This window comes from Arachis stenosperma, chromosome 7 (assembly GCF_014773155.1).
Source record: "Arachis stenosperma cultivar V10309 chromosome 7, arast.V10309.gnm1.PFL2, whole genome shotgun sequence".
Lineage (NCBI taxonomy): Eukaryota > Viridiplantae > Streptophyta > Magnoliopsida > Fabales > Fabaceae > Arachis > Arachis stenosperma.
In genome coordinates this window covers 21106721-21175828 of record NC_080383.1, presented here as the reverse complement: position 1 = coordinate 21175828, position 69108 = coordinate 21106721, and the positions used below count along the sequence as shown (strand labels likewise).

Genomic DNA, 69108 nt, shown 5'->3' with positions numbered 1-69108 from the left:
AATTTTGAGTTGACTTTTCACTTGAGTGAGATCTTGTGTGAAATTTAAAGTCATTGACTTTGTAAATAGGCAAATATTTAACAATTCTTAAAGGACCCCATACCAAGGAATGAATATTCAAATCTGTCACATCATTTAAAGGATCGTGAACCTATATTAAATAAGAACCAATAAGTTAGAATACAATATGTCATCTACCAAAAAATGTGTGTACAATAAGATTACCATATTATGTTGACTTACATAATTTTTAAACCACTTTGCAAAATTCGCTTCAATAAATTGATCAACTTGTTCATCACTTAAAGTAATATGATCTTGGTGTATGAAGTCCACAAAGATCCTATAGTATATGAATCTCAAAGAAATTAAAATTATTAATATAAGAAAATATTATCAGCATATAAAAATATATATAGAAAAATAAATACTCACTCAATATATGACTTAATTTCATCACAATTTATTAGTATATGATACATGGCTGCACTGAATTCTTTGTTATCTAAATAACGAGTTTTGCATTCACCAGCCAAATAACCAGGCAAATTCAAAATAGACAAAGTTGGTTGCATTGAATCATTATCCCTCATCATTTTACTTTGTGTCGATGCTAGTATGGTTAGAATAGTACTCACAAAAGTGAGAAATCTCCTCAATTAAGTATGATTCAATGATAGATCTTTCAACATTGTCTGTTCTTGCGGAAGATGAGTTGGAACAGGCTTTAGTGATGATAACATGAGTGATTGATATCTAGAGTATATGTTTTTTCTGATTTAGATTAAGAAATTTTTTGTTGAATTAGTTAGTATATTTTATTTTATTCATGATATTTGACCTTTTTAAAGGCTTTCTTTGTTTTAGTTTAATTTTTTTTTAGCAATTTATCAGAGTGGTGGGTGAGATCATCAACAATAATATGTAAATCATCCATGGATAAGTCACATTAATTTATCTCATCCAGTTGATCTTCACCAGTCATGAAGTAGACTTGAGCTTTGTATTCGGAGTCCTCTTCCTCATCCAAATCGTTCTCAAGATCCTCCCAATATGACATGAGCACTCTTTTCTTTTCTTTCTTCCCTTTTTCTTCTTTCTAGAGCTTTGGACAGTTGTACTTAAAATGTCTAGCTTCCTTGTAGGGGCATATCATCACTTTGCTCAAATCCTTCTTGTATTCTTTTGAGATTGAGCCCTTGTACCTGCCTTTGTTCCTCATTAGCCTCCTTAACCTCCTAGCAAAAAATACAAGTTCGTCATCTGAAAAACTATCACTAGACTCACTTTCATTTGGTTCTACTTTTGATTTTATGGGATATTCCCTTTTTCTTAGAGTCTTGACTTGTGTGTGTAGTTTCATAAGCAAGAAGTTTTTCTCTTAGCTCATCACAGGTTATAGGACTCAGGTTGTTACTCTCAACTAGGACAGTGACTTTTGTTTTTCACTCTTTTGTGAGGCTTCTAAGGACTTTTTTCACTAGAGTTTGTTCAGTGTGTGTTAAGCCCATAGCATCAAGGCTGTTGATGATGATTGAGAATCTCTCAAACATCTCATACTCTTTTTGCAGCATATAAATTCTTGTTTCTTTGACTTGTTTGGTGCTTTCGTATGTAACCTAGAATTTTTCTTAGATTTCTTTGGCGGTCTTGCATCTAATCACCTTTTGGTACTCCTCGAAGCTGATAGCACAATGTAGCAGGTTAATAACTTTAGCATTCAGTTCTACCTTCTTTTTGTCGTCATCGTTCCATTCAGCTTCCTCTTTTGGAGTCATCACTCCATCAGCACTAGTCTTTGTTGGGATTTTAGGACCATTCACCACTATCTTTCATATGTTGTAGTTTATTGATTGAATGAAGATTCTCATCCTTTTTTTCAGTAAGTATAGTTCTTCCCATTGAAGAAAGGAATCCTATTGTTTGATTGACCCTCTGTTAGTGTGTAGGCCACGTGATTGTGTCCAAGTTATTCGCCATTGGACCTTTGCTCCAATCTGTTAAGTTTGATTCTTAAGGCCTTGGCTCTTGATACCAATTGAAGGTTCCAGAAGGCTTAGAGAAGGGGGACTGAATCTATTACCTTCTTTAACTTTGAATAATTAAGCCTTAATCACAGATCTTTGAATTTGACTTCTGTTAAGTTTGTGGAATGAATAATTCAGGAGACAATTTCGTTTTGTCTTATAAAAACCAGAAAACCAAACTTAATTAGAGAGGAAGAAGATGACACGGCCATATATCCTGGTTCAGTTGCCTTGTGCAATGCAACTTACATCCAGGCTCGACCACAAGGTTGGTGAAATTTTTATTATAATCCAAGTATTACATACACCAATTCCCTAGAACTCATCACAATCCTATCTGGGCATACAAGTTTCAACATAATCTTGACTTGGTTATGCTAATACCTAGACTCATCACACTAAATGCTTACCCAACTTAGCAAAGGATACTTTTCAAGTACATGACACAAGACAAAAAAATACAACTAAAAAATCTGAAATAAATCTTGGCTTTTCTTTCAAGTGTTTCTCTCATCCTTTTTCACTCTATGGCTTTTTCTCAATGCCTCTCTTTTCTTGCCTTTTATCTCTTAAAGAAAACTAAGAAAGATATACATTGAAACTAAAATACAAAATAGTAAAATATGAAGAAGATGATGAATAACAACTTTAAATCTATGAACTGAACCTAGCATTTGAACTCATAACCTTGCTCTTCATCTTAGCGGAGTGCTCCCTTTAGCGTAGGTGGAATGCTTCCAAGACTGCAAACTCATTATGAGGATTCACTCTTTACTCTCTTTCTTGGGTTCTCTCTCCTTTAGCTCTAATGAGATTCAACTTTTCTTTTGTACTTTAGTCAGAGTCACTATTAGGGTTCCTCCAGAGTCAACTTCTTGAATCTTGAGCTTTCAAAAATCATCCCTTCTCTTTCTTCAATCAACCCCCAAAATTAGGGATTTCAAATATGGTTCTTGTTTGACCGAGGAGTGCAGAGCAGCAGATATGAGTTTGCTCAGTGATAATTCCAAATCCAAACACTTGAAAATGTGCTTTGACTCTAAGTAATAACTTTAACCGTTGATTCATAGCAAAGATTATCAACCACCATTTTCTTTATTTTCTTTTAAATGGCATTGCAGAGCATAGCAGTTGAAGTGAAGAAATCAACTTGTATGCAAATGAAAATTATTTACCTTTAACCTCTGACTTAGCTTAACATGATTTGATTTGGGCAATTGGACTTTTGCTTTATTGATTAACATTTCTCTTTCTTTCTTCTCTGGTGTATGCGAGCTTGAAGATAAAGCTCTCTTTCGCTTTCTCTTATATTCTAAGTGAAGTGTACTTGTGAGCTTTAGCTTTTTTTTTTTGTCAAGTAGATTAGACAACTCTCAATCTTAGGCATTACACACATGCACTACACATTCACATAACACACTCACACACACTACATGGGTACACACTATTAGCATGGTTCTATATTCCTCCAAGAGGATTTGAATCCGATGCAGCTCTATGTGAGACAAACAAAGTTGCCATCTGACCCAGGCCTCGGCTGCAGCTTTAGCTTAAGTTTTTTTTTTTGTCGGTGAATTGGACAACCCCCAATCCTAGGTACCCCAATAGATTGGACAACCCCCAATCCTAGTTATACAACACACCCACACACTTCTCACACATTTTATTAGCTAAAGTTTGATTCACTTACGGTTGGATGGCTTTGGGCTTTGTTTGTGTAACAAAAATTCCTTTAACAACATTAATTTTTTGTTCCAATGGTTTGGGTTGCAACAATATACATTTTGGGCCTGCATCATTAAACAAAGTAATCAAATTCAATTGGGTGTTTAACCTAATAAATTAATATTTGTCATCATTATTAAATTAATTATATTCTCAACTCAACAATTTTTAATGTCTTATTTTAATTATATAAAGTATTTAAAATATTTTTTGTTTTAATGAATAATAATATATATTATATCTAAATTTATTTCAAGAATAATGTTAAGAATAATATTGGACACGCTGATACGTCTTGGTATTTAGGTGTGTCTAAAGTCTAAACTTATTTGAAAAAAAAATTATTTTTTATTAAGACACAATTAGACACAACAGACACGTATATCAAATGAGTATCGATGAATACTGTGTCCAATTTATATCTGACACACAAATACAGCAATTCAGCAAAGTATCGATACTTCATAGATTGTGTGTATATGATCAGATTTGACTCGCCGAATAGTTGCCTTTTTCTTTGACTAAAATTTTCATATATAGAGTTTGATGTCTCTTCAATGTTGGAATAATTTTCTTTTTGAATAAACTAGCCATCCATTGCACACATCAATATTTTAGTCCTTGGTATTGAAGAGAAAATCTTTCTTTTTTTATTTTTCATTGTCAAATGCAACAGCTTCTTAATATGTGATCTGATTTTAGAGTGTATTGCGCTGATTTGCTTGATTCTTAGATTGCTTGATATCGATCTTTAATTGTTAATCCATAAATACTTACAATACTCATAAGAAAAATAAGTATAATAAAAAGTTATTTATTATGTTTCTCATCATAGGATAATAAATCAAATCTTGATGACTAGCAGTAATAAAATAGTATTACTTGTTTCCATTTTTAATATAATTAAATGTTTTTGTATAATTTTAAAGTAGTTATGGATCCAAACTGTGTGAGCATCAATTTAGAATGTATATATTATATTATCATTTGAGTGCGATATTTTTTAAAATTGTAATGAATAAATTACTATTTGTATCCATAAATTTTGCGAATGTTGACAAAAATATCCATCAAACAAGAAAATTAACGTTGTATTCATGAAAGATGGGTTTCCTGTGACAATAGTACTCAAACTCTGATTTTTTGTTGACTTTTTAATAAAATTCTCAAATTATCCCTTTTATCTTCTTCTCCAAATTTCAAACATTCACCATCCTCACCCTTCGTCTTCCTCTGCTGTTGCCATCCACCAAAAAATTAAAAAAAATAAAAACTGTGGATTATCAATTATCTGAGATTATTGTTCAAATATTATGGATTTGTAGATCTGGTGCAGAAAAAGAAAAAGAAGTTTGAAATTAATAAAAAAATATACATTTTGGTTTCTTGGTGTCACTGTAGGAACAAGAGGGACAGAACCAAGAGCTCTTGGGAACGAAAGGAAGGATAGGTCCGGGACAGAAGATGTGATAGCCTCGGTCGCATTTGTTGCAGAGGAGAAGCTTCGCTGGGAACTCACCGAAGGAGCAGTACTTTGATGATGTCGTCGTTGAAGGCGGACTTGGGAGTGTGGGTCCTTCTTCACCCTGCATTCTCCTGGCCATGTCTTCGATCATACTCGGTATGTTCAGAAGCTCATCCTCATCAATGCACTCCACCACCATCATCCCTCCTTGTTCTTCAGTACTCAAAGTGAAATAAGATCTTTCAACAATAACGTTATTACCACCATAACCTTCTAGAGGGTTCTACGGTGGCCTCAGAAGCCTAGCCTGAGCGGCGGCGGTGGCAGCAATGCGAATATCAGTTCACCAAATGGCATAAAGATACTCTAACAGTAGCCACTTTTTCTACAGATCGACGACGCTGAGCAGTGTTTGGAGTCACTGTTGGAAAGAGACCATGGACACCGGCCTCTTGTTAGCTCTGGTTGTTGAACTCTACTACTTATTGCTTTGGAATAAGAAGAACAACAATATTCAAGTTGAAGAGGTTGAAAAGGGTATCCTTTTTGAGTGTTGTTGTTGCATCCGAAGAAGAAAGAAACAACAAGGGTAATGATGTTAAAGTTGATTTGGATTTAGATTTGGAGAACAAATTAGGATTGGAATAAAGAGAGATGGAGGTTGAGGATAAAGGTTGGAGGATGACATCAGATGCTAAGGTCTCGAGGGAATGGTGACTGGCGGTGGCAAAAGAAGACAAAGGGTAAGGGTTGTGAAATTTGGAATTTGGGGAAGAAGATAGGAGAGGTAATTTGGGAATTTTATTAAAAAGTCAACAAAAAATCAGGGTTTAGGTATTATTGTCGCACGGAACCCATCTTTTATGGGTAAAACATTAATTTTCTTGTTTGATGGGTACTTTTGTTAACGTTCGCAAAATTTATAGATACAAATGATAATTTATTCTTGTGTAATACATAATACGCTGTATATTTTTACATTCTTTAATGTGTTTTGTAATCTATTTCCCTATAAATTTTAGAATTTGGGGTATTTTTTTATTTTTTCTGTTAATTTTTTGTATAATAGATTTTTTAAGCAAGAAAAAACTCATTTAAATTAAGTATTGTTAAATTTGATAAATTTTATGTTTTTATTTTAGATTTTATATTTATAAAATAATCCGATCTTATTAAATGTGATGTATCATTTGTTTCATCTATATTAAATATTGAGTTTCTAGAGTCCCGTTTGGGAAGTAGCAGAAACTATTTTTTTTTTTTTTTTGAATTATGAAAAGTCACCGTACGCGTGTTTGGTACTATTTTAAAAAGAACTCTTAAGTTCCCGAAAAGTTAATGAAAAAATATATGGAACCAAGAGGTTACCAGCAAAAAACTAAACAAAATCACATTAATTTATATTAATAATTGATTAATTTTAAATTTTTTAAATTCAAAATTTAAAAAATTTAAAATTGATTAAGTAAACATAATTAAAACCTATAAAAATCTTTCTCTTCTCTCTCACATTAACCTACCCACCTCTAACAATCATAGTTGTCAGAACCGAACCGGTGATCGAACCGAACCGGTGATCGAACCGGTGAGGTCACTGGGTCACTGGGTTACTGGTTTAATCGGTGGGTCACTGGTCGAACCGGTTAACCCGGTATAATTAAGTAATTATATAAAATTTAATTATTTTTTCTTTATTATAAGTACTTTTATTTTGTTTTTATAAAAATAATAATTATTTTCAAATTTTAATACTTTATTAATTAATTTATATTTATTATATTATTGTATTATTATAAATAAAAACTTACATACAGTTAATTTTCATGTGAAGTTGATATTTAAAAACAGTTAGATGATTTGACAAGTTTAACTAAATATCATCTAACGATTTTCAATTATTAACTTCATATGAAAATAACTGCATGTGAGTCTTTACCTATTATTATATGCTACAATTATTTATTGAAAAAATAATATTAATAGATATCATATAATCATAAAAAGAAAAAATAAATTATGGTTAATAATTTTTTTATCTTTTTAATATATATATATATATATTAATAAAATTTATAGTTAAATAAAATATAATTGATTTAAAAATGAGTGACTTTAAAATTAAAATTAATTGAATATAAGTAAAATAAAAAATTGCTATATGTATTCATTAAAAATAATATTAATATATTATATAATTATGAAAAGAAAAAATAAGTGAGTTTATAATTATTGTTAAATAAAAATATAATTAATTTAAAAATGAGTGAGTTTATAACTAAAATTAAAATAAAATAAATAAAAGTAAACTATTTGATGAAAGATATCTATATATATTATAATTTGCAAATATATTAATGAAAATTAACATAGCTCAGCGGCAAGGAGAGGTTTTGATCTTCCAGCAGATAGGGGTTCGAACCCCATATCACACATTTTGGATAATTTGCCTTTCAAACGGTTCGGTCAGACCGGTCTTACCGAGTTTGACCGGTTCTCACCGGTTTACTCCGGATTTGACCGGTTCGTTCCGGTTTTATACCTTGTACGGTCTAAATATCACCGGTTTTCCGGTCGAACCGGCCGGTCCGGTCCGATTCTGCTAACTATGCTAACAATCACACACACAGACCCCTCTCTCACCCCATCAGGCCCTCTCCGCCTCCCTACCGCGACCCACTCCTCTTCTATCACCGACATCTGGCTCGTCGAATTCGCCACCGTCGACAAGAACAATTCAATTTCTTTTTTCTCATTACACACTTCCTATTCTAATTCAATTTGTTAACAGGGTCTTGATCCAAGAACAACTGCTAGAATATTTATCAATGCAAGATTCATCAGGGAGAAGAAGATCAATGGGGATGACTGTTTCATTCTCAAGTTTTGTGCATATCCCTCCACACTAAAAGCCAGGAGCGAAGGTCCAGCTGGGATAATAAGGCATGTTTTGTTTGGTTACTTCAGTCAGAAAACATGACTTCTTGTGCACTTGAAAGACTCTCATCTCACTCGGATTCAGAACAATGGAGGAGATGATGTGTATTGGGAGACCACCATAAATTCATTTCTTGATGACTACAGGCCTGTTGATGGAATCATGATTGCTCATTCCGATCGTTCCGCGTGTTTGGAGAAACATCTATGAGCCACACCAAAACAAAGATGGAAGAAGCATGGACACTTGATGATTAAAGAGACTGCAAACTACACACTTGATCTTAGCCAAAAGGAGTTTTTGAACAATTACAGAAATATAAAAAATATTTATTTAATATGAAAAAAAACATCTAATACTTAACAAAAGAAATATCCAGTTATATTTTAGCAAAAATAATTAAATATCTATAAAATTTAAAAAAAATAATAAAATTTTTAAAGAAATAGAGACATTCAAATTTGTAATATAAAAAAATTCGAAAAATATATAAAAGAACATCCATTTAGTATGAAAAAAAATATTCTGATATTTAGCAGAAGAAACATCCATATATATTAACTCATAGAGATTTTGGATTCACCCAGAAGTATTTTGCTAGTTTTTTGCTAATATCCTTTTGGTTCCCTAGCATTGTTGAAAGTTAATTCATAGATTTTTGAAAAAATAGAAATATATGACTTCTCCTCCTTGATAAGTCATTCTTTCATTTCCGTAAAAAAAAGACCTCAAAATAAAAAAAAAAATCTACTTTCATTATTGACTCTGTAAAAAAATACTGAAAATACTGAAAATACTGGCCCCACCACCATTTTCACCTTTATTTTTTTCCATGTCATTTTATTTTTATATAGCTGCTATTATTTTTATAGTTAGTTATAACAAGTTCTTGACCAAAAAAAAAAAGAGGAGGAAATTCTAATAGAAGTAAAAAAATAAAAAATAAAAACAACAACAAAATATACATTGAGATACATTTCACATTTATTTTTTATTTTTATCTACCATATCATACACAATAAAACATCAAACACTTACACAATAATTTTCTTGGCATTGCCATCAAGCTAAGGTTATTGTGAATTAAAATTTTATTACTATTTACCACATACAAGAACACCATTATGAATAGAGATGAAGTAGAAGAACAAGTTTCTACCTAAAAAATAGAACTAATAAGGGAGTAAACAAAAAATTAATTCCTAAACAATTGTAATTTTAGTAATTAGGTTATAGAAAATCAACATTCAATATTAAAAAGTATTTATTACTATCGTTGTTTTAATATCTATTTTTTGTGAAAAAAAAATTATATTTTTGAGTTATTTATCCAAACACTACAATTTTAAAATAAGTACTTCTACAACTAAAAATTCAAAAATAAAATTACTTATTTATAAATTACTATTAATAAAAGCCCTTATATTTTAAATTTTTTTCTAAAAAAACTTATTTAAATTGTTTATCCTGGACTTTATTCAATTGTTAAGAAAACAACTAAAAATGGCATGTAATAATAAATTACTAATAAGAATAATTATAAGCATGCGTTAAATATGTTAAAAATGGAAATTTAAAATTAGGCATAATTTGGTAGATGATGTTTCTTTTGGTAAGCTAGATCCTCTTTGTCATATATATGATGTTAATCACCGACACATCTAGTCATATATAATTAATGAACCTGCCTAAAGGGATAATAAATAACTAAATACCTAACTAATTGACCCTTGACATATGTAGCATGTGATTACTCTTAATAGAATTTTCAGTAAACGATAAATAAATTTTTAATTTTTTTATTATAAATAAGTGTTCGATTAATTAAAAATATAAAAATATTTTTTATTTTTATAATTTTATTATATATATATATATATATATATATATATATATATAATAGCTAATTAAGATTTTTAAGTATGTACTAATGTCACTTATTAACCTGCTATATTAATAAATTTAGTAGAAACTCAGGTGCAGTCGACTTTACGTAAAGTTGATATCTGAAAATCGTTACATAATTTGATTAATTTGACTAAATTTTCATCTAATAGCTCTTAAGTATCAATTTCATGTGAAGTCGACTTCAGCTGAGTTTTCACCAACAAATTCTAATGTTATGAGTAAATTTTTTATTTGTACCAACAAAGTGACGCTGATTAATATATGCCAATTTCAAATTTTTAAACGATAAATTTAATTAAAAATTTTCGAAAAATGATTTAAAAAACAAATAATCTTTTAAGAACAATTTCACCGTTTTCTAAAATATTATAGATTGGGAGAAACAGTGCTCACTGAATTGCTTTATAAATAGATCCAACTAGATAATATATGGTTTCATGGAGAAATGATCTAGTTGTTCAGTGTTTTTGGAAAAATTATTAATCGATCATTTTATACACAAACTTTATTATGGAATTCCAAGGTGGAGAGCAATCTGATAATGCCAAACTTGTTAAAGCTCAAAGCCACATTTGGAATCATACTTTCAGTTTCATAAACTCTATGTCACTGAAATGTGCTGTTGAATTAGGCATACCCGATGCAATACACAATTACGGCAAACCCATGCCCCATTCACAACTCATTGCTTCATTGCCAATTCATCCGTCAAAAACCTCCTTCATCCATCGCTTGATGAGAATCTTGATCCATTCCGGCATCTTCGTTACCGAAGATGTCACCAATAATAATAACGAGGTTGAAATTGGGTATGTTCTGACTGATTCATGTATTTTCCTACTTAAGAACAACCCCTTCAGTGTGACAACTTTGATTCTGATGAACCTTGGTCCCACCGGGACAAAGCCATGGCATCATTTGTCTGATTGGTTCAAGAACGACGATCTCACAGTATTTGAGACTGCACATGGAATGACGTTTTGGGAGTATATTGACCGCGAGCCTGAATATCGCAAATCCTTCATTGACGGCATGGCAAGTGATGCTCGAGTTGTTAGTAGTCTGTTACTTGATGATAAGTGGAAGGGAGTGTTTGAGGGATTGGAATCGGTGGTTGATGTTGGTGGAGGCACTGGAACTGTTGCAAAGGCCATCGCCGAATCATTCCCAAAGTTGAAGTGCTCTGTATTTGATCTCCCATGTGTTGTTGATGGTTTGCAAGGAACTGACAACCTTAAATACATTGCAGGCGACATGTTTGTTGATCCTATTCCTCCTTCTCATGCAATTTTGTTGAAGGTAAAAAACGAATAAATACTCCACCACCGATATCTGTTGGTTATTTCAAATACTATCCACTCTATATATAAAAAAAAATGACAACACATGTCATATTATTATTGAACATCTTTATTAAACACATTAATAATGTATTTTTTAATAAACTAGAACAAAATTTGTTTATTATAGAAACAATAATAAACTCAATTGTTTGCATTATAATTATTAGTCCCGATTTAATCCGATCGAATTATACAATCTAAACCGAATATCTTTAAATTTTTTGATAAAAAGATAAATATATGCCTGACTTTTTGTTTTACGGACATTTAAATCTCTAAAAATCTAAAAATACAATTAAATCCTTAAAAAAATTTGGGTTTATTATTATTATTATAAAAAAATCGATTTTATTCTAATTTGTTAAATAATTCAAAAATAACTAGTTCATTAATATGTTCAATAATAATGCGACACGTAAATATATTTACAAAAAGACATTTTATGAGTCTTTATAGAACATCTCCTTTGAAATATATTGATTTTTTTAATCTAAAATAACATTATTTGTGAAAAAGAGGACGCTCTGTAAAGACGCGTAAAACCTTTTTTTAAAGAAACTTATGTGTTGTATTATTATTGGATGTATTAATGAATCGGTTATTTTTGAATTTCTTAACAAACCAGAATAAAATCGATTATTTTATAACAATAATAATAAACCCAATTGTTATCAGATTCGGTCGAACCAACCAATTTATAAAATTCACTTAACCATGGTTTTTTTTAACAAAAATCAGGGATATATTTGTCTTTTTATCAAAAAATTTTAACATGATTCAGTTCAGATTGTATAAATAGATCGAATTAAATCGGATCTAATAATTATAATACGGACAATTGAGTTTGTTATTGTTACTATAATAAATCAATTTTGTTATGGTTTATTAAAAAATAAATTATTAACCAGATTAATAAAGATGTCCAATAATATCATGACATATGTAAACGTCTTAAAAAATATTTTTAGTGTCTTTATCAAGGTGGTCACCTTAAAAAAAGTATAGACTATCCTGTATTTTGTAAAGTTATATAAAGAAAAATTAAATTGAGTATGTATATTTTAATTCAAACTATTCTTCCTTTTCAAAAATTATACAAATATATGAATGAAGTTTAGACAAGTAATTTTATTTTGCTTTGAATACGATGTAGTGGATTTTACATGACTGGAACGATGAGGAATGTGTGAAAATATTAAAGAGATGCAAGGAGGCAATCATGCACGAAGACAAAGGAGGGAAGGTCGTTATTATAGACATGGTGGTGGAGGATGATAACAAGAAAGATTATGACCGATCACTTGAAAGTCAGCTCTTCTCTGACATGCTTATGATGGTGTTGTTCTCTGGAAAAGAGAGAAATAAAATAGAATGGACTAACTTAATTTTTTCTGCTGGTTTTACTCGCTATAAAATAACTCCCATTCATGGATTAATGTCTCTCATTGAGATCTATCCATAGAACTTAACAGAAGCATGTTTTTATAATGATAAGCTAGTATTAATGGCTGAATTATATATTGGGGATGAGAATAATGAGTCATAATAATTTGTTCTCCGAACAGGTTGATTAGAATTCTCTCATCATATAAGCAATATATATATATACTAGCATATATTAATAAAGTTAAATACAATGCCTTTTTTTATCCTAGCTAACCTTGTATTTCTGCTTCTAGTATTAAAAATAATTGATAATAAATGAGAGAAGATAATAAGGTTGTCTTTTATAGGGATTTCTTATTTAAATTTTAAATAAATAATAAGGAGTGCTAGGGTCAGTAATTTTTGTGATTTATAGTCATTAAATAACCATCAATAATGTTTTTAATGGTGTGAGATTTTATCGAATAGTGTAAAATTACTCATTTTTGTTTTACTAGTTATATACTGGCCAAAATTTAATAAAATTGTTGACATCTAGACTTTTTCTAAATAAATACCTAATGCGTAAATAATTTATAATTTTAAATACGCAAATATACTGTAGCAAAGAAATCTTTAACGATACAAACTGGATATCCGGGATATAATCTATCTATTCTATTATATAAAAATAGGATTTTTGTACTTAATGATGAAGCTGACGTGGCATGTTTTGAATAGTGATTCCTGGTTTAAGTATTTTAACTCATTCAATATAATTTATTACCATGACTAAATTATATCAGCTAATTGATTTGATTAGATATTTAAATATTAATATAATTTATTATAATATATATTACTTAATTAATTTTACTACATTAATTATAATTTGTTATATTAGTTAATTAATTTATTCATTTATAAAGTATGAAATAAAATAAATAATTTATTGTTTATTCTAATTATAATATTCAATAAAATAATTTGTAAATCACTTTATATTATATATATATTAACAAAATATTATATATGTCTTAATGTGTTAATTAAATATTATATACACATAGAAAAATAAATATAAAGATGATTTATATAATATTAATAATATTATATTAGCACAGTAATTTTTTTGCTTGTTTTGATATCATATAGTATTGATAATGATAATATTATTATATAATATTATATAAACTTTTCAATATTAGTATAAAAAATTAGAAAATTATTCCTTATGAAAATCACTCTTAATGGAATAGTATATCCCTTATATAGTATTGATAATTGTTGTTTAATTTAAAGTAATTGTATGTCGACATCTTAAATTTATTTTTCAATAATGATCAAAATAGATAAATCTAATTGAATTGAATGATTATATAAAATATTTTATATTATTAATATACTAAAATTAAATTCATTGTTCGGTATAGAATTTTTTAGGTGAATTTTATACAAGATTAAGTTATTTTTTATTTTTTTTATTTGTTTTATCTGTATTACTTTATTTAATTTTAAGTAGCGTCATATTTATAGTTACTGCCAAAATGATATTTTATAAAATATGAAAATAAATTTTTTTATAATTTAAATATCAATGTTTGAGTTAATTTTAATTTAACTTTTTTAAATTAACGTTATCTTTCATTTAGATCTTAATTAATTTAAAATACAAAAATACAAATCTATTATTTTCTCTTTAAATAATAATAACTTTAATTTATTTATTGCGTTTTTTTTATTTTATATTTTGTTTAGCAAAGATAATATATGGATTAGGATGGAGTTAAAAAATACTTTACGTGATGTATGTTTGGTTCTGATAAATTCATATGAAATAAAAGAGAAGAAAACAGAAAGCTAAAGAACACTGAGTTAAATAGTGTAAACAGATTCATTAAAACCAATTGTCTATGTGTTCTCATGTCTCATCTCATTTTTTAAAGTTTAAACACATTTTGAATGTACAAATTTTAATTATATTTATTTTTTCCCTCTTCAATAAATACTACCATCTCTTCTTGTTTTTACTATAGGCTTGTCTTTTGTTTAAAAAACACAAAAAAATGTAAAAAGAAAAATTAAGGAAATTAAAATTATTATTATATTTTAAAAAAATTAAATGCTCTTTTAATTAAATATCTATGTAATTCCTATCTAGATATAAATTATATTTTAATATATTGAGTGGTAAATATAAAAAAATATATATAATAGATAAGTTAAAATAACGAATAATGAGATATCTATCTATTCTATTATATAAAAATTAAATTTTTGCACTGAATGATAAAGTTGACGTGACATGTTTCTTAGAATATTTTTTTATTTATTTCTTTTAACTCATTAAATACAATTCATTACGGTGGATTAATTATATCAACTAATTAATTTGATTAGATATTTAAGTATCACACAATTTAATATTATGTATATAAATTAATTGAATATAATTGTTAGAGTATAATTAGGATTAATTAAATTAATTAGCATTATTCAACATATCTGAATATTTATTATAGGCTATTATATATGTCTTTATTATTTCGATTCTCTTATCACTCATAAATACATTTCTATATTGTATCATTCTACACAATTTGAATACTCACAAATCTTTTTTCTATTGCTCCATCTCTCCTTTCTAACGTGGTATCAGAACTATGGTATCCTCCTTGAGGAGGATAAGTTGATTTTCTTCTTGTGAAATCACCGTACTTTTTATATTTTTCTTCCGTGTCGTTTTTTTCTTCTCTTTTGTCAATACTTTATGATGCTTTTCTGACCCCACCGATTAGCTCATCCACTACTTACTTATTCTCATTGAGAAACCATATATTTTTCATCACCTTCCGATAGTTTGTCATCTCTTTGCACTTTGTTACTTTTCAATAGTTTTCTGGCAATTCGCTATCTTTTCAGCAGTTTTTCGACAGTTGGCCACTCTTATGGCAGTTCTGTCTGTGTTCTCTTTTGTCAGTTCCATATGTGTTTCCTTCCACCAATTTCGTCTACGCTTCTTTCCGACAGTTCTGTCTGTATTTTCTTGTGGTAGTTCTGTCTGCGCTTTCTTCAGGCAGTTTCGTCTGCACCTATTCTTTCAGTTTATGTATTTTTTTAAACATATCTGAATATTCATTATAGGATATTACGTCTTTATTATTTCGATTCTCTTAGCACCTATAAATACCCTTCTATATTGTATCATTCTACACAACTTGAATACACACAAACCTTTTCTCTGCTACTCTCTTTTACCCTTTCTAATAATAATAAATATAATTTAATTTAGTTAGAAGTTCATTATTTTATAGTCTTCTATAAAATAATCTTTTTATCACTTTGGATATTTTAACTCTTTTTTTTCTCTTTACATGTAATTTTGTTGTGCGTTAAATTTTTTATTTAATGATGAAATATACTCATATTAATTCTATCATATAATAGTTTATTTTTCTCCTATATATTTTGATTTGTATAGTTACTATTGATCTTACTATTTTCGATCTTGCTGTTTTCGTTTTCTTGAATTATTCTTTATTTTTTTATGACTTAATAATTTAAAAAAAACAAAGAAAAAAATGGCAAAAGACGAAGGTTAGAAGCCAAAAACAGCAAATTCATTCCTCAGCATTATTATTATTAATATAAACTTTATTATTTCTTTTCTAACATTCTTTAATATAAGCTTCATTTCTTTTTCTTAATTATTATTAATACTTTTATTCTTTTCTTCTCTAATTATAAATCTCCTTATAATAATTTTTTGATAGGATATTTTTTTAGTCTAATAAATTTTTTTCTCTATTTTTTGTCAAAAATAATTTATATTAGGAAAAAAAAATACAAATTAAATTTTAAAATTCAAATTTAAATAAGATGTGCAAAGAATAACTATTGAATTCATTTGGTCGATTTAAACACTTTGTATTATCGTCATTGAAAATTTTAAATACTATTATAAAATTCTAGATATTTTTATTTATTGTTCTTAAATTATATATTATACCGTGTATTTGAAGAGTTTCATCTTTTTTAAAATAAGTATGATATTATATACTTTTTTAGATACAATAAATGAATACTAAAGTTAAAGTGAGTAACAAAATTGATTATATAATAAGATACAAATTTTTAGAATTTCTAGCATAATTAACAAATTTTTAGTTTTAAAATAAATGTTTACTCTATTTTTTATCTTTTATTTTATTTTTTAAAATTTTTTTATTTTTTTAATTAATTATGATTGTAATAATTCATCATAAATTTGTATTTTGTAGAAAAAATTTATCAATCATAAAATACAGAAGACTTAACAAAAAATTTAAAAAATATTGATTAATCACAAAATAAAAAATTATGAATTGTGCTTTAATTATGTTGTAAAATACAAATTGGGACTATTTAAAAGTAATTTTTTTATCATTAATATTAACTTCAATCATAATAAGGTAAAAAGTAAAAATTGTATACAATAATTTAATTTTATATATTATTTATACTACTAAAATTAATCTTTATTATTTTTATTCATTAATGATCTTTAATTATCTATTTTCAAGAAAAATTTGAATTGATTAAATTATTTTCTTTCAATTACTAATATAATTATTGTGGCATTTACTTTGTTCAGTAATATTTTTTAATTTATTTAATCTGATTAATCATCTCTTTTTTATTTTATGCTAATTTAACTAATTAAATTTAATAAATTTCAGTTATTTTAGTTATTCCAGATGCTCGCCAAATCTGAAAAAAATCGGAGGTTATTTGTATTCCTCAGAAACCCTCGCCAACATCACCATTTAATATTTCTTGGCCCACTATTGGCCAAACCACTTGGGCACTAGGTTCAATGTGAATTGGATCACTTAGTCATGCTTCATAATTGAAAAAATGAGCACCATGGAAATACATGCCACTAAGCCAAACAAAGATGATGGAGAGTTGATACTCATCATCAATACATCGCAGGATTCATTATGACAGGAGCTTTTGCTCATGGAGCTATATTTTTTATTAGAGATTACAATCCAGAACAAAACGAGGATAATGTATTGGTAAGAATGTTAGACCACAAAGAAGCTATAATATCGCATTTAAGTTGGCCAGCCTGTTTCTGGGGTTCCATACTTTGGGACTTTATGTCCATAATGATGTCATGCTTGCTTTTGCCACTCCGGAAAAACAAATCTTGATCGAACCCATATTTGCCCAATGGATACAATCTGCGCATGGTAAAATTTCATACGGCTTCGATGTACTGTTATCTTCAACGAATAGTCTGGCGTTCAATGTGGGGCGAAGCATATGGTTGCCCGGTTGGTTAAATGCTATAAATGAGAGTAGTAATTCTCTATTCTTAACAATAGGACCCGGAGATTTCTTAGTTCATCATGCTATTGCTCTAGGTTTACATACAACTACATTGATCTTAGTAAAAGGTGCTTTGGATGCACGTGGTTCTAAGTTAATGCCAGATAAAAAAAATTTTGGTTATAGTTTTTCTTGCGATGGTCCGGGACAAGGTGGTACTTGTGATGTTTCGACTTGGAACGCATTTTATTTGGTAGTTTTCTGGATGTTAAATACGATTGGCTGGGTTACTTTTTACTGGCATTGGAAACACATTACACTATGACAGGGTAATATCTCACAGTTTAATGAATCTTCTACCTATTTGATGGGATGGTTAAGAGATTATTTATGGTTAAACTCTTCACAACTTATCAATGGATATAACCCCTTTGGTATGAATAGTTTATCCGTCTGGGCATGGATGTTCTTATTTGGACATCTTGTTTGGGCTACTGAATTTATGTTCTTAATCTCCTGGCGCGGATATTGGCAGGAATTGATTGAAACTTTAGCATGGGCTCATGAACGCACACCTTTGGCTAATTTAATTCGCTGGAGAGATAAACCAGTGGTTCTTTTCATTGTGCAAGCGAGATTGATTGGATTAGCCCACTTTTCTGTAGGTTATATATTTACTTATGCAGCGTTCTTGATTATCTCTACATCGGGCAAATTTGGTTAATGTAATTTTTTTTGTATCCGCATCCTTTCCTTCTATGGAGAAGGTGGTTTACAGACCTCTTCTATATTCAATTTCTACTTATATTTCTACATCTAGGATCCGACTTGTATGATTGATTGATACTAATAGGAAATTAACCATTATGGCAAGGAAAAGTTTGATTGAGAGGGAGAAGAAGAGAAAAAATTGGTACAAAAATATTATTTGATTTGCCGATCCTTAAAAAAAGAAATAAGTAAAGTTCCGTCGTTAAGTCAAAAATGGGAAATTCATGGAAAGTTAGACCGAGGTATTGACGGCGATTCTCAAATATCGCAGAACCGAACGGGATACGATGAGATAGAATGCAATAGAGACAAATAAAAGACAGGGAAAACGGGTTACCTACTTTTAACGGTCAAAGCGAACCCAACCCTTTCATTTCGAATTCAAGAATTTGGAATGAACCAAACCTCCCCAAGTAGGATTCGAACCTACGACCAGTCAGTTTTATTTTTTCAAGGAAAACTTCTTTCAATTATGGAAGCACGAGAATCTTATTTCAAATTCTGGTATATACGTATCATATACGGAATACGGATAAGATACCCGATAGATATTATCTCTGTAACAATTTCTAGTTATATTCTAGGGTTTACATATACTGACATTAAGGTATGAGGAGTGATATGAGAGACTTGTGTTTTGTTTTATCTCTCTTTACTTTTTTACAAAAATTGATAGAATTTTTTCTATAATTCGGATATCAGAAAGATTACCATATATATAATATAAAACTTCTCCGCCGATTCGTTCTAATCGAGCCTCTCGATCTGTCATTATACCTCTCGAAGTAGAAATAATGACAATTCCCATCCCCCTAAAATTCTTGAAATTTGTTGATAATTAGAATAGATTAATAATGTATTTCTATTAATGTGTTAATATAATTTTAATATTTATATGTCATTAATAATAATAATCTCATTTTAAAGTGATATATATATATATATATATATATATATATATATATATATATATATATATATATATATATATATATATATATAATATGTCTAATCGTAGAAAATCTATTATTTCTTTATACGATTAGATTAGACATATTTATATTCAATTTATTTGATTATTTAATTAAAATTAATTATATTAAAAGATTAGATTAAAATTATGGTAGACTAATTATATCGTTATTAATTAGTTATATTAAAAGATTAAGATTCTGATATTTATCATTATTTTATTATTTTTATTTTTTATATTAATTCAGATGTTTAGCTTCTTTTTATTATTATTTTTTTCTCTTATTATATGTGCTTATTCCCATAAATTTTGCTAAATTAAATAAGGTACTGTATATTTTCTTTTTATTCTTCTTTTATATACACATAAAATTTATTAAATTATTTCTCTTCCGTCTAATAATTTTGTTTCTCTTTTATTTATATTTCTTTTCTTCAATATTTTATTGGTTCTTATTTTTCTAAATTTTGCTTTAATTTATGTATTTGTTCTTACTATACCTAATTTTTTTTATTTATGTGTAATATACATTCTTATATATGTTATAAAAATATGATTTGATTTCATTAACTTGCCAAATTTTTTTGAAAAATCTAAAGTTAAAGCCCAAAAATATATTTATAGATATTTTACTTTAATTTTTTAACTAAAAAATATAATATTTTTTTGTCATATTTGTTAGAATTCTAAGTTAAATATGAATATTAATTTTTGAAATAGAATAAATATATTTTAAATTTTTTGCATCTAAAAATAATATTCTATCAATGTTAGAATTATTTAGATGGATAAGTAATAGTGAATATAGAATTATTTAGGATGGATAAAACAAAGTACATCTTCTTATTTTGAAAATACGAATTTAAAAATATTATATTTAATTCTCAATAGTCAACCGCTCATTGAACCATTGTATTTTCAAAAGATTTTTGAAGAAATGAAATAGTTTTAGGTGTATAATTTTTGTAAAAAATTAATTAATTTAAGATATTTATTATCGTTGATTAAAAAAATAAATTGAACTGACAATTTAATATTTTTATACTCTTAAAATATTATTTATTAATTTTTCTAACATTTTTTATCATTCAATCCAATGATCACATTAATATAATTTAATTCAATAAAATTATTTATCATCATTTGATTGAATAAAATTTCTATTTTTAGCTGAAAATTTTAAGATTTCTGAACTTCAAGATCATCCATGTTAAATCATTAAAAAATATAACTAAGAGTGTGGAAGCGTCTCTTCGTTTGAGAGTATGATTGAGATCAGAGAGCTTGACTCTTATGGTTCTTTGATCTTTGTCAACCAAAACCTTCTGTATTTTTGATAGGGCTGAATCACAATTTTACTGTGGGAAAAGAGCTACGAAGGCGAATTTGATGTGTTGGAGACCAAAATCCTGAAGTCATTATTTATATTTGAGTGTGACACTCATTAAATCCTAAAACTCAAATAAAATAGTATCTATGATTTTAATCTCATTTATCCAAATCAAAAGTAATAATGACTTATTTAATTCAACATTTATGACAATAAATGAGATTACCATTATATAAGTCATTTATCGTCAAATTACTTAATTTGCGATTATAATTAATATATGTATTGTCTATAAATATATTAAGAAATAATAATTTCTTAACAATATTCTACTTGGGTTATAAATATATATTTTTATGAGATAATCATCTCTTATCAATTTTACGCGCAAATTTAAATGTTATTTCTCTTCTTACTTTAATAATCTGGTCTATCAATTTCATATATTAGTTAAAAAATTACCGAAACTTTTATCACATTAGTGTCGCAACAAAACTACGATGATCGCATACTAAAATACTCAACCACATAGATTAAATTTGAATGAGAAAATTCAGAAATTACATGTAAAAATAATCCCATATATGTCTATTTTCAACTTGAATAAAAATTCTATTTCATTCGGTGACAGACTCAAATGAAACTGCAATGGCAACGTCCGAACTCATAGCGACGACGACTAAGTGATGAGTCTGTGGAAGAAGAAGAAGAGAAGAACTTAACAGACTCACGAGAGAGAGAGAGAGATAGAGAGAGAGAGAGAGAGAGAGAGAGAGAGAGAGAGAGAGAGAAATTTACCTAGAGAAAAGGGATTCGACAGGAGAAAGGTGGCGACGGACTCAACAGCAACAACAACAAGATGAGCAGTGATGATGACATGAGCTGTGAACAGTGACGGACCCAGAAAAAATTTATTAATGGGGGCAAAAATATAATAAAATTTAGGTATATATATATTTTTTTGCTTCCCACGATACCCAACAAGTTAAGAACTAATCCGTCATGAATTTGAATTCCATTTAAGAATCTACAATTGGCCGACAACGAGTTGCTATACATACGAGACGGAATTCGAACCATCAATACTTACTTAAGAGGACGACTAAGTTGATCACTTGACCAATCCAAATTGGTTTAAATATATTCAAAATTTAAAATTAAAACTATCTAATAATATTGATAAGAATTAGAAATATACACACAATCATTATTATAATATTTAAAATAATAAAAATATAATTTCATACACATAGTATAATATTTAAAATAACAAAAAAAATTATAAGGACTTTTTTATTTTTAATATGAATAAATATTTTTTTGTATATTTTTAAACATTTATTTTACTTTTTATTATCTCATATTTAATTGTCAAATTTACTTATTATAATTTTTACAGTATAAATAAATTCTTTAACTAAAATAATTACAGTATATTAATATATAGATAATATATTTTTTATCTTAAATAATTTTTAAAAAAATTACTAATAATTTAAGTTGTATTTAATTAGAAAACTAAGTTTTAATTTAATTATTAATTAATTAACTAATATAATGAAATTAATTATCACTATTTTTTTGAGTTTATTTATTTATTTTTCCTACTAAATCAAATTTAACAATATAATTATTATTATGTGTTAAGTTTAATAAAATGTTTTTTAACATAAAATATAAAAGAACTATTTATATTTTATTTTGAGACAAATATAATATAATAAGTGATATATATTTATATAAGTATTAATTTTTTCAAAAAAATTTATGGGGGCAAATGCCCCCTCTATATTAAATGTGGGTCCGTCCCTGGCTGTGAAGGAAGATGGGAGTTGTGAAGGAGTAGGCGGCGATGGGTTCAGCAACAACGATGTCGGGAGTTATGCGATTTTTTGTGAAGAAGTCGAGAAGAAGAAGATTTTGGGTGAGGATGACTGAGTTTATCTTGCATGGCTATAGAGTATAGACTGAAGCTATGAATCACTGAATTTATGATGTGAGGCAAATCCTAATTCCTAAAAAGTGTTTATATGTATATATTTGGGGCGGGTACACTCTAAACCTGACCATACTCTGTCCTGAGCAAAATCTGCCCCGACTCGGGTCAAGTTATTACCTTCTCCATCCGAGTATTTGAAAATTCCTGTCAAGTCTAACCACGTATTGATACTCCATAGTCTCCATTTATTAAGGGTTTATCGCTAGCCAATAGATTGCTATATACACAAGACGAGATTTTAACTCCTAATAGTTGTTTAAGCGGATGAGTGAGATGATCACTTAACAAACTCAAATTGATTAAGACAAATACTAATTATTTTTAATATTTTAATATTAAAAATTTTAAAAGTTTGATTTTAATTATAACTTTATAAAATATTTATAATAATAATTACTATATATTATTTAATTTTTTAATAAATTTTTTTTTATATAATTTTATGTATTATCTCGTACAAGTTCAAGAAACATACACTAATAAAGGTTTAAAAAACAAAATATTTTGGGTGTCGGGGATATGACATTGGAAAGTTGTACATAAATCAGATGATGAGTATATGAGCCATGGGTATAACGAATTTATTTGAATTAAATATTTTGTAATTTTAAATTATTTAAATAAAATTGAATAAAATGAAAAAATAAAAATCAAATCAACACTTTATATCTACGTGTTAAAAAGTTTGACATATACGAGTACAATAATACGAATACAATTAACTAGGGCTGTTAAAATAGGCTAAACTTATCAGGTCAGTTTATTTATCTATTTAAATGGGTGGATTTTGCCTTTAAAATTAAATCTGTTTAAATTTCGGGCTGAACTCGATTAACCCTAAAAAAATGACGGGTTAAAAGGGCTAATCCGCGGGCTAAACGAGTAGCCCGTTTATTTTTTTCAAAAAAAGCAGTACTGTTAGTCGATATTTATTCCGATCCGACTCGAAAATTTGACCCATCAATTAAAAATAAATTTTTTTAAGGTTTTTTTTATCTAAAAGTAATATTTTTTGTCAAAATATTTTTTAAAAAATAAAATTAAATGATAAACGGACTGGCCCGCAGCCCATTTAACCTATCGGACTGACCATAAATAGTCTGGACTAGAAAATTCTAGCCCACAAATAAAACGGACTTAAACAGATCAACCTATTTAATCCACAGACTTAATGGGTCGAATCTAAATAGACTGGACTAACCCTTTTGATAATCCTACAATTAATCATACAAATAAAATTGTTAATTTTTTAAATTAAATATTTAATTAATCATATAAATACAATAATACGAGTAGCTAATATTGTAATTAAATCCTTACAACAATACACATATTCTGAATACGTTATTAAATTCATTATGCCCATATCACGAGTACTTAATATCAATTTATGCACAACTTTTTAGTTGTGTCATATTTCTCAGATGCACTAGGATATATTTTTTTTAAACTTCTATTATATTCCGAATACTGTATACCCAATTTAAATTTTAAATTTTTTTTATGGTACTCGAGATGTGTACGCATATTTAAAATTGTAACTTATCTATATATTACGCATTTTAATAAATATTATATTATTTAATTTAAATAAAAAATCATGTCTTTTATATCATAAAAAAAGTATACAAAAGAGAGAAATAAAAAATATTTCAAAATCCAATTTGGATTGATCATACTTAATCATCTATTTAAATAAATGTCAAAATTTAAATTCTATTTTGTGTATGTAATAATTTATTGATCGACGATAAACCGTAAAAAAAATCATATTGGTCCTTGACCTTTCAAGTTTGAAAATACTGTGATAAATAAAAAAATGAAAAAGAAAATCTGCATGATTCTTTGTTATAAAAGATTCGTTCATTCTTTTTTAGCCAAATATTTTAAATAATTGAAAAGAAACTGTTAAGTTTAGAATACAATTAATTTAATGATAATGACAAATATCGAGTTATTGGGTTAAACACCCAATTGAGTTTGGATTGTTTCATTTGAGTGATGCAGGCCCAAATGATTATGTAGCAGCCCAAAGTAATGAAACTTAACGGACTCAAGTATGCTAAATGGAATATTGATCCACAAACCAAACCAAATCATAACCAAGCATCATTGAATCAAATCTCAGCAAGAGTTCATAAGTGCACTTCGGTAAACACACGAAAGTGAGAGAGAAAGAGAACTTCATCCTTAAGTTTATACACCAGAGAAGAAAGAAAGAGAAAGGTTAACTATGAACCCTCGAGATCTAAGTCTAGGTCAATCCCTCAACGTTCAGAAAGAGGTAATCCCCGTGTCCCTCTTAAAATCGATTAAGGAGCCTCACAACATTGATCCTTTTGAACACAAATCTCAGTTTATGACCTTCCACTCCAACTACAATTCTTACCATTTTCGCTCAGCCATGAACCATGACTTTTATGAAGGTGTCATTGTTCATTGTCCCATATGCTCCACTTTTTTGACTGACTTATCAAATCTGAAAAAGAAAGGTTTTACATTTTTTAAAAAATCTTGAATTTTTGGACTGAAATCAATTTTTCAAAATTAAAAAGCTTGTTTATCCTATTTTAGTTCGAGAATTTTATGCAATTCTGACCTCTATGAGGGAAGCATTCACTCTTAAGTTAAAGGTTGTGAAATTATTTTGAATAGTGAATCCATTAGTGACTCATTAAAATACACTGATGTTGGTGTCTATGCTTATATTGCGGGTAAGTGGGAAGAGGGGTTGGGTGTATCATATAAAGAAGTTCTGGCTCATGTGTGTGAAAATATTTTTTTGATTGATTGCCTTACACCTACTCACAAAGCTCTCGGCCCTTTTCGTGTGCAGTTGCATCGTATAGTGAACCATATTATTCTACCTCAAAGCGGTTCATATCAAATGGTGTCTTTCTGTGATACTTTGGTTTTATATGCTATCATCACTAAAACTGAAATCTCTTTTATATATTTAATGGTGAGGCATATTTTTAACTGCATAAAGAGTGACAAAAATATGGCTCTTCCTTATGGCATATTTTTAACTTGCATATTTGAACAATTTGGTATTTAACTTTCAAATGAATCATATAAAAATAGACACTTATATCTAAAAAGAGGTAGTTAAGTGAAACAGCACAAAAAGGGACTTACGAGAACTGAAAAAGTGGTCCTTAACGATGTTGATGATGATGAACTCGATGACACTCATCCTCCCTCTACCTCAGGAACTTCAGGCTCAACTGGTCACAAATCATTCCTCTTTGGAATTGTGACGGATGTTCTGCAAAAGTTTGTGAACCTATCCAACCATTTATTCTCTACAAACAAACAAGAAAGGAAGCTTGCAATCAAACATGAAAATGCCCTCAGAAAGTCAACAAATAGAGTGGATATCCTTATGAAGTATGTTGACAACATTCATGAGGATGAAACCATGGCCACTAACCCAGAAGAATGACTTAATTCTGAAGAGGATGGTTCAGATGCTTGAGGATGTCTTTTGATATTGATCTCGGTTATTTGGACTTTTGTCTCTTGGAACTATTGTAGTTTGTTTTAGATTATGTTTTATTTTAGATGAATGTAAACTTTAAAAACTATTATATTTTGCTTTTGGTTTTAATCAAGTTTCTATAAACTTGGAACGCTAACCATTTTTGCAGGCTCACATTGCTTCTGGCTTCTCCCTTGATGACAAAAGGGAAAATAGTAGAAGTAGAAGTAGAATTGAATGAATTGAATAGTTTAATAGAAATAGAAGTAGAATTGAATGAAATGAATAGCTTATAATTTTTGGGTTTCATAATTTTTATGTTGTTGCAGTTAATATGGCATACCGTATTCTGGAATATTTTTTCATGCTCTGTTTTGGCTTAATGCTAGGTTTTGAAATGATTAATTTTTGTGTAGTATGGTTTGGAATTCTTTATGATCGCTCTATTCCTTGATAAATGTTGCATTTCTTTTTAAACAAGTGTTGATGATACACTTGAACCATGATCAAGTGTTTGGTTACATTAGTTGAAAATGTTGGATCAAATTTTGTTTATACAAGCTTGTGTATACTGTGAAAATTGTGCTATTTGTATGTTGTGTATAGTTGTATTCTCAATGTGGATATTTGAATTGAAAAAAAAAAAGATGAGCACAAAGTCAGGGGAAACAATCATTGAGAAAGAAAGGAGGAGCACATCAAAACTACTAGATGTCATCAAAGGAAAGTGCCTTAATATTATCTATTTCAATTTTTTTGATTGTATCCCTTGAAATTATATTTATTATCAAGGAAGAGATTGTTGAATTGAAACATAATTAATTTAATAATGATGATAAATATTGATTTATTGGGTTAAACACCCAATTGGATTTGATTGCTTTATTTAGTAATGCAGGCTCAAAATGTATATTGTTGCAGCCCAAACCATTGGAACAAAGAAATTACGTTGCTAAAGGAATTTTTGTTCCACAAACAAATTTCAAAGCCATCCAACCATAAGTGAATCAAATATAAGCTAAAGCTCACGAGTACACTTCGGTTAAAAATACAAGAGAGAGAGAAAGAGAGCTTCATCTTCAAGCTCACATACACCAAAGAAGAAAGAAAGAGAAAGGTTAATCAATAAAGCAAAAGTTCAATCGCCCAAATCAAAGCATGTTAAGCTAAGTCAGAGGTTAAAGATAAATAATTTCCATTTTCATGCAAGTTGATTTTTCCACTTCATCTCCTATGCTCAACAACGCCATTTAAAGAAAAATAAAAAAATGGTGGTTGATAATCTCTACTGTGAATCAACGGTTAAAGTTATTGTTTGGAGTCAAAGCATATTTTCAAGGGTTTAGATTTAGGATTATCACTGAGTAAACTTATCTCTGCTGCTCTACACTCCTCGGTCAAATAAAAACCAGATTTAAAATCCCTAATTTTGGGAGTTGATTAAAGAAAGAGAATGGATTATTTCTGAAAGCCCAAGATTCAAGAAGTTGATTTTGGAGGAACTCTAACTGTGGCTCTGACTAAAGTATAAAAGAAAAGTTGGATTTCATTAGAGCTAAAGGAGAAAGAACCCGAGAAAGAGAGCAAAAAGTGAATCCTCACTACTAAATCTGAAGTCTTGGAAGCATCGCACATACGCTAAAGAGAGCACTCCGCTAAGATAAAGAACAAGGTTGAGTTCAAATGTTGGATTTAGTGCATAGATTTAAAGCTGTCATTCATCATCTCCTTCATATTTTACTATTTTGTATTTTAGTTTCAATGTATATCATTTTTAGTTTTCTTTGAGAGGTAAAAGATAAGAAAGTGAGGCATTGAGAAAAAGTCATAGAGTGAAAAAGGCTGAGAGAAAAGCTAAGAGTGATTTCAGATTTCTTTTGATTGTATTTTCTGTCTTGTGTCATGTACCTGAGAAGTATCCCTTGCTAAGTTGGGCAAGCACTTAGTATGGTGAGTCTAGGTATTAGCATAAACAAGTCAAGTTCAAGTTGAAGCTTGTGTCCCCAGATAGAATTACATTGTGTCCTAGGAAATTGGTGTATGTAATACTTGGATTATAGTAAAAATTTCACCAACATTATAGTGGAGACTGGATGTAGGTTGCATTGTTACCGATTAAGAATTTAATTCAGAAATCAGCGTTGCAAGTACAGTTCTTAATCAATAAAAATTCCGCGTATCAATTTAAAAGAGTTGTCACAAATTTTAGAAATAAAATACTGGGAGTATGAATCCCAGGTCATCTCCCAACAAGTTGACAAAAGAGTGCTATTTTATTAATCAGAGGTTTTCCAAGAATTTTTAAGTTTGAGAAACAGAAAAATAAATAATAGTACATTTAAGCAATGAAAATTTACGAGAGAATTTATATAATTCAAATAAAGGCCTTGACCGGGAGAGGATTAATTGGAATTTCTATCCTTGTTCAATTTTTTCCAAGTGTAATAATAAAAGGTTGTTGTTCTACTTGGTCATTCCTTAATAAGGGAAAGTCAAGTAACTAACTAACCAACTCTATCACTCGAGTCCTAATCCTTTCCTAAGAAAGGATTAGAGTCAGAGACTAGAGAGTCAACCAACAATTTTCAGTTAAGATTAATACTTGAGTATTCCAACTCAAGGTTCTCCTCTTAATCAACTCCCAATCAAGTCAGGAAACTACTCCATTAACATGAATATAACCTTCACAGAATTAGAAAAGGGAATAAAAGGAAGACATGATAAACAATAACTAAAAATTAATTAAAAGTAAAAATGGTTCTTTGCATTAATAAATCCCAAAATCATAAACATACTTATCCAAGCAGGGTAAATGGGCAATAAAAGAGTAAAGGAATAAGAAAGTAAACTAGAGCAATAGCGACTTCAACGAAGGTAATGACTTTTCTCAATATCCAAAGCAAAAGCAATAAACTCTAAAGCTATGAATGTGAAGAAAACCTAGAGGAAGTAGTAGAATTCTCTCTAAAATTTCCAAAACTAAAACTAAAAACTATGCGTAATGAGAATGTCTCTTGAGTCTCTGCTATCCCCTAGCTCTAGTCTATGTTTCTGGGACGAAAACTAGGTCAAAACTCAGCCCAAAATTGCCCCTAGCGTTTTCTGCGATTTCTGCTGGTCGCGCATGTCACGCGTACGCGTCAGTCACGTGTACGCGTTGCTGGCCATCTTTGCGTGTCACGCGTATACGTGAGGTACGTGCACATGTCGCTATGTAAACTCGCTTTTCGTGCGCACGCGTCGTTTCTCGCTGGTCAGCTCCTTAGTTTCTTGTGTTCCTTCCATTTTTGCAAGCTTCCTCTCCACCCTCTAAGTCATTCCTGCCCTATAAACTCTGAAAACACTTAATGCACAGATCACGGCATCAAATAGTATAAAGGGGAATTAAAAATATACTATTTAGTTGTCTAGGAAGCAAGTTTTCAACCATAGAAGCGGGTAAATTTTTGGGCTTTATGCTCACACAAAGAGGAATCGAGGCAAACCCAGATAAATGCCAGGCCATACTCAATATGAAAAGCCCAACCTGCGTCAAAGAGGTACAACAACTCAATGGGAGATTGGCAGCCTTGTCCAGATTCCTAGCAGGGTCAGCAATAAGATCCCTCCCCTTCTACGCTACCTTAAGGAAGGGAAAGAACTTCGAGTGGACAACAGAATGTGAACAAGCCTTCCGAGACTTTAAAAAATTCTTGGGACAGCCCCCCATCCTATCTCGACCACGAGAGGGAGAACCATTCATACTATACCTCGCAGTAGGAAGTCGGGCAATAGCCTCAGCACTAATTAGAGAAGACGAAGGGGGACAACAACCCGTCTACTTCATTAATAAAGCACTACAGGGGTCAGAGCTGAATTACCAGAAAATAGAAAAGTTCGCCTACGCTCTGATACTCACATCCCGACGACTTCGCCCATACTTCCAAGCGCACACCATCAAAGTTCGGACCAACCAGCCCATAAAAGGGATACTGCAGAAAACAGATTTAGCAGAAAGAATCCTACAGTGGGCAATCGAGTTGTCCAAGTTCGACCTCCAATACGAGGCGCGGACAGCCATCAAATCACAATACCTAGCTGACTTCATTGCAGAATTCACGGACACCACAGAAATTCCCATAGAGTGGAATATATACGTGGACGGTTCCTCGAATAAAACTGGAAGTGGTGCAGGTGTGATAATAGAAAGCAATCAAGGAACCCAACTTGAGCTTTCCCTGAAATTCGGATTCCCGGCCTCAAACAACCAAGCGGAATATGAAGCGTTGTTAGCTGGTTTGAAGCTGGCCAGGGAAGTTGGAGCTTAGAAACTCAACATCTACAGTGACTCACAAGTCATTACCTCGCAAATAACGGGAAGCTACCAAGCCAAAGATCCTACCATGAAAAAATATTTGGATAAAACCAAAGAACAGCTCGGATAACTCGGGAAATATAGGATCTGCCACATACCCCGCGAGCAAAATGTCCAAGCTGACGCACTCTCAAAACTAGCTAGCACCAAACCAGGGGGCAACAATAGAAGCCTCATCCAGGAAATACTACAGAACCCATCAATATCGGAAGAAGAAAAAATCCTAGCCATAACAGGTCGGGATCAAGGATGGATGACCCCCATAATTAACTACCTTAAAACAGAAGCGCTCCCCACAGATGAAAAGGAGGCAAAGAGGTTAAAAAAGGAGGCACAGTACTACACTATCATAAACAACACCCTATACAAAAGAGGAATCTCGACACCATTGTTAAAATGCGTACCGACTTCCAATACAAAGGAAGTCTTGGAGGAAGTACACAGCGGCATTTGCGGCAATCATCTCGGAGCTCAAGCTCTCACCAAAAAGATACTCCGGGCGGGATTCTACTGGCCAACTCTACAAAAGGAAGCTTGGTGGATGAAATTGTGACCCTCTTTGTATTTGCATGAGATTTATTTAATGGCTATTGGCTATGTGTAGACACAACTCCGTTCAACTTAACCAGCAAGTGTACTGGGTCATCCAAGTAATACCTTACGTGAGTAAGGGTCGATCCCACAGAGATTGTTGGTATGAAGCAAGCTATGGTCACCTTGTAAATCTCAGTTAGGCAGATTAAATGGTTTATGATAAGTTCGAAAATTAATAATAAACAGAAAATAAAATAGTAAATAGTTACTTATATAATTCCATGGTGGGAATTTCAGATAGGCATATGAAGATGCTGTGCTCCTCTCGAATCTCTACTTTCTTATTACATTCATCCAATCCTTCTTACTCCTTTCCATGGAAAGCTGTATGTAGGGCATCACCGTTGTCAATGGCTACATCCCATCCTCTCAGTGAAAATGGTCCTATGCTCTGTCACAGCACGGCTAATCATCTGTCGGTTCTCAATCAGGTTGGAATAGAATCCCTTGATTCTTTTGCGTCTGTCACTAACGCCCAGCCTTCAGGAGTTTGAAACTCGTCACAGTCATTCAATACCAGAATCCTACTCGGAATACCACAGATAAGGTTAGACTTTCCAGATTCCCGAAATCCTACTCGGAATACCACAGACAAGGTTAGACTTTCTGGATCCCCATGAATGCTGCCATCTATCTAGCTTATACAATGAAGATTCTGTTGGGGAATCTAAGAGATATGCGCCCGGCCTAAAGTAGAACGGAAGTGGTTGTCAGTCACGCGCGTTCATAGGTGAGAATGATGATGAGTGTCACGAATCATCATATTCATCAAGTTGAAGTGCAACGTATATCTTGGAATAAGAATAAAAGAGAATTGAATAGAAAATAATAGTAATTGTATTGAAGCTTGAGGTACAGCAGAGCTCCACACCCTTAATCTATGGTGTGTAGAAACTCCACCGTTGAAAATACATAAGTGAAAGGTTCAGGCATGGCCGAATGGCCAGCCCCCATGATCTGAGAACTAAACGTCCCTAGATGTCTAATACACTAGTAAAAAGTCCTATTTATAATAAACTAGCTACTAGGGTTTACATGAGTAAGTTTTTGATGCATAAATCCACTTCCTGGGCCCACTTGGTGTATGCTTGGGCTGAGCTTGATCTATCCACGAGCTGAGGCTTCTCTTGGAGTTGAACGCCAAGTTGTAACGTGTTTTGGGCGTTCAACTCCGGGTCGTGACGTGTTTCTGGCGTTTGACTCCAGACAGCAGCATGTACTTGGCGTTGAGTGCCACTTTACGTCGTCAATTCCCGAATAAAGTATGGACTATTATATATTGCTGGAAAGCTCTGGATGTCTACTTTCCAACGACGTTGAGAGCGCGCCATTTGGAGTTTTGTAGCTCTAGAAAATTTATTTTGAGTGCAGGGAGGTCAGATTCCAACAGCATCAGCAGTCCTTTTGTCAGCCTTTTTCAGAGTTTTGCTCAAGTCCCTCAATTTCAGCCAGAAATTACCTGAAATTACAGAAAAATACACAAACTCATAGTAAAGTCCAGAAATATGAATTTAACATAAAAACTAATGAAAACATCCCTAAAAGTAGCTTGAACTTACTAAAAACTACCTAAAAACAATGCCAAAAAGCGTATAAATTATCCGCTCATCACAACACCAAACTTAAATTGTTGCTTGTCCCCAAGCAACTGAAAATCAATTAGGATAAAAAGAAGAGAATATACTATAAATTCCAAAATATCAATGAATATTAATTCTAATTAGATGAGCGGGACTTGTAGCTTTTTGCTTCTGAACAGTTTTGGCATCTCACTTTTTCCTTTGAAGTTTTGAATGATTGGCTTCTCTAGGAACTTTAGAATTTCGGATAGTGTTATTGATTCTCCTAGTTAAGTATGTTGATTCTTGAACACAGCTACTTATGAGTCTTGGCCGTGGCCCTAAGCATTTTGTTTTCCAGTATTACCACCGGATACATAAATGCCACAGACACATAACTGGGTGAACCTTTTTCAGATTGTGACTCAGCTTTGCTAGAGTCCCCAGTTAGAGGTGTCCAGAGCTCTTAAGCACACTCTTTAGCTTTGGATCACGACTTTAACCACTCAGTCTCAAGCTTTACACTTGGACCTTCATGACACAAGCACATGGTTAGGGACAGCTTGATTTAGCCGCTTAGGCCTGGATTTTATTTCCTTGGGCCCTCCTATCCATTGATGCTCAAAGCCTTGGATCATTTTTACCCTTGCCTTTTGGTTTTAAGGGCTATTGGCTTTTTCTGCTTGCTTTTTCTTTTTCTATATAAATTTTTTTTCGCAAGCTTTTGATTTTTCACTGCTTTTTCTTGCTTCAAGAATCAATTTTATGATTTTTCAGATCATCAATAACATTTCTCTTATTCATCATTCTTTCAAGAGCCAACAGTTTTAACATTCATAAACAACAAGATCAAAAATATGCACTGTTCAAGCATTCATTCAAAAAACAAAAAGTATTGTCACCACATCAATATAATTAAATTAAATTCAAGGATAAATTCGAAATTCATGTACTTCTTGTTCTTTTGAATTAAAAACATTTTTCATTTAAGAAAGGTGAAGGATTAATGGAATTATTCATAACTTTAAGACATAGTTACTAAACACTAATGATCATGAAGTAGAAACACAAAACATAGATAAACATGAAGCATAAAAATCGAAAAATAGAGAAATAAGAACAAGGAATGAGTCCACCTTAGTGAGGGTGGCGTCTTCTTGAAGAACCAATGGTGCTCTTTGAGCTCCTTTATGTCTCTTCCTTGCTTCTGTTGGATGATCCCTAATAATTTTGGTGTTCCTATCCTTAGTTGCTTCCAATGATTATGTGGAGGAACATGTATCCCCTGAGGTATCTTAGGGATCTCTTGATTTGCAGTCAAATGTTCTACCACTGAGCTATAAACCCTTTAGATGAGTCTTTCCATCTCCTATAACTCAGAGGTGGAAGCTTTTGTCTTCCCTTTTCTCTTCACTTTTTCTCTTTTTTTTTTGAGGTTTTTCTGGCCTTAGGTGCCATCAATGGTTATGGAAAAGAAAAAAAGCTATGCTTTTACCACACTAAACTTAAAATGTTGCTCGCCCTCGAGCAAAAGAAGAAAGAATGGAAGAAGATATGGAGGAGAGGGAGAGATGTGGAGAAGTCGGCCATATGGGTGGGATTGGGTGGGGAAGAGATAGATGGATATGAGTGGTGAAGGGGGTTAATTGGGAAGAGTGTTTATTGGAAAGAATGTTAAGAAGATGAGTGGAGGTAGGTGGGGATCCTGTGGGGTCCACAGATCCTGAGATGATCCTGTGGGGTCCACAGATCCTAAGGTGTCAAGGATTTACATCCCTGCACCAATTAGGCATGTAGAATGCCTTTGCACACCATTCTGGCGTTTAAACGCCGAGATGATGCACACTCTGGGCGTTCAACGCCCATGTGTAGCATGTTTCTGGCGTTGAACGCCAGTTCCATGCTTGTTACTGGCGTTCAGCACCAGCTTTCTTCAAGGCATATTCCTGGCGTTCAAACGCCAGGATGTTGCTTGTTTCTGGTGTTCAGCGCCAGATTCATGCTCTGTTCTGGCGTTGAACGCCAGCCAGATGCTCCTTACTGGCGTTGAACGCCAGTCTGTCCTTCCTCCAAGGTGTGATTTTTCTTCTGCTGTTTTTTTATTCTGTTTTTAATTTTTATATTTTTTTCGTGACTCCACATGATCATGTACCTAATAAAATACAAAATAACAATAAAATAAAATTAAAATTAGATAAATAAAAATTGGGTTGCCTCCCAACAAGCGCTTCTTTAATGTCAATAGCTTGACCGTGGGCTCTCATGGAGCCACAAGGTGATCAGGTCAATGTTGTATAGTCCCAACACCAAACTTAGAGTTTGGATATGGGGTCTTAACACCAAACTTAGTGTTTGGTTGTGGCCTCCCAACACCAAACTTAGAGTTTGACTGTGGGGGCTCTTCTTGACTCTGAACTGAGAGAAGCTCTTCATGCTTACTCTCTTTTGTCACAGAGGGATGGCCATGTGCCTTAAACACAAGGTAGTCCCCATTCAATTGAAGGACTAATTCACCTCTGTTGACATCTATCACAGCTCCTGCTGTAGCTAGGAAAGGTCTTCCAAGGATGATACATTCATCATCTTCCTTCCTAGTGTCTAAGATTATGAAATCAGCAGGGATGTAAAGGCCTTCAACCTTTACTAACACGTCCTCTACTATTCCATAAGCTTGGCTCAATGACTTGTCTGCCAATTGTAATGAGAACATGGCAGGTTGTACCTCAATGATCCCCAGCTTCTCCATTACAGAGAGTGGCATAAGATTTATCCCTGACCCCAGATCACATAGAGCTTTTTCAAAGGTCATGGTGCCTATGGTACAAGGTATTAAGAACTTGCCAGGATCTTGTCTCTTTTGAGGTAAAATTTACTGAATCCAGATATCTAGTTCATTAATGAGCAAGGGAGGTTCACTTTCCCAAGTCTCATTACCAAACAACTTGGCATTCAGCTTCATGATAGCTCCTAAATATTGAGCAACATGCTCTCCAGTCACATCTTCATCCTCCTCAGAGGAAGAATAGTCTTCAGAGCTCATGAATGGCAGAAGGAGATTTAATGGAATCTCTATGGTCTCTATATGAGCCTCAGATTCCTTTGGATCCTTAATAGGAAACTCCTTCTTGCTTGAGAGACATCCCAGGAGGTCTTCCTCACTAGAATTTTTGTCCTTCTCCTCCCTTGTGCATTCGGCCATATTGATTACATCAATGGCCTTGCACTCTCCTTTTGGATTCTCTTCTGTATTGCTTAGGAGAATACTGGGAGGAGTTTCAATGACTTTCTTACTCAGCTGGCTCACTTGTGCCTCCAGATTTCTGATGGAGGATCTTGTTTCACTCATGAAACTGAAAGTGGCCTTTGACAGATCAGAGACTAGATTGGCTAAATTAGAAGTGTTTTATTCAGAATTCTCTGTCTATTGCTGAGAAGATGATGGAAAAGGCTTGTTATTACTGAGCCTATTTCTTCCACCATTATTAAAGCCTTGTTGAGGCTTTTGTTGATCCTTCCATGAGAAATTTGGGTGATTTTTCCATGATGAGTTATAGGTGTTTCCATAAGGTTCACCCATGTAATTTACCTCTGCTATTGCAAGGTTCTCAGGATCATAAGCTTCTTCAGAAGCTGCCTCTTTAGTACTGTTGGATGCGTTTTGCCATCCATTCAGACTTTGAGAGATCATGTTGACTTGCTGAGTCAACACTTTGTTCTGAGCCAATATGGTATTCAGAGCATTAATTTCAAGAACTCCCTTCCTCTGAGGTGTCCCATTATTTACGGAATTCCTCTCAGAGGTGTACATGAATTGGTTATTTGCAACCATGTCAATGAGTTCTTGAGCCTCTTCAGGCGTTTTCTTTAGGTGAATAGATCCACCTGCAGAATGGTCCAATGACATTTTCGAAAACTCAGATAGACCATAATAGAATATATCTAATATGGTCCATTCTAAAAACATGTCAGATGGACACCTTTTGGTCAACTGCTTGTATCTTTCCTAAGCTTCATAGAGGGATTCACCATCTTTTTGTTTGAAGGTTTGAACATCCACTCTAAGTTTGCTCAGATTTTGAGGAGGAAAGAATTTATCCAAGAAAGCCGTGACCAGCTTATCCCAGGAGTCCAGGCTATCCTTAGGTTGTGAATCCAACCATATTCTAGCTTTGTCTCTTACAGCAAAAGGGAAAAGCATGAGTCTGTAGACTTCAGGATCAACTCCATTCGTCTTAACAGTCTCACAAATCTGCAAGAACTCAGTTAAAAACTGGTAAGGATCTTCAGATGGAAGTCCATAAAACTTGCAGTTCTGTTGCATTAAAGCAACTAATTGAGGCTTAAGCTCAAAATTATTGGCTCCAATGGTAGGAATGGAGATGCTTCTTCCATCAAATTTGGACGTTGGTTTTGTGAAGTCACCAAGAATTCTCCTTGCATTATTGTTGTTGGGTTCGGCTGCCATCTCCTTCTCTTGTTCTAATATTTCTGAAAGGTTACCTTTAGATTGTTGTACTTTAGCTTCTCTTAGTTTCCTCTTCAGAGTCCTTTCAGGTTCAGGATCAGTTTCAACAAGAGTGCTTTTGTCCTTGTTCCTGCTCATATGAAAGAGAAGAAAACAAGAAAAGAAAGAGGAATCCTCTATGTCACAGTATAGAGATTCCTTTATGTTAGTAGAAGGAGAAAGGGGGGAAGAGTGAAAAAAAATGAATAGTCTGTATAAAGAGTAGGGATAGGGGAGGTGATAAGAGATGAAGAGAAGTGTTAGTAAATAAATAAAATAAATAGAAAGAGATGAGGGGGAGAGAAATTCGAAAATAATTTTAAAAAAAATGTGTTAGTAATTTCGAAAATAAAAGATAAGATAGAATTAAAATTAAAACAATTAATTAATTAAAAAGAATTTTTGAAAAAGGGGTGAGATATTTTCGAAAATTAGAGAGGAAGAAGTAGTTAGGTGATTTTGAAAAAGATAAGAAACAAACACAAAGTCAAAGAGTTAGTTGAAAAAGATATTAAAATCAAATTTAAAAAGATAAGAAAATAAGAAGTTAGATAAGATATTTTAAAATCAAATTTTTGAAAAAGATAAAATTTTTGAAAAGGATATGATAAAAAGATAAGATAAGAAGATGTGATAAAAAGATATGTTTGAAAAAGATTTAATTTTTAAAATTAAAATTAATTACTTAACTAACAAGTAACTACAAGATATGATTCTAGAATTTAAAGATTGAACCTTTCTTAACAAGAAAGTAACAAACTTCAAATTTTTGAATCAATCACATTAATTGTTAGCTAATTTTCGAAAATTTGATATAAAGATAAGAAAAAGATTTTGAAAATATTTTGAAAAAGATTTTTGAAATTTTCAAAAAAGAGGAAAAATTGGAAAAGATATGATTTTTGAAAAAGATTTTAAAAAGATAAGATTTTTAAAATTGAAAATTTGACTTGACTTGTAAGAAACAACTAATTTTAAAAATTTTTGACCAAGTCAACCCAAAGTTTCAAAATTTTGGAGGGAAATAAGGAAAATATATTTTTTGATTTTTAAATTTTTAATGATGAGAGAGAAAAACATAAAAATGACCCAAAACATGAGAATTTTGGATCAAAACACAAGATGCATGCAAGAACACTATGAATGTCAAGATGAACACCAAGAACACTTTGAAGATCATGATGAACATCAAGAACATAATTTTGAAAAATTTTTGATGCAAAGAAAACATGCAAGACACCAAACTTAGAAATCTTTAATGCATGGACTCTAACAAACAAAAAATGCATATGAAAAACAACAAACAACACAAAATAAGAAAACATCGAGATCAAACAAGAAGACTTGTCAAGAACAACTTGAAGATCATGAAGAACACCATGAATGCATGAATTTTCAAAAAATGCAAGAAAAAAATTTTATAAGCATGCAATTGACACCAAACTTAAAAATTGACTCAAGACTCAAACAAGAAACACAGATATTTTTTTATTTTTTTATGCTTTTATAATTTTTTTGTATTTTTATTTTTTTTTTCGAAAGTATTTTTGAAAAAAACGAAAAAGAAAAGAAAATTTTGAAAAATATTTTTGAAAAGAAAATTACCTAATCTGAGCAACAAGATGAACCGTCAGTTGTCCATACTCGAACAATCCCCGGCAACGGCGCCAAAAACTTGGTGGACGAAATTGTGACCCTCTTTGTATTTGCATGAGATTTATTTAATGGCTATTGGCTATGTGTGGACACAACTCCGTTCAACTTAACCAGCAAGTGTACTGGGTCATCCAAGTAATACCTTACGTGAGTAAGGGTCGATCCCACAGAGATTGTTGGTATGAAGCAAGCTATGGTCACCTTGTAAATCTCAGTTAGGCAGATTAAATGGTTTATGATAAGTTCGAAAATTAATAATAAACAGAAAATAAAATAGTAAATAGTTACTCATATAATTCCATGGTGGGAATTTCAGATAGGCATATGAAGATGTTGTGCTCCTCTCGAATCTCTACTTTCTTATTACATTCATCCAATCCTTCTTACTCCTTTCCATGGCAAGCTGTATGTAGGGCATCACCGTTGTCAATGGCTACATCCCATCCTCTCAGTGAAAATGGTCCTATGTTCTGTCACAGCACGACTAATCATCTGTCGGTTCTCAATCAGGTTGGAATAGAATCCCTTCATTCTTTTGCGTCTGTCACTAATGCCCAGCCTTCAGGAGTTTGAAGCTCGTCACAGTCATTCAATACCAGAATCCTACTCGGAATACCACAGACAAGGTTAGACTTTCCAGATTCCCGTAATCCTACTCGGAATCCTACTCGGAATACCACAGACAAGGTTAGACTTTCCGGATCCCCATGAATGCTGCCATCTATCTAGCTTATACCACGAAGATTCTGTTGGGGAATCTAAGAGATATGCGCCCGGTCTAAAGTAGAACGGAAGTGGTTGTCAGTCACGTGCGTTCATAGGTGAGAATGATGATGAGTGTCACGGATCATCACATTCATCAAGTTGAAGTGCAACGTATATCTTGGAATAAGAATAAAAGAGAATTGAATAGAAAATAATAGTAATTGTATTGAAGCTTGAGGTACAGCAGAGCTCCACACCCTTAATCTATAGTGTGTAGAAACTCCACCGTTGAAAATACATAAGTGAAAGGTTCAGGCATGGCCAAATGGCCAGCCCCCATGATCTGAGAACTAAACGTCCCTAGATGTCTAATACACTAGTAAAAAGTCCTATTTATAATAAACTAGCTACTAGGGTTTACATGAGTAAGTTTTTTATGCATAAATCCACTTCCGGGGCCCACTTGGTGTATGCTTGGGCTGAGCTTGATCTATCCACGAGCTGAGGCTTCTCTTGGAGTTGAACGCCAAGTTGTAACGTGTTTTGGGCGTTCAACTCCGGGTCGTGACGTGTTTCTGGCGTTTGACTCCAGACAGCAGCATGTACTTGGCGTTGAGCGCCACTTTACGTCGTCAATTCCCGAATAAAGTATGGACTATTATATATTGCTGGAAAGCTCTGGATGTCTACTTTCCAACGACGTTGAGAGCGCGCCATTTGGAGTTTTGTAGCTCTAGAAAATTCATTTTGAGTGCAGGGAAGTCAGATTCCAACAGCATCAGCAGTCCTTTTGTCAGCCTTTTTCAGAGTTTTGCTCAAGTCCCTCAATTTCAGCCAGAAATTACCTGAAATTACAGAAAAACACACAAACTCATAGTAAAGTCCAGAAATGTGAATTTAACATAAAAACTAATGAAAACATCCCTAAAAGTAGCTTGAACTTACTAAAAACTACCTAAAAACAATGCCAAAAAGCGTAAAAATTATCCGCTCATCAAAGCTACCGAATTTGTAAAAACATGTCCACCGTGTCAAAAGCATGCCAAATTTCACATCGCCCCACCGAAAAAGCTCATCAGCGTAACCTCACCCTGGCCATTTGCAAAATGGGGACTCGATCTTCTCAGACCCTTTCCCCAGGGATCGGGACAAGTCAAATTCCTCATAGTAGGGGTAGACTACTTCATAAAATGGATCGAGGCAGAACCCCTAGCCAACGCCACTGCTTAAAGAAGTCGGAAATTTCTATATAGGAACATTATTACCAGGTTCGGGGTTCCATACTCCATCACCATGGATAATGGCACCCAATTTACAGATACAGGCTTCAGAAAATTAGTGGCCGGCTTGAATATAAAACACCAGTTCACCTCCGTCAAATATCCCCAAGCTAATGGACAAGCCGAAGCAGCCAACAAAGTCATATTGGCTGGGCTGAAACGGAGACTACAAGAAGCAAAGGGAGCTTGGGCCGAGAAACTTCCACAAGTCCTGTGGGCGTATCGAACAACTCCACATTCCACCACGAACGAATTCCCATTCCGATTAGCATACGGAGTGGAGGCAATGATTCCGATAGAAGTTGAGGAAGGGTCTCCCCGAGTAGTCCACTACAATGAACAAACCAACTCTCAACTTCAAAGAGAATAGCTCGACCTACTTCCGAAAATACAAGAGAGAGCTCGGATCAGAGAAGAAGCACTAAAGCGACGAATGGCTTCCAGATATAATCAAAAGGTAATGCCAAGAGGTTTCACTGAGAATGATCTCATCTTAATCCGAAATGATATCAGAACAACTCGACCCGGAGAAGGAAAGCTAGCAGCTAACTGGAAAGGACCCTACCGAGTCACAGAAGTACTTGGGAAGGGCTACTACAGACTGTCCGAACTCGAGGGACGAGAACTCCCCAGATCATGGCACGCCTGTAACCTAAGAAGGTACTATAGTTAGATAAAGGTCTCGTTACAAGATGCACTCTTTTTCCTGAAAAGGTTTTTTAATGAGGCATCAAGATTGAGATTTAATCCAACTTAAGGGTATGAAAAACTCCCGCCTATATATATTTGCACTTTCTTTAAATAAAATACGTTTCAGATATTCTACAAGTTCTCAAGATGCATTAATCTGAAGCATTCATCGTCCGATTATAAAGCAACAGATCGAACAGAAAGTGAAGAACAAATTCACTATACGATCTCGATAGGAATGATCGACCGACAAAGGTAAAAACGCGATTCACCTAAAGGTCGATTAACCAGGACAGAAACCACCATCTACAAATTGGCAAAGATGAACATAGAATAATGCAAGAAGTTATCGAAAGTGATCCCAAAAAGAACCTGACGAGGTCTTATGGATTGCTATATAATAGCTTAAAAAGACTGGCCGACACTAAAAAGTCGAACCAAGTCAACCCAAGTTATCAGCAAATCCCTGGAAAGAGGTCTGGCCAACCCTATTAAAGAGGAATTGCTATAACTTAGAAGAGATCGACCTAACAAAGTCGGTCTCCTACAAAGACAAGTTGTAAAAGTAATCCCTGAAAGAGACCTAACAAAGGTCCAAGAAAGAGGATTACAAAAACAACTTAGAAAAGATCGACCTAACGAAGTCGGTCTCCTACAAAGATAAGTTATAAAAGTAATCCCTCAAAAAAACCTGACAAAGGTCCAAGGAAAGAGGATTACAAAAATAACTCAGAAGGGGACCAACATAAAGAAATCGGTTATGAGGCACTAAAATACAAACAAAAGCAAGGAAACCGAGAAAATAAGTCGGACCCCCACAGTCGCGACCTCTAAAGGATCCAAGCTACAAACAATAAGTACGAAAGCAATCTAAAGAGGCCAAGCAGCAAGATTCCAACAGATACCCTGCTAAAGCACAAATGAAAGCATAGTATGACAAAGCTTCAAAGAGGACACCAAAATCAACCTCAGAGAAACCATTTTGTTTTCAAAACAAAGTTGCTAAAAATAGCAACTGGAGTATCAAACAGTCAATTAAACATCATTCACAAAAAAGAGTTCAAAGCCCACAAGCCGGGCTATTTACACAAATACTTAAAGGAAATCAACCAAGATCTGGAGCCTTCCCGGCAGCATCAGTACAGGGAGAAGGAGGGCAAGTCTGAATAGGCACAGCATCTACAGTTCCATCATCCCGGTTCAGAATTTGGCAATCCGGATCGGACGTAACGGGAGGAACTGAGGAGGTCGACACTTTAAGAGAAGGCACTGGGGGAGGGTCAGCCTCATCATCATCCTGGTCATTAGGGACAATCTTACCATCCCTCACAACATTGTCCAGGCTGATGAGGGTCAAATCGGCATCAGGAGCGACAATCCGGAACTGCTCCATCAGGTTCTCGGAGGCGGCAGTTACGCTGCCCACAAGGTGACCCTGAAGCTCACCATAATTAATCCGAGAAGTTTCCAAATCATCCAAGAGACGCATCAATTCCCTATAAGCCGAGACATAGCTATCCTTATGCTTCAGTGCCATGTCCTCAGCCAACTTCAAAGAAGCAGCCAAGGCAATAGAGCTGGCCTTCTCGCCCTCTGATGAGCGGATAATTTGTACCCTTTTTGGCATTGTTTTTAGTATGTTTTTAGTAGTTTTAGTTGAGTTCTTAGTATATTTTTATTAGTTTTTAGTTAAAATTCACTTTTCTGGACTTTACTATGAGTTTGTGTGTTTTTCTGTGATTTCAGGTATTTTCTGGCTGAAATTGAGGGACCTGAGCAAAAATCTGATTCAGAGACTGAAAAGGACTGCAGATGCTGTTGGATTCTGACCTCCCTGCACTCGAAGTGGATTTTCTGGAGCTACAGAAGCCCAATTGGCGCGCTCTCAACGGCGTTGGAAAGTAGACATCCTGGGCTTTCCAGCAATATATGATAGTCCATACTTTGCCCAAGATTTGATGGCCCAAACCGGCGTTCAAAGTCACCCTCAGAAATCCCAGCGTTAAACGCCGGAACTGGCACCTAAATGGGAGTTAAACGCCCAAACTGGCATAAAAGCTGGCGTTTAACTCCAAGAAGAGTCTCTACACGAAATTGCTTCATTGCTCAGCCCAAGCACACACCAAGTGGGCCCGAAAGTGGATTTTTATGTCATTTACTCATCTCTGTACACCCTAGGCTACGAGTTTTCTATAAGTAGGACCTTTTACTATTGTATTAGAGAGCTTTTGATCATGTTTTTATGATTGAACTCACTTTGGGAGGCTGGCCATTCGGCCATGCCTAGACCTTGTTCTTATGTATTTTCAACGGTGGAGTTTCTACACACCATAGATTAAGGTGTGGAGCTCTGCTGTACCTCGAGTATTAATGCAATTACTATTGTTCTTCTATTCAATTCCGCTTGTTCTTTGTCCAAGATATCACTTGTTCTTCAACTTGATGAATGTGATGATCCGTGACACTCATCATCATTCTCACTTATGAACAAGGTGACTGACAACCACTTCTGTTCTACAAGCAAACGAGGCTCTAGTGTTTATCTCTTGGATTCCTGATACACGATGCATGGTTGATCGCCTGACAACCGAGTGCTCGCCTGACAAACGAGCCAGCCATTCCGTGAGATCAGAGTCTTCGTGGTATAGGCGAGAACTGATGGCGGCATTCAAGAAAATCCGGAAGGTCTAACCTTGTCTGTGGTATTCTGAGTAGGATTCAATGATTGAATGACTGTGACGTGCTTCAAACTCCTAGCAGGCGGGGCGTTAGTGACAGACGCAAAAGAATCACTGGATTCTATTCCGGCCTGACCGAGAACCGACAGCTGATTAGCCATATGCTGTGACAGAGCATAGGAACATTTTCACTGAGAGGATGGGAGGTAGCCACTGACAACGGTGAAACCCTACATAAGCTTGCCATGGAAAGGAGTAAGAAGGATTGGATGAAGACAGTAGGAAAGCAGAGAGACGGAAGGGAAGGCATCTTCATACGCTTATCTGAAGTTCCTACCAATGAAGTACATAAGTATCTCTATCTTTATCTTTATGCTTTATGCGTTTATTACCTATACCCATTTGAGTCTGCCTGACTAAGATTTACAAGGTGACCATAGCTTGCTTCATACCAACAATCTCCGTGGGATCGACCCTTACTCGCGTAAGGTTTATTACTTGGACGACCCAGTGCACTTGCTGGTTAGTTGTGCGAAGTTGTAGTTATCACAATTTCGCGCACCAAGTTTTTGGCGCCGTTGCCGGGGATTGTTCGAGTATGGACAACTGACGGTTCATCTTGTTGCTTAGATTAGGTATTTTTTTTCAGAGTTCTTAAGAATGAATTCTAGTGTTTCAAGGTGATGTTCTTATCATCACCAAAGCTGATTGATCATCATCAATTTAGCTCTTGAATGCAATGTCCTGCTGAAGCTTAGCTAGCTATGTCTAATTCCTTTAGACTAAAGCTTTAGACTAACATTGCATGATTCCTGGAATTCTCATTAAGAATTTTGATACCTTTATTTTCTTTTCCATATAATTTTCGAAAAATCCAAAAAAAGTACAAAATCATAAAATCCAAAAATATTTCTTGTTTGAGTCTAGTGTCTCATCTTAAGTTTGGTGTCAATTGCATGCATTCATTCATGTGTCTTAAGGATCTTCAAGTAATTCTTGATTATTTCTTACTCTGATCTTTGAATTCTCTTGACTTGAGTGTTTTGTTGTTCTCCATATGCATTCTCATTTTGTCAGTGTCAGTAGTATACAAACTGCTAAGTTTGGTGTCTTGCATGCATTGTTATTTGATTTTAGTTGCATTTTGATTATTAAAAAATCCAAAAATATTTTTAATTTGTGTCTTCTCAAGTCAATAACACAGAGAATTGAAGATTCAGAACATACAGCAGAGGAATTGCACAGAAAAAGCTGGGCGTTCAAAACGCCCAGTGAAGAAGGACAGACTGGCGTTTAAACGCCAGCCAGGGTACCTGGTTGGGCGTTTAACGCCCAAAAGGGTATAGTTTTGGGCGTTAAACGCCAGAATGTGCACCATTCTGGGCGTTTAACGCCAGGATGGCACAAGGGGGAAGATTTTGTTTTCAAATCAATTTTTTTTCAAGTTTTCAAAGTTTTTCAAAATCAAATCTTTTTCAAATCATATCTTTTCAATCAAATGTTTTCAAAATCAATTTCTTTCCTTTTTCAAAGATACTTGCTAACAATTAATGATTTGATTGAACATTTCAAGTATGTTGCCTTTTCTGTTGAGAAAGGTTTAATGTTTGAATCATATCTTTTCTTGATAGCCAAGTTATTAATTTTTAAAATCAAATCTTTTTTTTAAATTTGTTTTCAAATCATATCTTCTCAATCATATGTTTTTAAAACCAATCATATCTTCTTAACCTCATCTTTTTCAAAATAGTTTTCAATCAAATCTTTTTGACTTCTAATTTCAAAATCTTTTTCAAAAATCACTTGATTTCTTTCCCACTCTTATTTTCGAAAATTAATTAGTGTTTTTCAAAATGTTTTCAAAATCTTTTACTTAATTTTCGAAAATTACTTCCCTTCTTCTCACATCCTTCTATTTATGGACTAACAATATTCCTTAATGCAAAATTCGAACTCCATCTTCTTTGATAAATTCGAATTTTCTACTTCTGTCTTCTACTTTTCTTTTCCTCTGACACCCTAAGGAATCTCTATACTGTGACATAGAGGATTCCATACTTTCTTGTTCTCTTCTCTTTCATATGAGCAGGAGCAGAGACAAAGGCATTCTTGTTGAAGCTGACCCTGAACCTGAAAGGACCTTGAAGCGAAAGCTAAGAGAAGCTAAGGCACAACTCTCTGTAGAGGACCTAACAGAAATCTTCAAAGAAGAAGACATGGCAGCCGAAAACAACAACAATGCAAACAATGCAAGGAAGGTGCTGGGTGACTTTACTGCACCTACTCCCGATTTCTATGGGAGAAGCATCTCTATCCCTGCCATTGGAGCAAACAACTTTGAGCTTAAGCCTCAATTAGTTTCTCTAATGCAACAGAATTGCAAGTTCCATGGACTTCCATTGGAAGATCCTCATCAGTTTTTAGCTGAATTCTTGCAAATCTGTGACACTGTCAAGACTAATGGGGTAGACCCTGAGGTCTACAGACTTATGCTATTCCCTTTTGCTGTAAGAGACAGAGCTAGGACATGGTTGGATTCACAACCCAAAGAAAGCCTGGACTCATGGGAAAAGCTAGTCAATGCCTTCTTGGCAAAGTTCTTTCCACCTCAAAAATTGAGTAAGCTTAGAGTGGAACTCCAAACCTTCAGACAGAAGGATGGAGAATCCCTCTATGAAGCTTGGGAAAGATACAAACAATTGATCAGAAAATGTCCTTCTGACATGCTTTCTGAATGGAGCATCATAGGTATTTTCTATGATGGTCTCTCTGAACTATCCAAGATGTCTTTGGATAGCTCTGCTAGAGGATCTCTTCATTTGAAGAAGACGCCTACAGAAGCTCAAGAGCTAATTGAAATGGTTGCAAATAACCAATTCATGTACACTTCTGAAAGGAATCCTGTGAACAATGAGACTAGTCAGAAGAAAAGAGTTCTTGAGATTGATACTCTGAATGCCATATTGGCTCAGAATAAAATATTGACTCAACAAGTCAATTTGATTTCTCAAAGTCTGTCTGGAATGCAAAATGCACCAAGCAGTACTAAGGATACTTCATCTGAAGAAGAAGCTTATGATCCTGAGAACCCTTCAATGGAAGAGGTGAATTACCTAGGAGAACCCTATGGAAACTCCTATAATTCTTCATGGAGAAATCATCCAAATTTCTCATGGAAGAATCAAGAGAGACCTCAACAAGGTTTCAACAACAATAATGGTGGAAGAAACAGGTTTAGCAATGGCAAGCCTTTTCCATCATCTTCTCAGCAACAGACAGGGAATTCTAAGCAGAACCCCTCTGACTTAGCAACCATGGTCTCTGATCTAATCAAAACCACTCAAAGTTTCATGACTAAAACAAGGTCCTCCATTAGGAATTTGGAGGCACAAGTGGGACAGCTGAGCAAGAAAGTTACTGAACTCCCTCCTAGTACTCTCCCAAGCAATACAGAAGAAAATCCAAAAGGAGAGTGCAAGGCCATCAACATGGCCGAATTTGGAGAGGAAGGAGAGGAAGTGAACGCCACTGAGGAAGACCTCAGTGGGCGTGCACTGACCTCCACTGAGTTCCCCAATGAGGAACCATGGGAATCTGAGGCTCAAAACGAGACCATAGAGATTCCATTGGATTTACTTCTGCCTTTCATGAGCTCTGATGAGTATTCTTCCTCTGAAGAGGATGAGTATGTCACTGAAGAGCAAGTTGCTAAATACCTTGGAGCAATCATGAAGCTAAATGACAAGTTATTTGGAAATGAGACTTGGGAGAATGAACCCCCTTTGCTCACCAAAGAACTGGATGACTTGTCTAGGCAGAAATTACCTCAAAAGAGACAAGATCCTGGGAAGTTTTCAATACCTTGTACCATAGGCACCATGACCTTCAAGAAGGCTCTGTGTGACTTAGGGTCAAGTGTAAACCTCATGCCTCTCTCTGTAATGGAGAAGCTAGGGATCTTTGAGGTGCAAGCTGCAAGAATCTCATTAGAGATGGCAGACAACTCAAGAAAACAAGCTCATGGACTTGTAGAGGATGTTTTGGTGAAGATTGAAGACCATTACATCCCTGCTGATTTCATAGTCCTAGAGACTAGGAAGTGCATGGATGAAACCATCATCCTTGGCAGACCCTTCCTAGCCACAGCAAAGGCTGTGATTGATGTTGATAGAGGCGAGCTGATCATTCAAGTGAATGAAGAATCCTTTGTGTTTAAGGCTCAAGGATATCCCTCTGTCACCATGGAGAGGAAGCATGAAGAGCTTCTCTCAAATCAGAGTCAAACAGAGCCCCCACAGTCAAACTCTAAGTTTGGTGTTGGGAGGCCACAACCAAACTCTAAGTTTGGTGTTGAACCCCCACATTCAAACTCTAAGTTTGGTGTTGGGAGGTTCTAACATTGCTCTGAGAAAATGTGAGGCTCCATGAGAGCCCTCTGTCAAGCTACTGACATTAAAGAAGCGCTTGTTGGGAGGCAACCCAATGTTATATTTTATCTATTTCTCTTTGTTATTTTATGTTTTTTGTAGGTTGATGATCATAAGAAGACACAAAATCAATTGAAAAAGCAAAAACAGAATGAAAAACAGGAAGAAAAACAGCACACCCTGGAGGAAGAACCCACTGGCGTTTAAACGCCAGTAAGGCTAGCAGTTGGGCGTTTAACGCCCAGTCTGGCACCATTCTGGGCGTTTAACGCCAGAAAGGGGCACCAGACTGGCGTTAAACGCCAGAAAAGGGCAAGAACCTGGCGTTAAACGCCAGGAATGGGCACCAGCCCGGCGTTTAACGCCAGAAATGGCTCAAAACGTGATTTTGAGTACCATTTGGTGCAGGGATGACTTTTCCTTGACACCACAGGATCTGTGGACCCCACAGGATCCCCACTAACCCCACCACTCTCTCTCTTCTTCACCCATTCACCAATCACCTCAACACCTCTTTCCCAAAAACCCCTCACCTATCAAATCCCATCTTTCTCTTCACCACTCACATCCATCCTCCATAAAACCCCACCTACCTCACCATTCAGATTCAAACCACTTTCTCTCCCAAACCCACCCATCAATGGCCGAACCATGACCCCCCCTCTCCTATATAAACCTTTCTTCACCCCTTCATCTTCACACAACCTAAACACCACTTCTCCCCCTCTTTGGCCGAACACATAGCCATTCCCTTCTTCCTCATTTATTCTTCTTCTACTCTCTTTTGCTCGAGGACGAGCAAACCTTTTAAGTTTGGTATGGTAAAAGCGTTGCTTTTTTCGTTTTTCCATAACCATTTATGACATCCAAGGCCGGAGAAACCTCTAGAAAGAGGAAAGGGAAGGCAAAAGCTTCTATCTCCGAGTCATGGGAGATGGAGAGACTCATCTCAAGGGTGCATCAAGATCACTTCTATGAAGTTGTGGCCATGAAGAAGGGTCAACTTTGATCAAAGGTTGGACCAAGTCCTCACTGACATTTGTGAAGAGGGCGCCCAATGGAAGAGAGATTCAAGAGGGAAGCCGGTTCAATTGAGAAGGCATGACCTCAAACCCGTGGCTAGAGGATGGTTGGAGTTTATCCAACGCTCAATCATTCTCACTAGCAACCGGTCCGAAGTTACTCTAGACCGGGCCATCATGATTCATAGCATCATGATTGGAGAAGAAGTGGAAGTTCATGAGGTTATAGCCCAAGAACTCTATAAGGTGGCGGACAAGTCCTCTACCTTAGCAAGGTTAGCCTTTCCTCATCTCATTTGTCACCTCTGTTATTCTGTTGGAGTTGACATAGAGGGAGACATCCCCATTGATGAGGATAAGCCCATCACTAAGAAAAGGATGGAGCACACAAGAGACCCCACTCATCATGAGATCCCTGAGATACCTCAAGGGATGCACTTTCCTCCACAAAACTATTGGGAGCAACTGAACACCTCCCTAGGAGAACTGAGTTCCAACATGGGACAACTAAGGGTGGAGCACCAAGAACACTCCATCATCCTCCATGAAATTAGAGAAGATCAAAGGATCATGAGAGAGGAGCAACAAAGACAAGGAAGAGATATTGAGGAGCTCAAGCACTCCAAAGGATCTCCAAGAGGAAGAAAGAGCCGCCATCACTAAGGTGGACCCGTTCTTTAATTTCCTTGTTCTTTATTTTCCTGTTTTTCGAAAATTAATGCTTATGTTTGTCCATGTTTGTGTCTTGTGATCATTAGTGTCTATGCCTTAAAGTTATGAATGTCCTATGAATCCATCACCTCTCTTGAAAAAAAAAATGTTCTTAATTGAAAAAGAAAAAGAATTGCATGAATTTTGAATTTTATAGCAGTTTAATTATTTTGATGTGGTGGCATTACTTTTGTCTTCTGAATGTATGCTTAAACAGTGCATATGTCTTTTGAATTTGTGATTCATGAATGTTGGCTCTTGAAAGAATGATGAAAAAGGAGACATGTTACTGAGGATCTGAAAAATCATCAAAATGATTCTTGAAGCAAGAAAAAGTAGTGAATACAAAAAAAAAAGAGAAATTTCGAAAAAAAAAGAAAAAAAAAAGAAAAAGAAAACGAAAAAAAAAGAGAGAAGAAAGAAAGAAATAAAGTTGTGATCCAAGGCAAAAAGAGTGTGCTTAAGAACCCTGGACACCTCTAATTGGGGACTCTAGCAAAGCTGAGTCACAATCTGAAAAGGTTCACCCAATTATGTGTATGTGGCATGTATGTATCCGGTGGTAATACTGGAAGACAGAGTGCTTTGGGCCACGGCCAAGACTCATAAAGTAGCTGTGTTCAAGAATCATCATACTTAACTAGGAGAATCAATAACACTATCTGGATTCTGAGTTCTTAAAGAAACCAATCATTCTGAATTTCAAAGGATAGAGTGAGATGCCAAAACTGTTCAGAGGCAAAAAGCTAAAAGCCCCGCTCATCTAATTAATACTGATCTTCATAGATGTTTTTGGAGTTCATTGCATATTCTCTTCTTTTTATCTTATTTGATCTTCAGTTGCTTGAGGACAAGCAACAATTTAAGTTTGGTGTTGTGATGAGCGGATAATTTGTACCCTTTTTGGCATTGTTTTTAGTATGTTTTTAGTAGTTTTAGTTGAGTTCTTAGTATATTTTTATTAGTTTTTAGTTAAAATTCACTTTTCTGGACTTTACTATGAGTTTGTGTGTTTTTCTGTGATTTCAGGTATTTTCTGGCTGAAATTGAGGGACCTGAGCAAAAATCTGATTCAGAGACTGAAAAGGACTGCAGATGCTGTTGGATTCTGACCTCCCTGCACTCGAAGTGGATTTTCTGGAGCTACAGAAGCCCAATTGGCGCGCTCTCAACGGCGTTGGAAAGTAGACATCCTGGGCTTTCCAGCAATATATGATAGTCCATACTTTGCCCAAGATTTGATGGCCCAAACCGGCGTTCAAAGTCACCCTCAGAAATCCCAGCGTTAAACGCCGGAACTGGCACCTAAATGGGAGTTAAACGCCCAAATTGGCATAAAAGCTGGCGTTTAACTCCAAGAAGAGTCTCTACACGAAATTGCTTCATTGCTCAGCCCAAGCACACACCAAGTGGGCCCGGAAGTGGATTTTTATGTCATTTACTCATCTCTGTACACCCTAGGCTACGAGTTTTCTATAAGTAGGACCTTTTACTATTGTATTAGAGAGCTTTTGATCATGTTTTTATGATTGAACTCACTTTGGGAGGCTGACCATTTGGCCATGCCTAGACCTTGTTCTTATGTATTTTCAATGGTGGAGTTTCTACACACCATAGATTAAGGTGTGGAGCTCTGCTGTACCTCGAGTATTAATGCAATTACTATTGTTCTTCTATTCAATTCCGCTTGTTCTTTGTCCAAGATATCACTTGTTCTTCAACTTGATGAATGTGATGATCCGTGACACTCATCATCATTCTCACTTATGAATAAGGTGACTGACAACCACTTCTGTTCTACAAGCAAACGAGGCTCTAGTGTTTATCTCTTGGATTCCTGATACACGATGCATGGTTGATCGCCTGACAACCGAGTGCTCGCCTGACAAACGAGCCAGCCATTCCGTGAGATCAGAGTCTTCGTGGTATAGGCGAGAACTGATGGCGGCATTCAAGAAAATCCGGAAGGTCTAACCTTGTCTGTGGTATTCTGAGTAGGATTCAATGATTGAATGACTGTGACGTGCTTCAAACTCCTAGCAGGCGGGGCGTTAGTGACAGACGCAAAAGAATCATTGGATTCTATTCCGGCCTGACCGAGAACCGACAGCTGATTAGCCATATGCTGTGACAGAGCATAGGAACATTTTCACTGAGAGGATGGGAGGTAGCCACTGACAACGGTGAAACCCTACATAAGCTTGCCATGGAAAGGAGTAAGAAGGATTGGATGAAGACAGTAGGAAAGCAGAGAGACGGAAGGGAAGGCATCTTCATACGCTTATCTGAAGTTCCTACCAATGAAGTACATAAGTATCTCTATCTTTATCTTTATGCTTTATGCGTTTATTACCTATACCCATTTGAGTCTGCCTGACTAAGATTTACAAGGTGACCATAGCTTGCTTCATACCAACAATCTCCGTGGGATCGACCCTTACTCGCGTAAGGTTTATTACTTGGACGACCCAGTGCACTTGCTGGTTAGTTGTGCGAAGTTGTAGTGATCACAATTTCGCGCACCACCCTCCAACTCCTTCTCCACCTTTGCCAGCTTCACCTCCAACTCATCCTTCAGACCCTTGATCCGATCAAATTCTGACTTGGCCTCCTCCATAAAGGATTTTGTGGCATGAATCGAGATCCCCTGAACTGTTCGGAAAATAGCCACACCCGAATGAGCCATCTTCACACTACTTTTGGTAATAAAATCCAGATGCTGAAGAAGAGACACGTCGTCCATGGAAAGCCCACCATAGGGGGCAATTTGTTGGTCAACAAACTCGATAGCATCAAAGTCCGGGGCAACCAGGTTAAAGGGCTTGGATGTTTTTTGCTTTTTTAAGGGAGGGACACTAGAAGCAACGGCAGAAGTCTGAGGAGGATCAACCTGATGAAACCGAGGAGTAGGAATTACTTTCTTCGACCCAAGAGAACTCGACACAGGAGGCTTAACTGGGATCTGAGAAGACCCCTCGCCGACCACTTTGGCCGAGATGTTCAGAGCGGCAGTTGCTTTCTTTGCCCTTTTAAAAGCCTTCATGGAGTCGCTATTCTTTGACATCTCTACAGAAATAGCCACAACAAAGAAAGACAGTCACAAACAAGAGGAAGAAAAAATTAAAGAAACAAGTATAAGAGACAAGTCAGACAAATACCCAAAACAGTCCGAACCAAGGATGGATCATTCAAAAACCTTTTTGTATCAAGATGGGGCGATTTCCCCCACAGATCCTCAAGAACAACAACAAAAGCACGCTCAACATCATCAAGCATCTCCCAAGTATAACGAGACACTCTCACATCCCTCTGCCACTCTAGAGGAAAAGAAGGCTCATCATTTTCGTCAAGAAAAAAGGGGCGGGCCCCCTCGACAGCACGAACCTTAAAGAAGTAATTCTTGAAGTCCTTAAAGGACTCATCATACATAGCAAAAACTTTGTGGCCCTGGGCGAACCTGAAGGAAACCCAGGAAGCCTTCTTTTTTGAAGAACCGCCAGGCTTGGCGGAAACAAACAAATAAAGGAAAAGGGTCTGGGAAGGTGTTACATCTAATTCACGACAGAGAAGTTGAAAAATTTTAATAAAACCCCAGGAATTAGGGTGAAGCTGGGATGGAGCAATATTACACGACCACAACAGGTCGGTCTCAAAAGCAGTAAAAGGAAAAGTAACGTTCAACTGGCTGAAGAAGTATTCATAGGCATAGAAGAAGGGATGCTCCCTCTCAATGGAAGTCAGAAAACAAACTTTCTCATTAGAGTCAGGAGCAACAAGCTCGTAATCCTCCTCACGAGCATTGTCACCACAAATCCTATGGCGCTTCCTCAGCTCTGTGCAAAATTCAGCATCCACAACAGAAACACACAACAAAACAAGGGAGTCCAGCCAATCGGACATCCCCTCGGGAACTCTGGAAGACATCTCTACAACGTTATTGCGAGAAGACATGAGGCCAACTAATCCTACAAGTAAGAAAAGAAGATGCGGTTACTAAAAAACATCCCAGACAAAGGGAGAAAACAACTCGGCCAAAATGATACAGGCGAAAAAACAAGAAAAGGAAAACCCTAAGACTCAAACCAAAAGTCCTGGGGCATCTGGTGCGCAGAATTGTGATCATCAATGGCGCCATCAACATGCTTCGCTCAATTGCAATCTCAACTCTTTATCACAACTTCACACAACTAACCAGTAAGTGCACTGGGTCGTCCAAGTAATAAACCTTACCCGAGTAAGGGTCGATCCCACGGAGATTGTTGGTATGAAGTAAGCTATGGTCATCTTGTAAATCTCAATCAAGCAGATTCAAATGGTTATGGATGATTTATGAATAAAGCATAAAATAAAGATAGAGATACTTATGTAATTCATTTGTGAGAATTTCAGATAAGCGTATGGAGATGCTCTGTCCCTTCTATCTCTTTGCTTTCCTACTGTCTTCATCCAATCCTTCTTACTCCTTTCCATGGCAAGCTATATGTTGGGCATTACCGTTGTCAGTGGCTACAGTCCCGTCCTCTCAGTGAAAATGTTCAACGCGCTCTGTCACAGCACGGCTAATCATCTGTCGGTTCTCAATCAGGTTGGAATAGAATCCAGTGATTCTTTTGTGTCTGTCACTAACGCCTAGCCTTCAGGAGTTTGAAGCTCGTCACAGTCATTCAATCCTTGAATCCTACTCAGAATACCACAGACAAAGTTTAGACCTTCCGGATTCTCTTGAATGCCGCCATCAATTCTAGCTTATACCACGAAGATTCTGATTAAGGAATCTAAGAGATATCCACTCAATCTAAGGTAGAACGGAGGTGGTTGTCAGGCACACGTTCATAGGTGAGAATGATGATGAGTGTCACAGATCATCACATTCATCAAGTTGAGGAACAAGTGATATATTAGAACAAGAATAAGCCGAATTGAATAGAAGAACAATAGTAATTGCATTAATACTCGAGGTACAGCAAAGCTCCACACCTTAATCTATGGTGTGTAGAAACTCCACCGTTGAAAATACATAAGAACAAGGTCTAGGAATGGTCGTGAGGCCAGCCCCCATAATCTAAGAACTAAACGTCCAAAGATGATCCTAAGATCTAAAGTGATCAAAAGATTAAAATACAATAGCAAAAGGTCCTATTTATAGAGAACTAGTAGCTTAGGGTATACAAAAATGAGTAAATGACGTAAAAATCCACTTTCGGGCCCACTTGGTATGTGCTTGGGCTGAGCATTGAAACTTTCATGTGTAGAGACTTTTCTTGGAGTTAAACGCCAGCTTTTGTGCCAGTTTGGGCGTTTAACTCCCATTCTTGTGCCAGTTCCGGCGTTTTACACCAGAATTCTTGAGCTGATTTGGAACGCCTGTTTGGGCCATCAAATCTCAGGCAAAGTATGAACTATTATACATTGCTGGAAATCCCAGGATGTCTACTTTCCAACGCAATTAAGACCGCGCCAATTGGGCTTCTGTAGCTCCAGAAAATTCACTTCGAGTGCAGGGAGGTCAGAATCCAACAGCATCTGCAGTCCTTTTCAGCCTCTGAATCAGATTTTTGCTCAGGTCCCTCAATTTCAGCCAGAAAATATCTGAAATCACAGAAAAACACACAAACTCATAGTAAAGTCCAGAAAAGTGAATTTTAACTAAAAACTAATAAAAATATAATAAAAACTAACTAAAACATACTAAAAACAATGCCAAAAAGCGTATAAATTATCCGCCCATCACAACACCAAACTTAAATTGTTGCTTGTCCCCAAGCAACTGAAAATCAAATAAGATAAAGAGAAGAGAATATGCAATGAATTCCAAAAACATCTATGAAGATCAGTATTAATTAGATGAGCGGGGCTTTTAGCTTTTTGCCTCTGAACAGTTTTGGCATCTCACTCTATCCTTTGAAATTCAGAATGATTGGCTTCTATAGGAACTCAGAATCCAGATAGTGTTATTGATTCTCCTAGTTAAGTATGATGATTCTTGAACACAACTACTTTATGAGTCTTGGCCATGGCCCAAAGCACTCTGTCTTCCAGTATTACCACCGGATACATACATGTCACAGACACATAACTGGGTGAACCTTTTCAGATTGTGACTCAGCTTTGCTAGAGTTCCCAATTAGAGGTGTCCAGGGTTCTTAAGCACACTCTTTTTTCCTTGGATCACGACTTTTTTTTTTGTATTCACTGCTTTTTCTTGCTTCAAGAATCATTTTTATGATTTTTTAGATCCTCAGTAACATGTCTCCTTTTTTCATCATTCTTTCAAGAGCTAACATTCATGAACAACAAATTCAAAAGACATATGCACTGTTTAAGCATACATTCAGAAGTCAAAGTATTGCCACCACATCAAAATAATTAATCTGTTATAAAATTCAAAATTCATGCAATTCTTCTCTTTTTCAATTAAGAACATTTTTTATTTAAGAAAGGTGATGGATTCATAGGACATTCATAACTTTAAGGCATAGACACTAAGACACTAATGATCATAAGACACAAACATAGATAAAACATAAAGCATAATTTTCAAAAAACAGAAAAATAAAGAACAAGGAGATTAAAGAACGGGTCCACCTTAGTGATGGTGGCTTGTTCTTCCTCTTGAAGATCTTATGGAGTGCTTGAGCTCCTCAATGTCTCTTCCTTGCCTTTGTTGCTCCTCTCTCATGATTCTTTGATCTTCTCTAATTTCATGGAGGAGGATGGAATGTTCTTGGTGCTCCACCCTTAGTTGTCCCATGTTGGAACTCAATTCTCCTAGAGAGGTGTTGATTTGATCCCAGTAGTTTTGTGGAGGAAAGTGCATCCCTTGAGGCATCTCAGGGATTTCATGATGAGGGGGATCTCTTGTTTGCTCCATACTCTTCTTAGTGATAGGCTTGTCCTCATCAATGAGGATGTCTCCCTCTATGTTAATTCCAACTGAATAACAGAGGTGACAAATGAGATGAGGGAAGGCTAACCTTGCCAAGGTATAGGAATTGTCCGCCACCTTATAAAGTTCTTGGGATATAACCTCATGAACTTCTACTTCCTCTCCAATCATGATGTTATGAATCATGATAGCCCGGTCTATAGTAACTTCGGACCGGTTGCTAGTGGGAATGATTGAGCATTGGATAAACTCCAACCATCCCCTAGCCACGGGCTTGAGGTCATGCCTTCTCAGTTGAACCGACTTCCCTCTTGAATCTCTCTTCCATTGAGCGCCCTCTTCACAAATGTCTATGAGGACTTGGTCCAACCTTTGATCAAAGTTGACCCTTCTAGTGTAGGGGTGTTCATCTCCTTGCATCATGGGCAAGTTGAATGCCAACCTTACATTTTCCAGACTAAAATCTAAGCATTTCCCCCGAACCATTGTAAGCCAATTCTTTGGGTCTGGGTTCACACTTTGATCATTGTTCTTGGTGATCCATGCATTGGCATAGAACTCTTGAACCATTAAGATTCTGACTTGTTGCATGGGGTTGGTAAGAACTTCCCAACCTCTTCTTTGGATCTCATGTCGGATCTCCGAAAATTCACTCTTTTTGAGTTTGAAAGGGACCTCGGGAATCACCTTCTTCATGGCCACAACTTCATAGAAGTGGTCTTGATGCACCCTTGAGATGAATCTCTCCATCTCCCATGACTCGGAGGTGGAAGCTTTTGCCTTCCCTTTCCTCTTTCTAGAGGTTTCTCCGGCCTTAGGTGCCATAAATGGTTATGGAAAAATAAAAAGCAATGCTTTTACCACACCAAACTTAGAAGGTTTGCTCGTCCTCGAGCAAAAAAGAGAAAGAAGAGAGTAGAAGAAGAAGAAATAGAGTAGATGGAGGTGGCTTTGTTTTTCGGCCAAGGGGGAGAAGTAGTGTGTAGGTTGTGTGAAAATGAAGGAGTGAAGATGGGTTTATATAGGGGTGGAGAGAGGGGTAGGGTTCGGCCATTATGGGTGGGTTTGGGAGGAAAAGTGGTTTGAATTTGAATGGTGAGGTAAGTGGGGTTTTATGAAGGATGGATGTTAGTGGTGAAGAGAATGGTGGGATTTGATAGGTGAGGGGTTTTTGGGGAAGAGGTGTTGAGGTGATTGATGAATGGGTGAAGAAGAGAGAGAATGGTGGGGTAGGTGGGGATCCTGTGGGGTCCACAGATCCTGAGGTGTCAAGGATAATTCATCCCTGCACCAAGTGGCGAGCAAAAATGCTCCTTCTGCCAATCCTGGCGTTAAACGCCGGGCTGGTGCCCATTTCTGGCGTTTAACCCAGCTTCATGCCCCTTTCTGGCGTTAAACGCCAGTTTGGTGCCCCCTTTCTGGCGTTAAACGCCCATTTGTTGCCCTTACTGGTGTTTAAACGCCAGCAAGTTTTTCCTTCAGGGTGTGCTGTTTTTCTTTCTATTTTTCATTCTGTTTTTACTTTTTCAATTGATTTTGTGACTTCCCATGATCATCAACCTATAGAAAACATAAAATAACAATGGAAAATAGCTAAATATGACATTGGGTTGCCTCCCAACAAGCGCTTCTTTAATGTCAGTAGCTTGATAGTGGGCTCTCATGGAGCCTCACAGATGTTCAGAGCAATGTTGGAATCTCCCAACACCAAACTTAGAGTTTGAATGTGGGGGTTCAACACCAAACTTAGAAGTTGGTTGTGGCCTCCCAACACCAAACTTAGAGTTTGACTGTGGGGGCTCTGTTTGACTCTGTTTTGAGAGAAACTCTTCATGCTTCCTCTCCATGGTAACAGAGGGATATCCTTGAGCCTTAAACACAAAGGATTCTTCATTCACTAGAATGATCAATTCTCCTCTGTCAACATCAATCACAGCCTTTATTGTGGCTAGGAAGGGTCTGCCAAGGATGATGGATTCATCCATGCACTTCCCAGTCTCTAGGACTATGAAATCAGCATGGATGTAATGGTCTTCAATCTTTACCAGAACATCCTCTACAAGTCCATAAGCTTGTTTTCTTGAATTGTCTGCCATCTCTAGTGAGATTCTTGCAGCTTGTACCTCAAAGATCCCTAGCTTCTCCATTACAGAGAGATGCATGAGGTTTATGCTTGACCCTAGGTCACACAGAGCCTTCTCAAAGGTCATGGTGCCTATGGTACAAGGTATTGAGAACTTCCCAGGATCCTATCTCTTTTGAGGTAATCTATGCCTAGTCAAGTCATCCAGTTCTTTGGTGAGCAAAGGGGGTTCATCCTCCCAAGTCTCATTACCAAATAACTTGTCATTTAGCTTCATGATTGCTCCAAGGTACTTAGCAACTTGCTCTTTAGTGACATCTTCGTCCTCTTCAGAGGAAGAATACTCATTAGAGCTCATGAATGGCAGAAGTAAATCCAATGGAATCTCTATGGTCTCAGTGTGAGCCTCAGATTCCCATGGTTCCTCATTAGAGAACTCATTGGGGGCCAGTGGACGTCCATTGAGGTCTTCCTCAGTGGCGATCACTGCCTCTTCCTCTTCTCCAAGTTCGGCCATGTGGGTCATGTTAATGACCTTGCATTCTCCTTTTGGATTCTCTTCTGTATTGCTTGGAAGAGTACTAGGAGGGAGTTCAGTAATTTTCTTGCTCAGCTGTCCCACTTGTGCCTCTAAATTCCTAATGGAGGATCTTGTTTCAGTCATGAAACTTTGAGTGGTTTTGATTAGATCAGAGACCATGGTTGCTAAGTCAAAGTGGCTCTGCTTAGAATTCTCTGTCTGTTACTGAGAAGATGATAGAAAAGGCTTGCCATTGCTAAACCTGTTTCTTCCACCATTATTATTTTTGAAACCTTGTTGAGGTCTCTGTTGATCCTTCCATGAGAAATTTGGATGATTTCTCCATGGAGGATTATAGGTGTTTCCATAGGGTTCTCCCATGTAATTCACCTCTTCCATTGAAGGGTTCTCAGGATCATAAGCTTCTTCTTCAGATGAAGCGTCCTTAGCACTGCCTGGTGCAGCTTGCATTCCAGATAGACTTTGAGAAATCATATTGACTTGCTGAGTCAATATTTTGTTCTGAGCCAGTATGGCATTCAGAGTATCAATCTCAAGAACTCCTTTCTTCTGATTCGTCCCATTGTTCACAGGATTCCTTTCAGAAGTGTACATGAATTGGTTATTTGCAACCATTTCAATGAGTTCTTGAGCTTCTGCAGGCGTCTTCTTCAGATGAAGAGATCCTCCAGCAGAGCTGTCCAATGACATCTTGGACAGTTCAGACAGACTATCATAGAAGATACCTATGATGCTCCATTCAGAAAGCATGTCAGAGGGACACTTTCTGATCAATTGTTTGTATCTTTCCCAAGCTTCATAGAGGGATTCACCTTCCTTCTGTCTGAAGGTTTGGACTTCCACTCTAAGCTTACTCAATTTTTGAGGTGGAAAGAACTTTGCCAAGAAGGCATTGACTAGCTTTTCCCAAGAGTTCAGGCTTTCTTTAGGTTGTGAGTCCAACCATATCCTAGCTCTGTCTCTTATAGCAAAAGAGAATAGCATAAGTCTGTAAACCTCAGGGTCAACCCCATTGGTCTTGACAGTGTCACAGATTTACAAGAATTCAGCTAAAAACTGATGAGGATCTTCCAATGGAAGTCCATGGAACTTGCAATTCTGTTGCATTAGAGAAACTAATTGAGGCTTAAGCTCAAAGTTGTTTGCTCCAATGGCATGGATAGAGATGCTTCTCCCATAGAAGTCGGGAGTAGGTGCAGTAAAGTCACCCAGCACCTTCCTTGCATTGTTGGCATTGTTGTTGTTTTCGGCTGCCATGTCTTCTTCTTTGAAGATTTCTGTTAGGTCCTCTACAAAGAGTTGTGCTTTAGCTTCTCTTAGCTTTCGCTTCAGGATCCTTTCAGGTTCAGGGTCAGCCTCAACAAGAATGCTTTTGTCTTTGCTCCTACTCATATGAAAGAGAAGAGAACAAGAAAATATGGAATCCTCTATGTCACAGTATAGAGATCCCTTGAGGTGTCAGAGAAAAAGAAAAATAGAAGGAAGAGGTAGAAGAATTCGAACTTATCAAGAGAGATAGAGTTCAAATTGTGCATTGAGGAGGAGTATTAGTCCATAAATAGAAGGATGTTAGAAGAGGGGAAGAAATTTTCGAAAATAAATTAAAAAAATTAAAAAAAAAAAACATTTTGAAAAATTGAAGAATGATTTTCGAAAAATATGATTGGGAAATAAATAAAGTGATTTTTGAAAAAGATTTTGAAATTAGAAATAAAAAAGATATGATTGAAAACTATTTTGAAAAAGATGTGATTAAAAGATATGATTGAAAAGATATAGTTTTAAAAAGATATGATTGAGAAGATATGATTTGAAAAATAATTTAAAAAGATTTGATTTTGAAAATTAATGACTTGGCTAACAAGAAATTTAAAAGATATGATTCAGACATTAAACCTTTCTCAACAAAAAAGGCAACATACTTGAAATGTTGAAGCAAATCATTAATTGTTAACAAGTATTTTTGAAAATGGAAAGAAATTGATTTTGAAAATATATGATTGAAAAGATATGATTTGAAAAAGATTTGATTTTGAAAAATTTTGAAAACTTGAAAAAAATTTGAATTAAAAACAAAATCTTCCCTCTTGTGCCATCCTGGCGTTAAACGCCTAGAATGGTATACATTCTGGCGTTTAACGCCAAAAACTCACCCCTTTTGGGCGTTAAACGCCCAGCTAGGCACCCTGGCTGGCGTTTAAACGCCAGTTTTCCTTCTTCACTGGGCGTCTTGAACGCCCAGCTTTTTTTGTGTAATTCCTCTGTTGTATGTTCTGAATCTTCAATTCTCTGTATTATTGACTTGAAAAGACACAAATTAAAAAAAATTTTGGATTTTTAATAATGAGGAATAATCAAAATGAAACTAAGATCAAATAAACAATGCATGCAAGACACCAAACTTAGAAGTTTGTATACTATTGACACTAACAAAATGAGAATGCATATGAGAAACAACAAAACACTCAAGACAAGAGAATTTAAAGATCAGAATAAGGAAATCATCAAGAACAACTTGAAGATCAATTAAGACACATGAATGAATTCGAAAAAATGCAAGAAGAATAGAAACATGCAATTGACACCAAACTTAAAATGAGACACTAGACTCAACAAGAAACATAAAATATTTTTGGTTTTTATGATTTTGTAATTTTTTTGGATTTTTTTGAAAATTGAGTGAAAAAGAAAATAAGGATATCAAAATTCTTAATGAGAATTCCAGGAATCATGCAATGTTAGTCTAAAGCTTCAGTCTAAAGAAATTAGACATGGCTAGCTAAGCTTCAGTAGAACATTGCATTCAAGAGCTAAATTGATGAGAATCAATCAGCTTTGGTGATGATAAGAACATCACCTTGAAACACTAGAATTCATTCTTAAGAACTCTGAAGAAAAATACCTAAGCTAAGCAACAAGATGAACCGTCAGTTGTTCAAACTCGAACAATCCCCGGCAACGGCACCAAAAACTTGGTGCACGAAGTTGTGATCATCAATGGCGCCATCAACATGGTACGCTCAATTGCAATCTCAACTCTTTATCACAACTTCGCACAACTAACCAGCAAGTGCACTGGGTCGTCCAAGTAATAAACCTTACGCGAGTAAGGGTCGATCCCACGGAGATTGTTGGTATGAAGCAAGCTATGGTCATCTTGTAAATCTCAGTCAGGCAGATTCAAATGGTTATGGATGATTTATGAATAAAGCATAAAATAAAGATAGAGATACTTATGTAATTCATTTGTGAGAATTTTAGATAAGCATATGGAGATGCTCTGTCCCTTCCGTCTCTCTGCTTTCCTACTGTCTTCATCCAATCCTTCTTACTCCTTTCCATGGCAAGCTGTATGTTGGGCATCACCGTTGTCAGTGGCTACAGTCCCGTCCTCTCAGTGAAAATGTTCAACGCGTTCTGTCACAGCACGGCTAATCATCCGTCGGTTCTCAATCAGGTTGGAATAGAATCCAGTGATTCTTTTGCGTCTGTCACTAACGCCCAGCCTTCAGGAGTTTGAAGCTCGTCACAGTCATTCAATCCTTGAATCCTACTCAGAATACCACAGACAAGGTTTAGACCTTCTAGATTCTCTTGAATGCCGCCATCAATTCTAGCTTATACCACGAAGATTCTGATTAAGGAATCCAAGAGATATCCACTCAATCTAAGGTAGAACGGAGGTGGTTGTCAGGCACACGTTCATAGGTGAGAATGATGATGAGTGTCACGGATCATCACATTCATCAAGTTGAGGAACAAGTGATATCTTAGAACAAGAATAAGCCGAATTGAATAGAAGAACAATAGTAATTGCATTAATACTCGAGGTACAGCAGAGCTCTACACCTTAATCTATGGTGTGTAGAAACTCCACCGTTGAAAATACATAAGAACAAGGTCTAGGCATGGCCGTGAGGCCAGCCCCCATAATCTAAGAACTAAACGTCCAAAGATGATCCTAAGATCTAAATTGATCAAAAGATTAAAATACAATAACAAAAGGTCCTATTTATAGAGAACTAGTAGCTTAGGGTTTACAAAAATGAGTAAATGACATAAAAATCCACTTTCGGGCCCACTTGGTGTGTGCTTGGGCTGAGCATTGAAGCTTTTGTGCCAGTTTGGGCGTTTAACTCCCATTCTTGTGCCAGTTCCGGCGTTTTACGCCAGAATTCTTGAGCTGACTTGGAACGCCTATTTGGGCCATCAAATCTCGGGCAAAGTATAGACTATTATACATTGCTGGAAAGCCCAGGATGTCTACTTTCCAACGCAATTGAGAGCGCACCAATTGGACTTCTGTAGCTCCAGAAAATCTACTTCGAGTGCAGGGAGGTCAGAATCCAATAGCATCTGCAGTCCTTTTCAGCCTCTGAATCAGATTTTTGCTCAAGTCCCTCAATTTCAGCCAGAAAATACCTGAAATCACAGAAAAACACACAAACTCATAGTAAAGTCCAGAAAAGTGAATTTTAACTAAAAACTAATAAAAATATAATAAAAACTAACTAAAACATACTAAAAACATACTAAATACACTGGAAGGCCACATCTCACTTAAAGATAAAGACAAAGATAAGATAAGATAACTAACTTATCTTATCCACAGAAGGCCACATCTCACCATTATAAATACACTGGAGCACCTAGGTATAACTCATACTCTGATTCTACTCAATACCTGCTTAATACCCTTGCTAACTTAAGCATCGGAGTCCCTTGCAGGTACCCCCCACCCTCTGGGGACGAAGAATCAGCAGCACTTTCAGTCCCACAAGTCGGACACACCAGCTCCGGCCGCTATACACCTGCCGGACACATCGGTTCCGACCAACACAAAAGATCTCGACCGAGATCGATCTACAGTTTCAGATAACCCTCGGAACAGATGTCATATCATTTTATGATATATTGTTTCAGTAGGAGTGTGTATTTGGATGTTCATATGGTTTAGACAAATTTACAAAGATATATATTTTTGCAAAAATAAAGTATCAGTTTCGTTTTCACTTTGACTCGTGATCTCATAAAGTTTATTAAAGTTTGACTAGTTGAAAATAGGTATGCATGAGATCATTTTCGCATATAATTTCTAATTTTTTTCATCTAATTTGATCTATGTCATTGAATATATTAGTATAGTAATCATCGTGGTTTCGTCGCGATACTAATATAAAAGAAACTGCAATAATTTCATAACTGATATATATGAGATAGACCAAATTGTTAAAGTAATTAAGGAAATAGCATTCAGATGCACGCATAAAGTTTATAAGATGATTATCTTAAGAAAATATATATGTATAGCTCAAGTGAGATATTATTAGAAAATTATTATTGTCTAATCTATTTATGGGTAATACATATATTAATTATACGTAAATTAAGCTATTTCACATTAAATAACTTATATAATAGTGATCTTATTTATTGTTATAAATATTTAATTAAATAAATCATTATTATTTTCATTTAAAATTAAATAAAAATAAAATCAAAAATACTATTTTAGATTTTAGGGTTTAATAGGTGTCACACTCAAATATAAATAATGACTTTAAGGTTTTGGTCTTTAATACATCAAAACTGCGAGAGTTGCGATCCAGTTCTATTTGAAAAAAATTAAAGAACACAAGAGTCAAACTCTCTCAATCATGTTCATAAATTAAAATATACTTTCACATTTTTAAGTATTTTTTTGATAATTTAATATAGATGATCTTGAATTAAGAAATTATAAAAATTCCAACATATTGTGCTCTATTTATAATTGAAGCCAATAAAACACAACCACTCTTTCTTTCTATTATTTTATTACTAATATCTTTAATAATAAAAAATACTCCACTTCACCTGCTCCAACCACTTTGGTTTCGGTGGATTGATAATGCAAGTCATTATTTGTGTGTTTTTTTTTTTTGCCCCCGCCCCCCCCCCCCCCCCAACCCACCAAAAAGCTAGCTACTTGAGTTTTATTTGTGTGCGATCAAATGAGTTCTTTAGCCATGGTGCTCCAATTTGATCCTAAGTTTCTGACATCCATTGCATTGGTTGTTGCGTCAGTGGTGTTGTTTATGTTGTACAATGATCTTGTGGTGAAGCCAAAGAGGCTGAGATCAAAGCTAAGTAATCAAGGTATAAATGGTCCAACTCCAAGCTTTATGATTGGGAATATCTGGGAAATAAAGAAAGCCAAGGAACTTATAACAACTACTCCAAGATCTCCTAATTTGGAACCCGTTGATGTTCATGATTGTGCTTCACTTACCTTCCCTTTCATTGAGACATGGAAGCAAAAATATGGTATATAATTTTTGTTTTCTCTTGCAATTTTTTTTTTAATTCTTTTCTACTCTATGTTCTTATGTTTGTAGGATCATTTCCTTTTAAAATATATTTATTACTATGACTTATGTTCTTCTATTTATTTTAAATGTGGAACTAATATATCCTTCATTCAATAATTATATTAAAAGAACAAAATTAGCCTATTTAGTCTCAGAATATAATGAGATCGATATACTGAATCCTTTTTTTTTTTTTTTTGGTCAAGGATATACTGAATTCTAATATATTGATTATTGAGATAACAGGCAAAGTATTCACGTTTTCTATTGGAAACACACAAATATTGGTTGTGAACAAACCTGAGATAGTAAGAGACATTATCACATGCAAATCCTTGGACTTGGGAAGGCCTTCGTATGAGAAGAGAACTCTAGGGCCATTGCTTGGTCAGGGCATTGCAACTTCGAATGGGACCAAATGGGCCAACCAAAGAAAGATCTTAGCTCCCGAACTATACATGGAAAAGGTTAAGGTAAATGATAATATGAAATATTTTGAAATATATCAATAGTTAAATTAATCTCTAGAAAATAAGATATTTTTTTAATTTATTCTTGAAAGATGTTTTCAGTTGAATTAGTCTATTAAAGAATAAAAATTAATCATATTTATCTTTCCATTATTCCATTAACAATTTCTGTCAACAATTAATGTTATAAAACGTTAATTGACAACATACCTGATACCTGCCATGTTTAATTGAATATTGACCAAATATATTTATAAAAATCTATTAATTTAGTTCTTTTTCTTAATTACATAAACTATATTTCCAATATGATCTAGTGATTAAATTGATAGATTTTCATAAATATATTTGGTCAGTATCTAATTGAACATATTAAGTATCACGTATGCTATCATCTATTAAATAACATTCAACATCATTAATCGTTGACAAAAATTATTAATGGAGTGATTGAATGACAAATATGATTAATTTACAATTTTTTAAGGACTAATTTGATTAATAAAATTTTTCAAAGACAAATTTAGAGAACGTCTTATTTTTTAAAGACTAATTTGACTATTATATCCTATAAAATAATTTTTTTAATGATTTCATCTCTCATCATATTTTATTATGCTCACAAAATTTTTTAATTATATATATTACGATACAAATTAATCTGAAATGAAAAATAGATTTCATTTTATTTTCTGTGAAACAATGCAGTTCTTCTATCATTTTTATCATTAACTCATCATAAAAAAAAGGTGAATGCTACCCAACCCCCTCTAAAATAACATGTAAGTTACCCTTCATTACGTGTCACATTGTAATTGGTTCTTATCTTAACCATAGTTGGGTTATTTTATAATTTATTATTCTTAAAATATCAAAGCTCCACTCCCGTTAATTGAAGCACATTCCACTCCTCCATTCTTTGTTTATCACTTCATCACCTAGATTTGGTCCTTCCAAGCACCGTCGCGTTCGTGACAAGAAGCGCTAACGTCATCGCCATGCCCTCCCACACAACCTCTCTTCCCAGTATAGTATAGCCAGTGCCTCTTTTTGGCGTGGATCACTGCTTACCTACATAATTAATGGTTAATTTGGTTATTAAATTTTTTTATTAAAAAAATATATCTTTATTTAATTACGTGATGGAACATATATTTATATGTAAAATATAATATAATAAAATAAATCTATTCAAAGTATTTAAAAGTATAATTAAAATCATGAACATACAAATATAATAATAAAATTTGTACTCCAAAAAAATAAATACATTTTTTTATCATACATATATTATCTAAAAATAAATATATTATTAAAATTAATAACAGAAATTTAAAATGATAAAATTCAACTTTTTTACCGTATTTTTTATAGTATTTTTATTTTTTAATTTTTAATTTATTAGTACTTTATTATTTAATTAATAATTAAACAAATTATTTTTATGAAAAATTATTTTTTATATTATATTAGAGAAGAGACCAATATAACAGTTTAAAAAATAAATTGTATAAATATTTAAGAGATAAATATGAAATACATACCTAAGTAATGTTTAGTTTGGTTATTAATTTTTTTATTAAAATAAATCTTTATTTAATTACACGATAGAATATATATTCATATGTAAAATATAATATAATAACTCTATTTAGAGTACTTAAAAGTATAATTAAAATCAGAAAAAATATATTTTTTATTGTACATAAATTATTTTAAAAAATAATAAGTGGTTAAAATTAATAACACAAGTTTAAAATGATAAAATCTAACTTTCTTACAAGTATTTTTTATAATATTTTTATTCTTTTAATTTTTAATTTATTCGTACTTTATTATTTAATTAATGATTAAATAAATTATCTTCATGATAAATTATTTTTTGTATTATCTTAAAGAAGAGACCAATATAACAGTCTAAAAATAATGTAAAAATAATTTTTAAATAAAAATAGATAAT

General features: G+C 34.4%; 2 protein-coding genes, 2 non-coding genes and 1 pseudogene across 4 annotated transcripts in view; 4 read left to right on the top strand and 1 right to left on the bottom strand.

The window, feature by feature from the left end:
- Nucleotides 1-8458: 8458 nt before the first annotated feature.
- Nucleotides 8459-12865, top strand: LOC130941726 (trans-resveratrol di-O-methyltransferase-like). The gene is made up of 3 exons (XM_057870305.1): nucleotides 8459-8475; nucleotides 10570-11359; nucleotides 12557-12865. The coding sequence occupies exons 2-3, from the start codon at nucleotides 10571-10573 to the stop codon at nucleotides 12863-12865; spliced, it is 1098 nt and encodes a 365-aa protein (XP_057726288.1). The 5' UTR covers nucleotides 8459-8475; nucleotide 10570.
- Nucleotides 12866-16349: 3484 nt separating this feature from the next.
- On the top strand, nucleotides 16350-19060 carry LOC130939539 (photosystem I P700 chlorophyll a apoprotein A2-like; annotated as a pseudogene).
- An 18047-nt stretch (nucleotides 19061-37107) lies between these two features.
- LOC130942730 (small nucleolar RNA R71) lies at nucleotides 37108-37211 on the top strand. The gene has a single exon (XR_009071289.1). It is a non-coding gene; the product is annotated as a small nucleolar RNA R71 (small nucleolar RNA).
- A 10068-nt stretch (nucleotides 37212-47279) lies between these two features.
- LOC130942997 (small nucleolar RNA R71) lies at nucleotides 47280-47387 on the bottom strand. The gene has a single exon (XR_009071537.1). It is a non-coding gene; the product is annotated as a small nucleolar RNA R71 (small nucleolar RNA).
- Nucleotides 47388-66276: 18889 nt separating this feature from the next.
- The window catches only part of LOC130940396 (cytochrome P450 714C2-like), a 6329-nt gene continuing 3497 nt past the window's right edge, over nucleotides 66277-69108 (top strand). Inside the window, exons 1-2 of the mRNA XM_057868521.1 lie at nucleotides 66277-66634; nucleotides 66925-67151. Coding sequence (XP_057724504.1) covers nucleotides 66322-66634; nucleotides 66925-67151 — 540 coding nt within the window. The 5' untranslated portion in view covers nucleotides 66277-66321. The remainder of the gene's footprint in view (nucleotides 66635-66924; nucleotides 67152-69108) is intronic.

Coding starts and splice junctions, on each gene's coding strand:
- LOC130941726 (XM_057870305.1), top strand. CDS start 10,571: ATGGAATTCCAAGGTGGAGAGCAATCTGATAATGCCAAACTTGTTAAA. Junction 11,360..12,556: donor CTCATGCAATTTTGTTGAAG/GTAAAAAACGAA, acceptor AATACGATGTAG/TGGATTTTACATGACTGGAA.